This window comes from Cinclus cinclus, chromosome Z (genome assembly GCF_963662255.1).
Source record: "Cinclus cinclus chromosome Z, bCinCin1.1, whole genome shotgun sequence".
In the NCBI taxonomy this organism is placed as follows: Eukaryota; Metazoa; Chordata; class Aves; order Passeriformes; family Cinclidae; genus Cinclus; species Cinclus cinclus.
Window position 1 is genome coordinate 21,630,059 of NC_085084.1, and position 60,948 is coordinate 21,691,006.

At 42.3% G+C, this 60,948-nt stretch overlaps 2 protein-coding genes across 10 annotated transcripts; one reads left to right on the forward strand and one right to left on the reverse strand.

Moving 5' to 3' along the window:
• Window positions 1-40,477: 40,477 nt before the first annotated feature.
• On the forward strand, window positions 40,478-60,446 carry RFESD (Rieske Fe-S domain containing). Of its 9 annotated transcripts, none has more exons than XR_009934169.1 (7): window positions 40,500-41,035; window positions 41,808-41,988; window positions 42,079-42,113; window positions 42,303-42,482; window positions 45,420-45,577; window positions 45,731-45,977; window positions 59,281-60,446. XR_009934169.1 is itself a non-coding variant. In XM_062513624.1 (5 exons), exons 1-5 carry the CDS (start codon window positions 40,958-40,960, stop codon window positions 59,338-59,340), a joined length of 534 nt encoding a protein of 177 aa, XP_062369608.1. In that variant the 5' UTR covers window positions 40,478-40,957; the 3' UTR covers window positions 59,341-60,446. The 9 variants fall into 9 exon arrangements, 4 of the variants coding, with proteins under 4 accessions (XP_062369608.1, XP_062369607.1, XP_062369609.1 ...); XR_009934170.1 differs by lacking the exon at window positions 59,281-60,446 and adding an exon at window positions 52,184-52,199; XR_009934167.1 differs by lacking the exon at window positions 59,281-60,446 and adding an exon at window positions 50,528-51,973.
• Window positions 52,331-53,722, reverse strand: LOC134056743 (uncharacterized protein K02A2.6-like). Its single transcript, XM_062513621.1, has 2 exons — window positions 52,895-53,722; window positions 52,331-52,494 (listed from the first exon to the last, which is right to left on the reverse strand). Exons 1-2 carry the CDS (start codon window positions 53,499-53,501, stop codon window positions 52,331-52,333), a joined length of 771 nt encoding a protein of 256 aa, XP_062369605.1. The 5' UTR covers window positions 53,502-53,722.
• Window positions 60,447-60,948: the final 502 nt, after the last annotated feature.

Here is a 60,948-nt window from a genome sequence, read left to right on the forward strand (position 1 = left end):
AGTTGGTTTTTAGTCCATACAATAACCTAGGTTCTTGGACACACTGACAGTGGATGTAACATGAAAGAAAATCCCAAGTTGTCGTCTATCTAGATGTGTTGTCTCTCTAGATCCTCTTTTCCATAGTGTCTGTGTGCCCATATAGATTGTCTATACAGATGCAGAGAAGCTGAAGTCATGGGATGGATTGTGGTGATGTATCACTCTCACCCTCCTGTGGCTGCACTCTAAGAAGTGCTCATTAAGCTTTGGCCTTGACAACCTGCACCTGGACTAAGCCTCCCTTGAACTTATCAGAAACTCTGTCTGTTCCCAGGAACTAACAGGTTTCTAAGGGGGACCTGTTTTTTAACAAACAGCCTTGGAAACTTACTTTTCTTGCCTGAATAACAACCTAAGTGAAATTATATTTTTGTTACTGAACGTTCAAAGAAAATTATAAACCTGAGTTGTAGCCAGGGTAGAAAACTACCATAACTAAAACCCACTCTTTTGGGATCCTCTAAACAAGGGTTCAAAGTGAGATCTTTTTGAGTTCTCGATACCCTGAAGGGAGTAATGACTATGTCTCAAACACCATTAACCAGATGGCTGTGGAGGAAACAAAGGACTGTTGGAAATAACAGACAAGAATTGTTGGCAATAAACAAGGATTGTTGCTATTAACAAGGCCATGAGAAGGAGTTTTGGCTGGAGAAGAGGGGGGGCAAGCAGTGATAGGGCATTTTTTCTGTGATAAACAACCACAGCACAGCACAAGTGCAGGAATGAGTCACTGGAAATGGGCATGGACTATGCTAGAGTGGGATTAAGACCACCCAAGACTCCCAGAGCCCTCTGACCCATTTCCAGAAAGGCCTGAAGGAATGAACTGCACATGAGAATTTATTTACATATAAAGCAAGAAACCCATCTTTGCGGTGGGGAAACTTGCCCATTAATGCCGAGACAGGATCCTCAGAACCCTGGACATCTCATCAAGCAGACCAACACAGCTGCATCAACTCTGAGACTAGGATCAACATCCCAGCATCTGGATCAGCACTGGAACCAGGGCTGGTAACTTTTCCTTTTCCTTTTTTTCCTTTTCCCTTTTTTCCTTTTCTTTCTCTTTTGCTCACTTTAATTCACCCCTTTCACTTACATTTATTTCTTCCCTTTCACTGTACCCCTTTATCTAAAACCCACTGATGTGTGGTTTACAGTAGGTCAGGGACTAACATAGCAATTTCCATGCCAGGTGTGTAATTTGCTAATAGAATTTTCTAATTGTTTGTGCCTCTCTGAATTTTGCTGTTCCTTTCAACCAATATATATTTACAGATCTTAGGGGCTTCCTTCCCCATAAGGTTGGGTCATCACCGACACTATGCTGTTGTTGAAGGGGTCCCTTTGGGATATTACCCCTCCACCTGTGATTTCTGGAGAGAGAGTGCTGGGAAGTGGCTGTTAAGAGCCAGGAGGGATTGGAGCAGCTGTAAGCCAAGACTGCCCAGGAAATGTCAGTGTTTGACTTCTCCCTGGTTTTGCTAAAGTTGAGTGGATGGGCAAATGGAAATTGGCATAACCCTGAGGCTGCATTTAAACAGATAAGTGAAGTGTTAAGGACAAAATTTATGGAAGGGGTGTATGTAAATGTAAAGCATTTTGGGTGCACTTCTGGAAGCAGCTTTCACCACTGCCCCAAAAATATAGGTATGCCAACATGCAAGTGAAGGGGCTTCTCATTGCTGAGCATGATCATAGAAAGGAGAGCAGGCTGGAGGCAGAGGCATTACTCACTGCTGAACGTGGCCATACTAGCAGGCTTCCAGCAGAGTTTCAGGTTGTGTGTGAGAAAGAAAAAATCTCATGGGCAGAATGTCAGGATTTAGAAACCTTTAGTGATGGGCAGGGCCAGACAACTCCTACTGAAATTGTGCTCTTTGCAGAGGCCAAGACAGCAAAGTTCCAGGAAAAGGATAGCAGACCCTCTCAGGAATCTGAAACTGAATGTGTTTGGAGAGTGATGGAATTGATTGAATTGAGTTGTCTGAGGCAGAGGCCTGTGGGGCTGGGAGTGTTTTTAAAGGTGGGTGTCCAGAGAGAGCTGTGGTCCTTAATTCAGAGGGTTGTCTATTGGGCAGGAGATTTGGATTTCTTAGAGAGAGGTGATCCAGGTCCCCAGCTATAGATCATGAGATGTAGAGTGCACAGGAGGCAGCAGATTTGCAATTGCTGAATGACAGAGGGTTGGTTCTGGGACAGCCCTCAGCTGTGTCACTGGTTGCCAATCCAAATGTGATGTTTACTGTGATCAGTGGTTTGACAGACATAGTAAAACACTTTGTGGTACAGCTACAAGAGCAGTTGAGGTAAGTGTTAATCATGCAGAGAGGCAGACAAGGGAATCAGGGAATCCCTTAATGTGGGGGGAGTTAGTTCAGGAGCCAGTTAGCAACAGCAATCAGGAGATTGGAATTGCAGCAGGGAAGCGGACTTACCAAACAGGAACAGCAGGGTCCTAGTGTCTGACTGAATGTGTTGTGTGCGGACAGTTTGCAGAAGGGAATTTCCAAGGAATGATGGATGAATTATCTGCTGGTGTTATCTGCCAAGATGCTAAGTTTAATTTATTGCTCTTTTGTGAGAAATATGCTGGCTACTTGGTCTGCAATAAAAGATTACAATGTACATTTGCGTTTCAGTGCTCTGAACTATAGAACCTGGTGTTTGCTGGATGGCAAATGTGGTATTTTGGTTCAAATGTTAACCCCAACCCCAAAAGAAAATCAGACTTCAGTGTGCCTGCTCCACACAGTGCCTGCACTGTCTGATCTAAGGGTTGCTGGTGTATCTCAGTCCTGGATGTTTGCTGTGAAGCAAGGTGGAATTTCTGATGTAATGGCCGATTTGATGCTACTAACAGCTGAGATACCCAATATTACCCATCTAACAGGCACAAAGCAGGCCGATGCTTTGACATTTACAGGGTGGTAATAGATTTGGAGAAAAGAGGTGCTACCACTCAGTCAGTCTCCTTCTATTTCTTCTGTTTGGCTGGTGAAAAAGCCAAACTGACAGTTGTGGCTTACAGGTTTATTGCAGAAAAAGGAATACCAATACTATGCCTTTAATCACTGCTGTGCTCTTTTGCAGAACTAGCAACTCAAATTCAGAGAGCATCCTGCTTGTGGAGGACAACTCTAATGGCGGGAGACCACCCTGAACCCCAGAAAAGGTGAGGGAAGCAGAAACAGCAGTGTGGGAAGCACCTTGTGAAGTAGAAGACAGGATTCCGCCTGAGGGATGTATGTGAAGGCAAACTGGTCCTGATGGACTGAAGGGATCTTTACTATTCAACAGGGTTTAAAGAGACAAAAAATATTCTGAGTAGCAAAAAAGGATTTGTATCATCAATCCAAGCTGCTAAATAAACCTGGTTGAGGCTTCTATTGTTTTCTCTTCCTAGGACTGATATCAGTACAGCCCTACTGAAGATCAGGTTAACCAGTGAAGGACAATTTATCTTCCTTGAAGGTGGAATTATTGTCGGCATGAACCAAATTTTCTTCACACATGAACAAGCATGAGTAAGATCAACCCACAGAGGGGAGACCCTCAATTCTTTTATTTATGCTAAACAGTATAGTACCCATAGTACATAGATGTTTATCAGCTGTGGGTGCTATTTATTGTGGCAGCAATTATAAAGGAATTCAAAGCAATTTATCCTCTGAAATTTGAAAGGTAACCTGGAATAACCCAGCTAAATTTGGAAGGAAATTCCACTGTTGATGGTAACAAGTCAATTTCACTTTAGTCCTCACTAACAGTAAAGCCAATGTTTTGTTTTAGCAGTAGACAATCCTTTGGTATAAACCATTAGCTCAATCATTGTGCAAGGATTAAATCACAGTAGGGGTATATTCTGTCCTCTAGAGCACAGAGTGTGGCCTGATGGAATGGATGAGAATTCATCCTGAATAAGAACCGCTTGTTATTTCATACTTGTCAGACAACCAGATAATCAGACAACCTGACTGTAGATAGAAGTAACCAATCTAATATTTGTGTTAGTAAATTAGTTCAAATTAAGTGTCACAGTTTTAATTATTGAGCTCTAGTTACCTCTTACCATTTGCTGAAATCTGACTAAATCCTATTCCCAGCCTAGCAATCTGTTCCTGTTGGCATAAACCTCATGTTGCTAAAGAACCTGCCACTTGACAACTTGAGACAGCTGTTGAAGCAAGGATAAGACAAAGGAAAAAAAGATTGATTATGTTAATCACAATGTAAAAGAAAGCCACTGAGTGACAGAACAAGTGAAGCTAGACAGGGAACACCACTGGTGGGACATTTGATTTCAGTCACTGCCAACAGCATTGAGGATTTTTAACAAAATGTTGCACCTTTTGCTTGTCTTTCAATTGTTAATCATTCTGCTTTTTGTTTTGGTAATCAGTTTGCACATTGTATAGAATTATAGATTACCCCCAATGTTTAGAGACAACTTACAGATTTTATTTGTCCCTCTATTCTGTCTCTCTCCTCTCTCTTCTTTTTCCATTTCAAGGGAACACCAAGTCCATATTAAAGTTGGAGCCATAAAGTGTAGTGTAGAGGCCCCATCAATTTGCTGCTCCAGTGCAGAATGTGCCTTTTCTTCTTTTTTTTTTCTAGAAGATGTCTGTGATGGGCTTCAGGGTGCTGAGGCTAGAGTTTATGGGTTGAGTTTCCTGGAGCCAGTTCCCACCAGATGCTGTTTTGTCAAGGCTCTCTGACTGTGCCAGATGTGGGGGATATCAGGTGCACAGAGATCCCTATGGGCACACAGAACAGCTGGGGGATGAGCAGTTGTTAAGCCTGGCACATGTGCATTGCAGCAGATCCAGCACCTTCTCCTCCTGCATCATGGACATGCAGGTGATGTTGTGCACATGGAGCTTGTTGCTGCTGAGGTCAGTCTGTCAGATTTCCTGCTTCATTCCACAATCCTACTTTCCAAGTATCAAATTCCTCTGAGGTTTGTTGTAGATTTCCAGGAAACTAGAGGAGAAAACTTCCCATCTGGCCTTAGGTGAAGATGCATACCTATCCAGGGTTGCCTGGTTGAGAAGCTGAATCTTCTGGAATATTTTCTCTAGTAAGCTCTGGGTGGGAACATGTTGAAGCTGTAGTAGAGCTCTAGGCTGCACTCCCAACCTACTCTTGGGCCACTTCAGCACTAGCCCCAAGCTTCTGGAGGGTGAACTGCAGGTGCTGCAGCCCCTGCTGCCAGACTGACTCCTTTGGAACCACTGGCAGCAGAACACAGGGATATTCCTCTTGAGCTCCTTGCTTGTGGAAGAACTACTCCTTCTGCTCTTCCAGGAGGATTTTTCTGGAATATTTCCAAGTCCTGGAACTTGGCCATGTAGTCTGTATGAACCTGTAGATGCTCCCTCATCTGGCTCAGGTGGGCCTTCATGATTTTCAGCTGCTGCTACAGCACCAACTCCCAGCCTTCAGCCTCACCATGCTCCCCCCACTGCTGCTCCTCTACATGCAGCCATCACTTTACATCTGCCAAAACATCAGCCTGGAACCAGCTCTCCTTCAGCTCCATCTGAAATTCCAGCAGCTCCAACTCCATGGAGCCCACCCAAAGACTGATGTTGTTACCCTGGCATTCCTGCCCCTGCTGCTCCCTCTGGAGCCCCTCCAGCCACTGCTGCTCCTTGTTCCTGGTCTCCCACTCCTGATTCTCCATCTCTAGGTCCCAGAGCCACTCATGGGCCCTCCAGATCAACCCCTGCAAACCCCAAGTTTGGCTCCACAGGTCCCAGAGGGCTCATTGGAGAGTGCCAAGATTAGAAGGAGTCGAATTAGAGCAGTCAAATTAGTCTGAAGGCAGACATTCATACCGATGTTTTCAAAAATGTAACAGCAGGTCACTTTTTTAATATCAGGCCCAGCAGCCTTCCTCCTCTGTCAGATAAACTGGTGGTATCTAGTTATGCTGAAACAACTCCACATCTGCCCAAATGCAAATATCTTGACTTTCACAATGTGCAGAAACTGTCTACTTGGAAACATTCAGTGTAAACTGAATATAAGGGAGGGAGTATCTGCACCATATTGGCAAGAAACTGTTCTAAGAAGAGAACCCATGCTGTTATGTACATGTTAGGTACTGCCTGCAATTTGTTAACCTCCTTGCAGGCAAATACTCACTCATCAAGTTGAATGCATGACTTTGTGTGTCCATAAAAAATTTCTCTGATTAAACACTTCTTCCACATGGACATCTCTCCACTACAGAAATGTCAAATATGCCTTTGTAACTATATAGGCTGGACTGTGATCTGACAGATGCTCATTAGGCTTATAGAAATAAGTACCCTGTATAAGGTGATGTGACTTTAATTATCCTGCTCCTATCACAACACAGGAATTACTACAATCCACCTACACATACTATTGAGATTTACTGCCCAATGCCTTTGGGATGAGCTGTTCACTAGTGAAAAAATTACTTCAGCAAGATGACCTGTGTCAATTGCCAGAATGCATCTGGAGCAATGGACACAGAACCCTAATCACTGTTTACCATGGCACAGAAGGGGTACACAGTACAGAAATGATACATAGCACAGAAATTATCTTGGAAAGAGTTATGGAAAATGGAGAACATCACTAGTGGGACATTTGATTTGGGTGGTCATCAACTGCAACAGGAATGCAATTTATTGTAATTTTTATGATTTATGTACTGTTATTCTTGAATATATTCTATGTTAGAGTATGTATACTAGATAGACACATACCACTGTGGCACAGACCTCCTTACTTATAATACTGTGTTCTCATGTTCAAAACGGAATGTTTCAAAACTAATGTTTCTTTACAAGAAACATTTTTTAGGTAACCTGATCAAGAATTTCCATCAGTTTAAAACTGGAGCATGATACATCTTTGTTTATAAGAGGCAAGAAGTGACCAGATTGCCAATCAGTCAGTTTCCAGGACCTGCTGCTGTCTATTGAGCTCCAGTTTATTGACAAACAGCCTTGGAAACTTATTTTTCTTACCTGAAAAAAAAAGCCTAAGTGTGACAACATTTTTATTATTGAGCTTTCAAAGAAAGTTACTGACCTGAATTGAGGTCAGGATGGAAAATTACTATGACTAAAGCCCACTCTCTTGTGACACTATAAATAGTGGTCCAAAGTGAGACCCTTTGAGGCCTCCTCAGGGGCTGGACTGAAGGGGGCTGTGATCAGCACCTCCCTCTCAGTGAAGCCTCTCAGAGCCACAGAACATTCAAGCTTGCCAAATTCAGAGGACAGTCTCCAAACAACATTGATGATTTCTGAGTTCATATCCCTACTCCTCAAAGTTCAGCCTTGAGCCCTCTGAAAAGATGCAAAGGCATTGAAAGCGACAACTTCACTGAATTCACAGGGTTCTTTTTCCCAGGTATACCTTGAACTGACTCTATGCTTGTGTGCATACAAGTGTAAAAATATTGGAGCAAAAACAGGAGGAAGGTTGTCCTAGCTTAAGTATTTTAGAGTTATGCCAGAATCTACTGCTAAGTAGTTTAAGTTAAATTATTAAGTGCCATTAAGTGTTAAGGACTGCTAAAGTTAAGTGCTGTTAGGTTTACATGCTGTTGAGTTTCATTTCTGTAAAGTTTAAGTGTTATTAAGTGAAGTTCTGTTAAATGTTGTTAAATTTAAGTGATGCTAGGGTTAAGTTCTGTTGATCGTAAAGTCTGCTAAGTTCTGTTAAGGTTAGGTTCTGTAAAATTTAAGTTCTGTTAAGTGTTAAATTTCAGTGATATTACATATAAGTTCTGTCAATTACAAGTTCTGCTAAGTTTAAGTTCTGTTAAGTTCTGTTAAGTGACATTAAGTTCTGTTAAGTATTTTAAGTGGTTTAAGTGCTATTAGGTTTAAATGCTGTTAAGTTTAAGTGATGCTAAGGTTAATTACTGCTAGGTGTTTGGCATAAACTGTAGGCCCATCTGGGCCCAGTTTAACATGGGGATATACTCTGAACCTTGTGACCCAACACAAGGGAATTGCACATTTCTGTTCATCCTTACCACTTCCCATCCTCTTCTCTTCCCAATCCCTACCACACCCCCTCCCATGTCCACTTGCTCCGCCTCCCATCCACTCTCCCCTGCCTCTTGCTGGCCTTCACATAGGTAGTTTTAGATTGGTTTGGGATTTTTGTTTGCTTTTCCTCTCTGCTTTAACCAGCTAGAAAGTGGTAGAGCAGACCTTGCCAAAATGCTTTGTCATGCTTTCACTTCAATAATAAATCTGCTTTAGCAAATACTTTTGCTGGTGATTCTTTAAGTGGCCTTAAAATACCTGTTTACAACAACCTGTAATGGGCTGGTATGGGTGTGACTTTGGGTGTGCTCCTCACTAGTACCTGTGGCCTAACTTCTGCAATCCAAGATAATTACTGGAAGCTGATGTGCTTGTAGATGTCCTGGAATAACCTGGACTCCACAGTTCTGTGTCATCAGTGGTGCAGCCATGTCAAACCTCTAAATACCCACACTCATATGCATGTACATACACACACTCTCACTCCTAAGACACTTTAATCTCATTTTGTCTCAGTGGCAGTCTCTTAGCCTGGAAGAGCTCTGCAGATATCCTGTCTCAAACAGAGTCCTCTCTGACTTCAGGATGTAGCAAGTGTGAAACATAACTGGTTGTGGCACAAAATGTATTGTATGTGGGGCATGCAATCAGCTTCCTAGCTGGAACAGATTAAATGCCAATTTTCCCCCATCCAAGAGTCTCATTTCCAGAGAAAATCTGAACAAATACAGTTACATTTGGGGAAGTGCAGTGAAGCCTCAGGAGTGACTGAGACAGACAAATGGATATTATATGCCAAGTTGAACTTGGGCTGTGTATATCAGCAAATTGCCTACATAATATTTTTAATGATTTTTCACCATTTATTGCCGATCTCTAAATGGATGACAAATTATTCTAAGACTTGGAGAATACTGCTATAATTTTAAGTAACGTTCTCCAAAAACATTAAAGCAGTTTTCACAGCTGGTGTACATTGTCAGAGTAGTGCAGGTGCTAGTTAGTGCTCATTGCTCCTGTTCACCAACCACACAAACAAAAGCACAGGTTTTCCTGCAGGAGAAGAAAAGGCACATGATTCAAGAAGGAAGGTCCTAATATGATATTGAATCAAGTCAATATAATGTTATCTGGTGGAGTTTTTTTTCCACTCTGAGCAGAAATAACTGGCTATGACATTTTGTCATGTTACCTTTTCATTTACATAAAAGGGACCAGCTGTTGGTTTATTTCTCTGAAGGAGCCCATAATGGAATTGCTGAAATATTTAAGACATAAATGCACAAAATGCTATTTCATGCCTTAATATTCATGCATGTCTGCCACTGAAAATTCCAAGATGTTTCCCAAATGAAAAGTGGGTTGAAGATTTGTCAGACTCAAGGAAACAATTTTTGGAACAGCTCCATTTTTTGTTTAGATTTCTGGTCCAGTGGCAGATACTGAAAGAATCCTTATGTTTAAAAGTAAGGCAGGCTCTTGGCAATTTCTTGCTAGCCATGAAATTCACTGCATCTCAGCTGTGAATTCCATGACTGCTATAAGCTACAAGTATTTATGAGTTACTAATCACTTAAATACCATACTGCTCTTTCCTGTGCTTTTCACATTAAAACAGGGGTAAAGTAAGTTGGAAATAAACAAACCAGTCTCCCATTATTTAAAAGACTGTGCAGCAAATAAGAATGTTAAGTCAGTGAGAAACCTAATTTCTTGAAATGCAATATGTGCAACTTATGCCTGTGATAGAGCCGTTTATTGTTTGGACTCTCTTTCATTGAGGGAAAATCACATTATACGGCAATCTGTGTGCCATTGGAATATATTACTGTGAGTAATGGCATGTGTATCACTGTGGGTATTGAAACACCAGGGTTTTGTGTCACTCTATACTATTCTACCCCCTCCTGATGGAAAAAAACCCCTTGATAAAATATGCCAGTGGGTCAGACTGAATTGTGTACTGCATGTGACCCCAAAGGAAAGAAGGTCATGGGTTCTATTCAAGCCTCATTTCTGCACCTTTTAATGAGATTCTGAAAGGGCTGGGGAGGAGGGAAAGACCATTTGTCAGTTTGGAAATGAAGAGGCAGCAGAAACAGAATCTGAATGCCAATGACACATTTTCCCATTTGGGACAAGCTGATTTCCATATTAACTATTTTTTTCTGTATTTGTCCAAATAAATTTCTTTTGTTATTTGGTATTCAGAAATTAAATAATGATAATAAGTCAAATGTACACGTTTTCTAAGGAAATACTGAGGATGAACCTACATGATTTAATTATGTTGCACTGCATTTTGGCAGTCATATCTTTAAATGAAACAGAAATGTGTCAGACTTGATGACCTGTGCTCAGTGTGTGCTTTGTCTCTTACTTTTTCATCACACAGTGAAGAAAGACAGGTGAAGGGAGAAGAAAATATGAAAGTATTTATTTAAATCTTTTATATGTCACAGAAATTAGGCACAGTACTATTCTGGGATGTAGATAATACATATTGTATATAAAAATAAATAATAAGGAAACCTAAGCATGTAGATTTCAGATCCTTTCAAAAGTGGTACTTTCTGAACTGCTATGAGGAATTTCTGAGCATTGGTGGTGGTGTCTGGTTTCTCCTTAGTCAATTCCACAGGAATCTGGGGAAAACAAAATGAAGGAGGAATGTTATCCATATGTATAAATACCTAATGGAAGGGAGTAAAGAAGTTGCTGTCAGACTCTGTGGTGGAAGGTAAGACAAAACAAGCACAAAATAAAGTACAAGAAAATGCATTTAAAGAGAGGGGGAAACTCGTTTTGTTAGGAAAGTGGTTAAACACTAGAACAGTGCCAGAGGGTTTGTGGAGCCTCCATTCTTGGAGGCATTCAAGCCATGACTGGATTTGATCCTGGGTAACCTGCTTTAGACAGCCACTGTCTGCACAGGACTTTGGACTCAATGACCTCCAGTATTACATGAGATTGTAGGTTGGAGACAGACACACGACTCAGCGAGGATCATGCAACAAACAGCACTGGTTTATTGTTCCAAGCAATCTTTTCTACAGGGTTCAAAACTCCCAGGTTTAGACAATGGATTGGTTGGAGCCTCAGCTCTGCCCAGCTCCTTAGCCAGTGAGTGATATGTTTGCACTCTGGATTGAATAGCATTGACTGAGGTCTCTCTTTGAGTTCAAATCCATCCTATCATTTCTCACCCAGGGACATGCTCTACTTCTTTTCTAGAATGAACCAGGCTATCTGAATTGAGTTTTAACTTGTCCAGCTACGGACTGGCTGCGCTGTGACACTCCAGAGCTGCCTTCCAACAACTGCAATTTTGTGATTCTATGTTCAATTCAAGCCACTCTTTCAGAGCCATATCTAGATCCCAATCTTCTGGCAAAGAACTCCTTGCCAGTCAAAGGCATGGTTTTTCCATCACTTTCCTAGTTCCTGCTTGGTGTTGAGCTCTTTCAGTGCTGAGCAAGCCTCAGCCATGACGGTGCCATCTGAGCAGGACCTTTGATTGACTGATGTACCAGGACCTACATAGTGTATGCTGGTTTATCCCTTGTTAAAATCTGTTTTCTTTTAATCTCAGTTTTGAGCCTGGCCTTTGCCATCCTAAATAGGGGCTGGAAAGATCAGATATTGTCAGAGTGTCCATGGCACTCTCTGTGACCCAGTGTGACCCAGACCTTTCCTGTCCTCAGAAATGAGAGGTGGAGCTAGCAGTGATAAGATTAATGTTTAGCAATTGGTTTACACCTTCCCTGCTGTTCATTCTTCTGAATCCCCTCAGTACAGAGGTTGTATAGACCTTCACAATCCTCCCCCTCTCCCCTGGCACCTTCTTCGTTTACTGTTGTCAGATTTTTCCAGTCATAAATGATAACGAGTTATAGAACTATATGATCAGACTGATTGTCTTCTCAGTCATGCAAATATTGACATTTATTTCAGCTTCTAGATCTGTGGATCTGTAGATTTGTTATTATCCTTAGCAATTAAAGCATTTCTCCTGAGGCAAACGAAAGGAAAATAATACAACAATAAAATGAGAGTGCTTGCATTTGCCTGATGTTATCTTGACACCAGATGAGGACAGATATATTAAACAATAAAAGATCTTAATTGAAATACAGACTTGGAGGGAAGGAGGCAATTCAAAGGAGAAAAACCAAATGCTCTTCTCACTGTGGTTTGATAATAATTATAGCAAAATTAATTGCTCACTCTTCACAGAAGCTAAGCAATTATACTGCTTAGATCTTCCAAGTCCATGTTTATTTATTGCTAAATTAATTAAATACAGATGGTTTATGACTTTGTTACCCTAGTGCAGTCACATTAAAAAACATCCTACTGGCACACAAATTAAACACCTGGAAATTTTGGATGTGGCTGTTGTGGTGTTCACCACTAACCATCACTATTCAAGCTCTACTCTGTGCTCCCTGGATGACACATTTCAGGTTAACAATGAGGGGAAATGCTGTCTGTCTTCCTTTTACTCAGCACTAAAAATACTTGCAAAGCATCAGTGTGGTAAAGCAGCCTGAGATAACTCCAGTGCTGCAATGATTTCTGGCATAACTCTCTGTCTGGGGATAAACTGTGACATTATGTGAAATACTGCAGGGACTACATGAGTGTGGCAGCACCAAAAGAGAGGAGACTTAATTGTACTGGATGCAAAGCACCATTGCACAAGGAGATTTCAGTGTGAATAAACTCAGGGCTGAAGATGCCAAGTTTTTGAGGTGGTATTGGCAGCTTAATCTGTAATGAGTTAGACAAGACATTGAGAAGGCATGATAGACAGCAGCAGGCACTGAAATCTCAGAGGTAAGCTGCAGTCTGCTTGGTTTTCAGAGAAGGGTGACACCCACAGACGTTAAAAAGGAAAACAGCTATGGCAAACATGAATGGGTTATAAGACTCATTAATATCCTTGATTTTCCACACTGCAAAATTGTCTCTGCAGCTGAAATACTGAAAAACAGTATTTTAAAAGTCAAGGATGCTGATCAGTTTCTGCCTGACAATTTCCCTTGGTCTATTTTCCTTTTAATTAAGAACGGCTATACCTTGTGTGTTTCCTCCCTGCATAGTCGCAAAGTATCTGATATAAAATTAATAGGAAATTGCAGTAGTCTGACATTTCAAGAGATGCTGTCTCCACCATTCCAAGAAGGGCTGTTTAATAGATTTGTCTCAGAAGCCATTGATCAGGAGAGGATTTGCTGAGGCAGCATCTCTGTTTCATAGAAATGGAGCTAGCCCTTCTGGGTCTCTTAAAAGCAAGTATGCCCTGCCACGCTTTAATTACCTCTGATAAGCTCTTTAGCAAACTGCAAGGTTTTTTAAATTTCTATCTGGGGGACTCAGAAGATTATGATCTTTGTTAATAACAGGTATTAGTGCATGGTTATGGGAGAGCAGTACTTCCCTGCTTTCAATTTTCAAACTACTGCCATAATTACAAAAACTCAGGCACACTGTAATATGCATGCACAGTGCTCTCAAGGAAGTAGAGAAAAAGAAAAAGTGAAATCTGCCCTTCCCCTGTTAGAGTAGAGAGCCACATAGGGTGATATTTGCTAGAGATTTTCCAACTCTCAGATATTCCAGTCCATTTAGACAGGTACTCACATATCTGTGTGGCTGATGTCAGTGTATTTTTAAGTGCATTAGGGTCTAATTTTTTTATCAATATGCAAGTATTTTGCATGCAGGAAAGCTGTAAAAGCTGAGTGTGAGACCCTCAAAAGCTCAGAAATATCTAGCTTAGGGTTGCCCCATTAGCAGCAGCAGTTCAGCTCTGATAACCATGGGTCATGGACAGTCTCTGGGGGTACTTTGACCTAGAAACAGGTAAAGCAGAAGGGACCGGGCTTCAGACACTTTCCCTTCCTCATCTGCCCCTGTAATCCTGCCATCCTCTGACAAGGACACAGCGTAAATGAAGCATCCATCCCAGGTTGTGTTTTGGTAGAATTACCACATGGAACCTATCCTTTCAAGTCAAGCCTGTAAATATGTTTTCTTTATAGAATCACAGAATTGTTCAGGTTGGAAAAGACCCTTAAGATCATCCAGTCCAACTAACCCAGCTAACCCAGCACTCCCAAGCCGGCTGTTAAACCATGTCCCTAAATGCTACAGTTATGTCTTTTAAAGACCTCTAGATTTTTTGACTCAGATTTCTAAAGCCTTGATTGGTCTGTGTAAAACTGTTAGGCTTCCTTTTGTCTCTTCAAAATTTACTGTCAGCCCTGGACTCTAAAGGCAGTTCTTTAATGACTGATTTGTTTACCTCTTGATTAAGTTACTACTATTCTGTCAGATGTCATAAGCTTTTCATCCCTTTGTGTTTTTACTGTCCATCTTTCTCCTGTCGTCTAGATTTCTAGTTTTTCTATTGGCAGTTTTATATTTACACAAAGAGATGTATCTTATTTTGTTCTCTGAGGACTGAAAAGCCACTAGCCCACGTCTGTGTGTCTCATGCATCAATACCTAAGTGTATATAGACTTTCAGATGCCAAATCCTTCAAAGCCTATAATTTTCTACTGGCAGTACAGCACATTTTAAATTTCTGTTTCATGTTTCATATCCAGACTTCCTGAATTGTTTTTGTGATTAATATGGCTTAATTTTTCAGTTAGTTAGGACTCTAATTTACTTACACAATTTACTGACAGTTTAATTTTCTTCCTTCATACCAGTAAAAAAATCAGAAAATAATGATACTGATAAAATAACTTACATTGGGCTATCTTCTTTGGTGTCCATCTAAAAATGGGCAAGAATTTGCCCAGAAGAAACTCATTTTTGTCATTTGATATGTTGGCATCTCAGTTGCCTAAGGGCACACAACACAATTGACACCCTTCAGTGCCATTAAGCCCCTGAGAATACTGCCAAAATGCATTACTTTGTCTCCATAAGTCATTAAAGACTGATGGTTTCTGGGAAGGAAATCACTAAACAATGAGTCAGAATGTGTATTTGTTTATTGCCTTTCTCTAGTTCTCTTCCAGGTTTGTCCAGCATAAATTTCTCCAGAGGTTGCCGTAATATGTTACTGTAAATGCAGTTTTAGTGACACTGACTGTCTGCAGGAGCAGCTAAGGTGACTGGACAATAGCCATGTAAAAAAGAACAACAATAACGAATTCATTGTCCTTCTATAGTCATGTACACAATGAATTTGCTGTGATAATAAACAATAAAAAAAAAATCATGGATGGGTGTTCTTGTACAGACTATTTAAAATTTTCAGCAAAAGGTTGAATTCACTGAAAGTTTTGCAGGACTTTTCTCACCTTTTGTCCCCTTTTGGAATCTAAAATCAATCTATCTTTTCCATCTGTTGAGGTATGAGAATTTACCATGGCCTAAAGAGAAGTTTAAACAATACCTGTCCTGAGTATAACTACTTGTTTTCTGTCAACAGTTGCAGACAGACCCCTTCAGATCACTTGAAAAGAAAAAATACTTCCTCAGAACATATGTAACATTGTCTGCACCCAGCTGTAAGATGGTCTGAATGGGGAGGGCAACAATATGTAATTCAAAAGAACTGTAGATAGATAGGCAGAACAGAACTCATGGCTGAGTTTTACTATTTGCATACCTAGCAAGAAGGAAAGTATTTATAGTTACTTATACCCTTTGGGCATAATTTCACCTCTCCTGTGGGCATATTAAAACCCTGGAGTCAGAAACTACCTGAGTAAATGCAACCATCCATTTACTAAGATGAAATGCTGTTTGATTTTGAACTCATGCGCCGTCTTATATTAGGGCTTTTTGTTCAGAACTAAGGAATGTATAAAATTATTAATAATATTAAATTTAAAATATTCACTCTAAGACCTAAATGGACAAAAGACAACCTGAAAGTTGATTTCTATAGCTGACAAGAATGAGACTAAGAAAATTTTGAAGAGAATGAGTATTTTGTTCATGCTTTCCTGGAGCTTTTAAAAGCACCATATGAAAATCATCTCTTACAAGCAGTTTCAGAGGCAGCTTCTGAAGCAATCTACCTGGCATAAGTAAAACAAGCAAAGATTTTATTCTATGAACACTCAAGTAGTGAAGTGCCAGCTATAAATACATTCAAAGCCTTCTTGTGATAATTTTCACACAGGCTTTAAAAGTCAGGCTGCTTAACCTGTGGGTTTCACTGTTAGGTGACAGTGGATTCCAAGTAGAAAATTATTTTATTAAATTATTATTAGAATCAGAGCTGATGGTTTCAGATAAAAGATGCCCTCAGAGTAAAAGACATAATTTTTATACTGGAGAATGTTTTTTCAAAGAGGAGGCTATAGGCACCAAACTCCTGTGGGAATCACACTTGGCTATCGTCCACCTGACTGTGCCAAAAGCATGTCTTCCAAACTCAGAAACTGCAGAGCAGGAGGCAGCACACAGCATGACTTCAGGCCCTGGTGCTTGCTAATGTCCCCCATCATCTCTTTCCTCCGCAGCATTGAGCTGCAAGACATCTCTTGGTAAGAGCAGCATATCTGAGCACAGTCCTGGGCTCACCTTGCAGTCAGAGCAAAAAGAATTATATATATATATATATATATGTACATATGTGTGTGTGTGTGTGTGTATATAGATATATAAACGTTAATATATATAGCCATATGTAAATCTTTTCCCCTGAAGGAGGATGTTTCTCAACTGTACATCAGTTTTAGAAAGATACTGAACTTCGAACCCATAAAGCAAAACAAACTCTAAAGCACAGAATGATATAAATTATCTTCTCTTTTTTTTTTTTTTACAAGTGGATGACAAGTTGTATGACCACGCTTGATAGAGCATGATGTTCAATTGGTCAATATTTTTCTATCTAAAAATAAATGCAGGGCTCCTGAAGTGCTCTGTGGAGGGTTAACCTTTTTAACCCGCCTGCCAAGAGCTCATCCAGCCACTCTCTGATTTCCCTGCCTCAACAGGACAGGGAGAGGAAATAAGAATAAATAGCTCAAGGAAATCCCTTACTAGTTACCATCAGAGGCAAAACAATTTTGAATTAGAGACAGTTAGTTTATTGCCAACCAAAATAGATTTTGATGTGAGAAAATTAGTCTATTTAAATACCATATTTAATCTATTAGGTTCTTGAGAAAAATATCCCTCTGTTGCTCTGTGTTGGAAGAAAGGGATGGAATGGAATGGAATGGAATGGAATGGAATGGAATGGAATGGAATGGAGCGGAATAGAATAGAATAGAATAGAATAGAATAGAATAGAATAGAATAGAATAGAATAGAATAGAATAGAATAGAATAGAATAGAATAGAAATTAGTTTTTTGTGGTGACAGGGAAAACCTGACCTAACATCACTAACTTTGTCATGGGCTCACACTTAAATTCTGGACTAAATACCTTCCCATTTAACTCTAAGTGGCTGCACTTGTGATGCTATTAGTGCTCTGGTCTGATAGGAGGGAAGATAAAGGGAGAGAAAGAAGGCAAAGAAAGAAAAACTGAAGGAAGAAATAAAAACCCCACATGAAGCTCAAATCAAAACTTCATTCATTGTTTTCCAGAAGTTCTCCTAGTGAAGATATCTGGAAATAACTTTATCTGTGGAGGTAAACAGTTCCTTGTACTTCAATAGCTGCTCCCAGAAAATTAGACTGAGTCATCCCATGGAGAAAACCAAACCAAACCAAACCAAACCAAACCAAACCAAACCAAATTAAACCAAACCTAAAAAAGCACCATGAAACAACAAAAAACCCCAACCAACCAACCAACCAACCAAAAAACCCCACAAACCAGAACAAATGGATCATTTCTGAGGATGTCTTAACATTGCCTCTCCAAAATCTGGTTATATTTTTACTAAGTTCAGCCTCATATTTTCTTAATAGAAAGGTATAGAAGGTCCTTTCTCCAGAAAACACCAAGGTGTGTATTTGTTGTGTGGTCATGTCTATGCAGGGCATGAAGATTTGTGCACTAACTTGCTTTGATGCTGACAATAGATTAACTTCCCCACAAAAGAATTTGTAGTAGCATACAAATGGCAACATTACTCTCAAACAAAAAGCCTGATGTCTGACAACCAATAAAACTTTCCAGAAAGAATGAAAGAACAAACTGATATTTAGAGTGATATGCCCTCCCGAGTCTGCAGTACTTTTTGGTTGAAAGGTTTCCAAAGGAAAAAAAAAACCTCTTCATAGTGAAAGAACACAAGGAGAGTGGAATTTATTCCCAATATTGTTTTTAAATTTGCCTTTTGAACTTCTGTAAACCTCGTCCACATAGTCTTTAGCATAATTCCTCAGTCCTCTAGAATCCTGAGTACAACAAGTATATCAGTAGATTGAATTAGGACTAGGAGTTGTCTTTCTTTTTTAGCTGTTCCTAGAGTAATTTCATTTTTCATTTGTTCCATTTTTTCTTAACTAAAATGAATGTAAACACAGCCTTCATCAAAAATGCAGATTGATGATGAAAGGCGATGTGGAAGCATGGTAAATTCGAGGTATTCCAAGGGGAGAACTTTACAAGAACTGCAAGTGCATGAATGGGATCAAGAAAGTGAATTTGTAAGTAGAAACAGGAGTTTATTTGAACTGCAAAGCTGTGGAAGCACCTGACAGATGAACTTCTTTCTCAGTATCAGGTTTGAATTCTAGACTGCTAAAATCTGACACCACATAACTCCTCAAAGAGGGAAAAATCTGAAGATGGGTGAAAGAGGCATAATGGATATTTGGCTAAACAGTGCAATCAGAACTTAGATTTGAGAAGTAGTATGTATTTCAATAAATTTTCAGAGTCTTGGAAGTTTTTAGAATATTCATCTGTCTGGCCCAAGAAAAATAAATATAGTGGGAACAAAATCACTGTGATGAAGGGTCTTTTTGGTAACTGTGGTTGAACCCCAGTCAGCAGCTCAGCCCCACACAGCTGCTTGCTCACTTCTCTCCCAGTGGGATGGGAGAGGGAATTGGAAGGGTTAAAGGAGGAAAACTTGTGGGTTGAGATAAAGACAGTTCAATAGGTAAAGCCACACACAGTGTGAGGTACTCTAGCATAACACTATGAATAAGCTGCCACTAATCCAGCTTGCTCACTGGTGGGGAGGTGAGAGAAATAGAAAAGGTCTTGACTCTGCAAGTTCTGCATCTCTGTATTACAAACCCTGTGTGCAGCACATATCCAAAACAAGGCCCCATATCACCCACTTCGAAGAAAATTAGTTCTGTCCCAGTCCAACCCAGTACAAAGGTTTGTGTGCCAGCAAAGTACGCTTAATTTCAGATCAGGAAGCAAAGATTGCTCAATCAGTGATATTTGAAATATCTGTAGAAATAAGAAAAGAAATGTTTAATAACTCTTTAACTCATTTAATCAACTCTGTTATGAGCTTGATCACACAAGAATCAGAAAAACTCAGATTGGGAAATGCCTTAGATTAGCCATTTGCTTTGAATATCTGTCGCTGTATTCAGTGAAATGGTGAAATTACAGTAGACTCCTTACAATACAAAATATTTTCTTCATTATAATCATTAAAATCCATTCACATATTTTCACATCTCATAGCATATGCTTCTCATTCCATCTGTGCAGATTAATAGTTTGGGGTATTTCTTTCCCTGCTCAGACTTAGTTTTGTATATAGATCTAGTTCTGAGCCATGTTTAAAAAAATGTTTCAAACTTCTGTGTGCCTCAAGTTGCAATGGACATTTTACAATTGGAGTGTGACTTTTCCAAGGAGAGACTTTGAAGGGCTGTGCAATTTGCTGAAAATTATTGCAGTTTCACCTGAGAAATGCACTGCATACTCAATCCCAGGGATATTGGTCAGAGACTTCATCCCCTTGCATTATTTGCCTTCCCAAACCCAGCTTGGTGTCTTCTGATATCAAAGTCATCTTTATTTCACTGACATAGTTTCACTGTGGCAGCAAAAATTACTTTCCCTGGAGGATGCACACATGGCGCAGGCTTAGATTATGTGTTCTGTGCAGAGCTGTATCTTGTTTTTTCAGGCTGTTTGCTCCAGCATAATTTCTCTGGCAGAAGGGTTTACTAAGGCCCAAAGAAGTAAACAGTGAAATAAACCCCAGTTTCTGCTTTGCTGTTGTTGCCATAGCTGGCCATTACAAATTTGATAGCATCACAGAGAGCAGCAGTGCTCTGGAAGTAAGACCTGCTCTTTTTTCCTACTTCATGACCATATTATTGACATAGCATCACATTTAGGTATTTGGCAATGGGAATATCAAGAACAAGTACATGGCTTTTAGTCAGAGACATGGGATTCTGGGCATCATGGGCAACAACTTGGTCATAATTTTGCTTTATTTGCTAGCTGCTTCTCTATTTTGTAAAAGTTGAGGAGTCATTGCCAGCTGACTGACCCTGAAACTGGTTAAAGTCATGAAAGCTGGCATCAAATCCTACCATGAACAGAGCTGCATGATGCTTATGCTTATGTTAACTGTACAGGTGACTGTAGCTCAAAAAACCTCAGATGCTTAGTTTCGTAGGAATCTCACCAACATCAGCTGAGGGCCTTGGAAAATTTCTTACTTAGGACAGTGCTACCTTTGTCAAAACTGGCAGTGTAATCACGTAGTAATGAAAGGCTTATAGAAATAGAATATTTTTTCTGAAAAGGAGTGATTGAAAAATAGACCTTTTAGGGGTTTTTTTGTTTGTTTTGTTTGTTTGTTTCTGTGGTTTTTTTGGGTTTTTTGTTGTTGTTGTTTTTGTTTGTTTGTTTGTTTCATTTGTTTGTTCTGTTTTTTGTTTTTTTTTGGTTGGTTTTTAAAATTTGCAGACAGAACAATTTTCTATTTCAAGAAGTCTGGACAAAACATATCTGGGTAGCCCTGCCTCAGTTTCCCTTTATCTACTTTCCTCACTGAATCCCTTTTTGGTTTCCTGCTTTATTGACTTTCCTTCCAGCTTGGTCTAATGATAGCATATTATTTATGTAAAGAGACTTATGTATTTATATGTGTCTAAATTGTAGTATACTGTAAAGGAAGAGGGCTGCAAATCACCTGTTCCCTCTCCTGATAGCCTCTTAAGTCAAGCTGTAAATTCTTCTAATTCCTAGTGTGTATGTCTCCCTGTTTTTCAGTACCATTCACTCTCTTATTCAACTTTGCCCTACTTAAAAATAATTTAAGATAAAACCAGTTGAAATTTTATATTACTAAGACACAAGCATGAGTGAGTGGCAGGGAAGGTAATTTGGCCCAAGGCACAGTGCTAAGTGTGTGCAGCCCCTTCCTTTTGGGGGAAGCTGTGTGATAGGAGTGTGTGGAGTATCTCCCATGAATCGGGGTGCATGCACCTGACAGCGTGCCTGTGTCTCAGGGAGCCTCACATTAGTCAGAGACAACTCCACCCCTGCATTTAGTAGCCAAATTATCTTAGAGTCTTACCTTGCTCATTTTCTTTGTCTTCCCTGAAGGCAGTGGGTGTTTGATGATCAAAAAATGCAGAAATACCCCCAGAATGCAGAATCTGCAAGGATATCCCAGGGCTTGATTAACTATTTTTACTTTTATTATTGAAATTATAATTTCAAACATCTGTGACATGATTTTTGCAGTGCTTAACAATAATTCATTTAGATACTGACAGTATTGAGGGTGTTACACAGAAGGAATTAAGGTACTGAAATAGCAAATTTACAGAGTCTTCTTAATCATTTGGGCTAACATTCCAGAAAATGGGTCTCATGTGAAAAACAAGTCCAGGAACATCCATCCTTATACCCAACCACAACAGTAATTCCTAAACTGCAGCTGTGTCAGGAGAGTGATAGATGGGATAATGTCAAAGGATGGAAAATCAGTGCATGGAAACTGTAGCTAAATAATTTTTTATGTATTTCTTACTCTTGAGATACTCAAGATTCTCATACAGTAATCTGGAGAAAATTGCCACTCTCATGAGATGCAAAATGTTCTTTTGTATTTGCTTGAGTGTCCATTTGAGGAAGAAGCAAAGAATGCTCTGCAATATTTTTTTGAGACAAATTATAACACTTTTTTTGAAAAGAGATGGATGTCAACACACTGAGCAGTGATTGCTTGCAAACCCTTAAATGGAATCAAGGAACACTGGACTTTCCAAGCATTCAAATTACATGGGAAGTCCTTTAGAGCATGCAAGCACTTCAAATTACTTCAACTTTAATCACAGAGTCTTTTGCAATACCACTCCTTTCTTTTCAGCTTTTAGGTTTGAAATATCAAGGTAGAGGTTATTCAGTGCTAAGCTTTCCAGATTTCTCTTGCTTGGCTTCCTTTTATGGGAGGCAGGGACAAAAAAATACTTGAGCTACCTTGAAAAAAACAGGAGCTGTCAGATTTTCAGCATCCTCCTTGAGGTATGACAGCACTGAAGCAGCAATTGACAAATCCCTTGACATGCAAGGTCTAGTGATTTCCATCAGAGACATAGCACTCAGGCACAGCTCCAATCAGTTTGTTCTTGGCTGACTGGTTTTCATTTGTTTCTGGAGGACCTTGCTGATTTTCAGGCTTTTGTTTTAAAAGTATATGTGTGTGCATTTTGGATACTATTACACTGATTTGAAAGAACAGACTAAAGTAGCAAGATTAACCCATTGCAGCTTGAAAAATTAGCAAGCAAAACCAGTGTTTTGGTTTGTTCACATGGTTTGTTATGCTCTTCTCTCTTCTTTACAGATGAGGTTAAAGTGGAGAGAAAGAGGAAGAAAAGGCAGAAAGCAGATAAAAAGTGGCACTGTACTGATGTTTAGGAGTTTTCCTAAGCAATGGGTTACTTGTTTGACCTGCGCTGCAAGTGTTGCATGGAAGGGAGGGATGGGCTACAGAGAAGAGGGTGAATTTTTCTGTGGAACCTGATAAAACCCGGCAAAAAGTTGAGCAGACACAAGGATGTAACATGCTGATATGGCCACAAGTCTCTGGCACCCTGGTGATAAGAGTTATTTATGGTTTAGACAGGAGAGAGGTTGGACAAACTGGAGTAGCTGAGTGGAGGTTACCCTGATAGAAGGACTGGATCACGTTTGCTTTGATGAGTGACCCGCTCGCTTTTGGTTTTATTTTGGGGTTTTTGTTTGGGTTTTTCATACTTCAGTTTATTTGAAGGTCATGGAAAGCATGTCCTCCCAAAAAATTGAGCACTCCTACCCAGATATGGAAAATCCCTGATGGACCAGAAGACAGTGTGGACTGATGACACTCCAGTTTCTACACATGTGCAACCTTAGGTCAAAAAAACAGCAACAGCCAACTCATTCAACCACCACTATATCTTCTTTCTGAGCTACTGCTGAGAGGATTGAGCCTGGAACATGACATTTCCCTACCAGAGCCTTGCTGGTATTGTAGCTGTGGGGCTTTAGGGGAACATGAGGGCACAGGATACAAGCAAAGAGGTGACATTTGAACACAGACCTCTGGTCCACATCGGCTTTCTGCCCAGCTCCACTGCCCCTGTCTCTTCTCCTCTGCTGATACTTACACATGGCTTCTCTCACTCCAATTTGGTCCTGAAGTAGAGAAGTACCAGATACTGGAAGCATCCTGCCCCCTCTGTTCAAAGAAAACATTTTGGTAGAAAACTTGTCCACGTGGAACTTCATCAACTGACCATTGCCTGGGAAGTGGAGAGGGAAGTGCTGACCTCTTGTCTCTGGGATTCCTGACAGGACACATGAAAACGACTCAGAGCTACGTCAGGGAAGGTTCAGACTTGACATGGGGAAGCATTTCTTTACCAAGAGAGGGGACAAACATTGGAACAGGTTTCTTTGAGAAGTGCTCAATGCCCTAAGCCTGTCAGTGTCCCAGAGGCATTTGGACAGTGTCTGTAATGCGGCTTTAACTTTAGGTCATCACTGAAGGAATCAGGGAGCTGGACTTGATGGTTGTTGTAGGTCTCTTCCAAATATTCTATTCTATTCTATTCTATTCTATTCTATTCTATTCTATTCTATTCTATTCTATTCTATTCTATTCTAGCAACTGACAATTTGTATGGAGGTGCTGTGCTCAGGTAATTTTTTCTCCAGGCCTTACCCTGTAGCAGTCAAAGTCAAATGTTCATGCTTCACCTGCCCATAACTTTTTCTACTTAAGAAAGTCAGGCTGGGTATGAAGAGGGTAAGGGACAAACAAGCATGGCTTGCTTGGCTGCTGTGATGGTAAGCAGAAATCACCCAAACAATGACAAATTTGTTCTCACATCACCTCCCTGTGCCTTTGCTTCTCCCTGTCGCACTGCAGGCTGTGGGAGTGCAAGTGTTCCTTTACACAGGAGGGATTTGGCCTTTGAGGTGTTGTTAGAACAGATGTGGCCAAAGGGAGCCTTGAATGTCAGTACAAGCAGCAACTAACTGACTTATTTTTGTGACCATGAGATTTCCCCCATAGGACCTCTATGGTCATGAAATACAGGTTGATGGTGTCCCAAACTTAAGGAAATATGGCAGCTGATTATTGTGTAAAGAGTTGCAAAGTTTTTTGGGAATAAAAATTTAAATAAATCAGACCAGGAAAAGTCTCTTCTCTGCTTGTCTAAGGTGAGTAATTTGAATAGAACTGAGAAAAACTTAATTTTTCCCATTATCAACTTCACACAAGGTGGATAATAGGTTTTTTCTGGGCATATGCTGGGGCTTTTAATAGAAATTCTCCCAAATAACTGTCTCAGGCTGCTATTCAACTGCAAGAAATACTTAGGATCATCCTCATTATTATTGTTATTATACCACGAGCATTACCATCACAATTATCCATCAAAACATCCAATAGTTCAATTGTAGAAGATCCTAAAGGACATGACAGAAGGAAAAACCCAGTTATCCTGTTGGAGCTGAAATGCTGTCGTTATGATCAGGCATGATCTACAACATCAGAGAGACTGAATACTTGTGAGAGATGCTGTCAGATAAACACTGGTACAGCTCTTGGGGACTTTCAATGGAAAAGGGGAGTATGGCAGGTGGTGAATGGCCAAAGCAAACAGACCAAAGCCACATCTTTTCCCCAGAGCAGCCCAAGAACCCACATAGCAGTCCATTGATTTGGCCAGCTGCAGGGTAATGCTGTAGCATTATTGCCACCCTCCTTTCCCAAGATGCAGAGTCCTCTGCCAGTGACTCTGCTGTACTTTAACCACAGACCAGAACTGGATCTTTCTAGGAACAGCACGTTCCTGAAGATCACTGATATTAACTGTGGGTTTGATGATCAATGCAGCCCACCAAACACGATGTTCTAATGTGTGAATATCTTGTATCTCCAACCACAAGTTCCTGTCTGGGCCAAAGAGCAGTGAGGGAAGCAATTCAGTGCCATCTGCCCAGGTACACATGTTCTACCAAATACCTTTTCTTGGTGGCTCCCACAGGAGGGGGACCACAGCCTCCAACCAGCCATCTCTGACTCAGTGTCCAGCTGCATATCTGAGCAGTTTCTACCTGGTGCTGTATTCTTTCTGGTGTAGAATGTATGCAGAAACACTGCAGTTTTCCACTGAGGCCACTCTGGAATCATTACTGACACCCTGTTTAATCCAGGATCTAATGAGAGTGCAAAATTTCTTTTGCTGCACTGGACTGCTCCAGAGCCAGGCAGAGCTGTGAGCGCAGGATGGTGCCCTGGCTGCAGAAAGTAGAGGCAGGCAGTGAGCTGCAGGTGGCCTCCCTGGCATCCCCTGGCATGGAGTGCTGATGTGCCCCCCCCCATCCACCCCTCTGATGTTGGCACACACACACTGGTGCTTCCACATGAAGGGCCTAGGGACCTAGGGCTTTGGCAAAGCTGGCTGTACCTGGACCCAGGGACAGGGATGGGGCAAAGGCAGCTGAGCCCACAGGCTCTTACTGCAGCTTGGTGACCACCAGTTCCTCCTGGAGGAGGAGAAGTCACTTCTCACTCCTTCTCCAGCCCCTCAAAGTCCCTCTGCCTGGATGCAGATTTGACATGCTGATGCCAAAATATGTTTGTTTTTACTTCTTTCTCATCAAGCTGTAGCTTTGTAGACAGTTCTTTTCTAAGTCTCTAGCTTCTTAGCTAACTGCAGTAATTTTCATACCCTGTTAGACAAACACATTCCTGGAATCCTAGTTGAATCTTGCTTCTCCAGTGAACCAAGGCCATTTTGCTTTCCTATGTATTTTGACACAACCAGTGGGGGGCTAGAAGCAAGGTGGAGGTTCCAATAGAGCTCCAAACCAAGCTGAACTTCTAACTGGGGTGCTTGTTCATGATGGTCAGTTGCAAATCTAGTACAAGTGCCAAAGCCCTGCATCGCGTGTGCATTTGGCTATAAGCGCATAAGTGCATCTGAAGGAGCATCATGAAACTGTAACTGTTTTTGATCATCTCGGTCTTGTTTAGGTTTTGATTTTAGGGGCTAGAAGTCAATGACTCAGCCCATACCCTGCATCACTCAATGCAACAGCACCTGCAGAGGAAAGTACAGGGTGGGCAGGCCTGTGCCTTTCTATCAGGCAACCTCTTCCCAAGGCCCCCCCAGCTTGGGGAAAAGCCTTTTCATGCCCTAAGTCTGAATCAAGGGTCCCAGTGTGCGTTAGAATGTCCCATCTCTTCAGAGCACTGGTGGGACATGTCCGTCAGATGGGGCTGTACTGTAGCCTTGGTTGCTGGAGAGTCCCTTAGCCAATCTCCTTAGGCAGCACCTTGGCTGTGTTCAAATGCTCACACAGGCAATGGGAGGTTGCCTCCAGCTCTGGAGGCCAAGGCTAAAACTCAGAGGTGGCTTTTGATGGACAGGTGATTTGCCCACACTCAAACCCCAAAAAATAGGACATGAGATAGGCATAGAAGAATAGAAGAATGTTTGGGTTGGGCTATACCAAAAGACAGGAAATGCCCTCTCTTGGTTTGGGAGTTTCTTTCCTTTGCCCACTTTTCCAGTGGCAATTGAAGCTTTCTTTAGCAGGCCCTTGCAGCACCTTCTCCCCAAGTGTGTGGTTCCACCACCTGCCCAAACCCTTTTATGGGCACTTGCCCTGTCTTCATGAAACCAGGGGATCAGCTGGGCAGGCCTGTCTGTTTTTCCACAGGCCACATCAGCACTCCTTGCCAAAATCCTCCTGCATCCTAAGGTGGATATCTGCTAATTGCTCCCAATGACACCAACAAACTCCTGTTTCAGTTCCAAAGATTTACTGACTGTACCCTGCTCCAGTGTCACTGCCCAGAGGGAAGTGCATCAAAGGCAACTTGAGTTGAAACAGGAAGTGTATTACAGCTTGATGTCCCCAGGCTTCTCAAATACAATTAACAAGTTATGCTACAAGCTTACTGCACATAATTACATCTCTGCAGACTCCGTGGCAAGTGACAAAGATGACTACCAGTACACACCATCTCATCACTGACAGGTTACAAAGCAGCACCTGTACAGATCCATGTATGGTGGCAGAGTGCCAAACACCACTGGTCCTCTCTAAATACCCACATAGCTGGAAGGAAGCAGGCCAACGTGACACAGGTTTATATAGGAACTGAGAGATAGATAAAGATAAAAATGTGAATGGTGTAAATGCATTGACTTCTGTATAAAAGTGGCTATACATGATGCAAACCCACACAAAACTATACAATTAGCGTGGCCAGAGAGGACAGGGGTGGCAAGGCATGCAAGGAAGAAGGTCAAATCATCCAGTGTTTCTGAGCAGTTTAGTACGAATTAACCTTAATGAGACAAATAGCCACAAGATTCTCATGACTTTTAAAGCTCCATTTTAAGTCCAGCTGCAATTGTAACCATGTATGTATCTAGATGAGTAAGAGACAGAAACATTATTGTTCAGTCGTATTAACCTGGTTCTGCATACTGGTATTTCAGTAACCAGAGCATCTTGTTCCATCTTCTTCCTGTTTCATTTGTATGAGTTTCTGATGTGTTTCAGCCACATGTCTAAAGGGACAAATTAACGCCTCTGTCACTCTTTAAAGAACTGGAGATTGGATGCAAGTTTTCCAGCTACCGTCAGCATTATATTAGGCTGCACAATGGCTTAATGTTTAAAATAACAAGTCATATTTACCTGATTTCAGCTGAGCAGTAATGAGTCCCAGGGCATTGTGTGGGACCTGTCCACCTTCCAAGGTACAATACATGAGGGAGGTGACCTCTAAAGTACAAATTCTGACTCTGGCTCTTGCATGAAATGAACAGTAAAAGCAGACCCAGACATTGCTTGGATAAACCCTTAAAAAAAAAAAAAAAAAAAAAGGAAAGCCTCATTGGGTCTCTAGCACTATGAATACAAAGAAAAGAGCAGCAGCAGCCCATATTGAAATTTCAGTGTGGAAAAAAATCAATAGAGCTGAAAAAGAGAAAACAGGAGCCTCTTTAACTGCATTTAACAGCTCCACCTCGTGGTAAACCGATTAATTCTGCAAGGCCCTGCTCACAGAGACTTGGGGAGAGCTGGGTCCCCAAAGGTAGGGGTGCCCTGGGGGAACTTTTCTTGTCATTATTTACATGGAAGGCAGCACACAAAGCCCAGGCAATCAAGTCTATGTTATGTTGGAATCCCACTTTCCCCTCTTGTGAGGAAAAATAGGTACTTCTGATCAAAAGGAAATTTCTTCTTAGGAGGGAGACAGTAAAGTACTTAAACTATCTCTAAATATTTATTTTCTTGATAATGTAGTTCCACAAGCTTCTTACATACATTATTTCTGCCTGTCACCACTAGAAAAGAGGAAGAACATCCCATAAAACATGCTAAATTTTCTAGAAGATGCAAAAATGGATTTCAAATTCTAACCAACAATTATTAGTAGGTTCAACTGCTAAACAAATACCACTGATTACCCTAAAAGTTTTGCTCATTGCTGCTGTAACTGACTAAAAAATCCCAATTACTTTAAGGGGTTTTATTTTTATTTCTGATAAAATTTAGAATTAAGGAAACGGACACTCCAGTCAGTTACAGTGAGAATTGAGAGTCAGATTTTTCTAGAAATGTACCTCTATGAATAGGATGACACATATTCTGTGATCTTAAAACAGAGAAAAACAAGCCTAATGATTAATACAGACAGTGAACTAGCAGAGCTAAATGCTTAAAGCACTGAGTTTAGTCAGAGGACAGAGGATAAAACAGAATTCTCTTAGCTACTAATCTCAAGTACAATTATTCCAGTATTTACCCTAACAAGATGGACTCAATAAACATTATACAGTAACAGCATCTTGACACACCAATGTGGCAAGGCTTTTTAAAAATTAATACCTAATCTGTGTATCAGCAATGGCATCCACTGAAATAGAAATCCTAAGAGTGAACTTAGGTGTTCAATATCCTTTTCCTTATGTAGAGTTCCAAAAGCTTTTGATCTGCTGAGTCTCCTTTGACACTGGTTTGGTAGGATGGTTAGACTTCTCATAGGAACTTCACCAGTACCTTACTACAAAAAAAAAAAAGGAAAAAAAAGTAAAATTTAGTGCTAAAGGTTACATGCCATGAGAATAAACTCTGTCTGTCTATAAAAGTTATTCCATTACCTTCTATGAAGTTAAGTGTTAATATAGTAATCACTGAGCAGAAGCTACCTTGATACTTCTGCAACAGCCTTCTGAGTACTTTTATTTTAAGTGAAATATTTCCCTGGTTCCTGAGCAAATTACCAATGACTATGTGAAACCTGTATGTATTACATAATCCTGCCTGCACAACAGACAATATACAAAGCACTTTAAGTCATGCCATGAAAGGCCTATATCCAAGCATCATATTGTATTGTATAGTAACAAAAAGGCAGAATCTAAATTGAGTAATTTCAGTATCAGTCACCTTTACATCAGGCACCAACAATTACACTTTAAAAAGGTATTTGTATTGAAATAACTAGGATCTTTAGAAATATAGAGATTGTTGCTATCAAAGACTGACTTAATATGCAACCTTATATGTCAGGAATCTCCAAAAGACACCCCAAGTACATGGTAATGATATACTGCAACAGGCTGTCATTCACCAACAGATGGCTATTTTAAATGTATTTTTTCTAAATACATTTAACATTTTATATACATTTAAATACACTAACAGCAAAATTCAGTGACAATCCACTTCATGCTGAAAGCTGGAAAAATAAGATAAAACAAGATAAACAAGATAAAGTAGATGAAAGAGTTAAGGCAGAGAAGCATTATCAATGTTTCTTCAGCTACAAGCAGAGAAATTTCCAAACATGGACAAATTGCCTGTATTTGTTTCAATTCATGTTTTCCCTTCTAAGCTTCACTGCTATCTAGCCTAAGCAATAAATACAAACTTTATAAACACTGAAACTAAAGTTCATTGTGGTTTTACATTGGGCACAAAAACAATACAAACCTCAGCTTCTCCAAAGCTACCACAGAACTAAGGGGCTCAAGAAAACATGATCCAAGCCTCAATTCTGCTTTGTTCTTCTATTCAACTCCATATTTACACTTTTCAGGAAGAGAAAAGGTAGATTTGAATCATAACTGCCAGTAACTGATTTGGTTCAAGATCAATAGCCTTCTTATATCTTCCTTTGGCCTAATCAGGTTGCTCTAAACCAGCAGCTGTCACGCCAATGAGTAAGTAAGAATTGTAGATACTTCTGTCTTGCTTCAAGACTGTCTAAAAATACACAATTTTAAGTGTATTTTAACACATTTTGTTTATGTCCTGAGATTTTTGTCATTAGAGTTTAGTGAACTATTCAATCAGGCAGTAGTAGAGGTTAAGTAATTTTTTGGCAAAAATTAGTAAATTCAGCTTTTTCTGACAGAAAATGCTACGTATCAGAACTGTTCTGTCAGTAACCACACCTGGAGCTCAGCACTCAATGCTCCTCTGTGGAGTCTAGATTAGAAAGGGGTTTTTAAGACCAGCATTCTACTCTTCATATTCTTAACACCACATATAAGTAAATGCAAAAGGAAAGGGAAACAGGTGAACAGGAAAAGTTCACCTGTGCTCAACTAATATGAATGAACATTGGAGTTATGAAGAATGAAACCTGAAAATCAATTTCAACCATTATGTCAGTAAGGTACTCCACACTCTACATTACTTTACAGCTGTAAGGGTAGGAGCAACAAAAAGTGAAAAAAATATTACTTTCCAATTAATAAAAAAATTACCTTGCAGTGCTTTGAGACTTTTTTATATTCTTTATTTCATATGGTATTTCCAGCTATCTCTTCGATGTTGTCCCCACCTTCTTCATTGACATTATGGATATGAAGTAAAAGTTGCATATAATCAGTTCTTATAAAAAGATATACTGAACTCAAAATATTGTTTATATCCTGCTATAACTGCATAGAGAGTATTTTAAACACAGCGCAAAATCCCAAACTACAGACATACCAAGAACTGCTGGAAAAGAATAGTATGGTTTAGACATGCTTAAGTTTAGCTCCAATGCAGGATTCAGTCAATATTCCAGGCAGCTAAATGATACAAAATAGTCACCCCAGCATTAAAGCTTTGTTAAGGTTAAAGATAAAGTGGGGCAGATGTGTTATAGGACAGGTACATCAGTTAGTGTGACTCCCTGCATGTAGCCTCTTTTCAAAGGGGAATTGCTCAGCAGTGAATTGCTTTCAAGAAACATTTTGCACTAGTCATGTTCTTGAGTGATTCCTGGGGACCAGGGTTTCTCTTGCCAGCCTTTTCCGTGGCCTGCCTGTTGCTGGCATTGTGTGGCCCACAGTGCTCCTCTCCCTTCACACATACTTAAAGCAAACCCAACTTCCAAATACAGCCAGGGAGCCAAAAAGTGTAAGTATTTGAGGACACATGAAAGAGGAATTCATGCTTTTGAACTCTGTCATAGTAACCATGCACTGTTTTCATGTATATCAAAGTAGTTTGCCTCAAATCAACCTTAGAAATGCCACAGTCAAAACTTGATGATCCCTTTGTGACCCAATAGCTAAGTCAAGATAAAAGACAATCCAGAAACTAAGTGTAACGTAGCTTCTTGTATCTTTAGAATCTACAGTGTAGTAACTACAGTGCATTTTCAAATGTACTTCTAAAGTATACTTCTAAAAATTTGCTTGCATTTGTGTAAGTACTTCCTTAAGTAAATTTTATATAAGCAATATGAAATTCTGAGATGAAATTGTAGGGAAACAGCTATTTCTAAAAGCCTATTTAAGAGGCTGGAATTTGTGACCAAATACTGCTGTATATCTGCAATGCTACTACAATTCCTTTCTTCTCCTTCTTTTTTTTTTCTTTTTTCTTTTTAAAAACAGTTTAATTGTAAGAACTTTCAAGATTTTTAAAAGAGGGACAAATACAGAGCATCAGAGCATTCATTCATCAGTTTAAAGTTTAGTTTCCTGAAAAGTCATGTCAAAAACTATCAGGTTAATTTCTATTTATATGATGTCAACCTGTCTGTTCAGGGGCAGAGTTCCATATAAAATAGTTATCCTCATTGAAGAGCTATGCAAACAATAAATAATCTGTCTAAATGAGATGAGGCTGATATACCACAGTGGTTTCTCAGAAAGAGACAGAAAAAGTGACCAGAAGAAAAAACACCTTTCAGCACCTGAAACACAAAAGATAAAGAGTAACAGAAGGGCCCAGTGATAAATCTTAAGATAAATTAGTAGATAATTAGTAATGAAAGGAAAAATGAGGAAAGCGAGTTTTAAATGTTTCTTTGGAGCTTGAAAAGTATTGGGAAAAGTATTGGGAAAAATCTCTCCCACTTACATTGATCAGCAGCTTCTGGAGAGAAATTTGTGTCCCCTGAGGGCATGGATGCCATGGCTATCACAAGTGCACCCCGTCCAGCCTGAGCTTCTCTGTCACCCACAGAGAGAAGGGACACCGCATCAGCACCTGGCACGGTGGGCAAGGGGCCTCCCGCAGCCCCAGGACACGCTGGGAGCTCTAGCTGGGAGCACCGGGGACACGCTGCCCATTATGGGCCGCCTGTGGCTCCTGGTAAGCGCCCGGGAGCGGCCGCATCCCAGCGGGGAGCGTGGAATCAAGGCGGGAACTGCCAAGGCTGGGGCAGCGATGGCTTTCCAGGGGGTTTGGTGCCCTTCAGCTCCAAACCAACCTCGTCTTTGCTCCCAGGAATGTGGTTCATGCTTGCATCAGGCGGATGGCAGCAGTCAAGCACTGTGGTCAGGTGTGGTACTCTCAGTGGGGCACAGCGGCTGTTCCTGGACCAGAGCTGCTGTGTGGGATAAGCCCTCTTCCATCAGCTTGGAAAGCAGAAGGGAAAGCAAGGTAGATAAATGCTGTTATTCTTGCCACGGTGTGCCCCAAGAACGCTAGGAATGGGATGGGATGGGATGGGATGGGATGGGATGGGATGGGATGGGATGGGATGGGATGGGATGGGATGGGATGGGATGGGTAATTCCAGTAATCACAGATGAAAAATTTGTTTGGCCTCACACAGTGATTGACACAAGCTTTTATTAATTATAAAAAATACTACAAAAATACTAAACCCAGCTAGAAGGATACAGGAACCAGTAGCTATGCCTTTCTGAATTTCTAGTATCTTTATCACAGTTAATGTATTCATAGATTTGTATCATAAATAAAGATAATAATTTTTATTCATAAATTTGTATCTTTAAATCCAGTATCTATCAAGACAGGTAGAGAAGACTGGTTTTCATTCCCAAATACTTAGTATATCCCCTTGTGAACAGCTAAAACCAGCAAATCTTTTACCATTTTCTCACCACTCTGTTCACCCAGCATACTGGACCTGCTTTACTCAGGAGAAGGAAAGCTCTGGTTTCTTTGCCTCACCCAAGCCCTCCTTACTGAGGAATCCAGCATAAGCTCCATGCTATCTGTCAAAGGCAGATTAATAATTTTGATTACAACACTAATAGAGAACTGGAAGTGTTGGGCACTGTTGAAACTATCACTTTTTCTGGAAAAATAAAATGCTTCAACTCCTGCAGGCTGTTCAAAGGTCTGGGCTTTCATTTGAAAATGTGCCTGCTTCAGTGGTGGGTGATGCTCCCTATGGAAGACTCACATGTTTAGACAAGTGTGACAGGGTCAATTGAGGGGGGAAGAAGGCTTTTTACTCTCACAGATTATTACAGGAAATTCAAATGGTGAAAACTGAAGTGTGAATTTGGAACCATATCTCCTAAGCTACAAAAAGAGCAGAGTGTGAAATTGATAGGAAGGCTTACATTGTCTGATCTGTATTCTGGAGAAGATGAAGACAGAAAGAAACTGCACCTGATGCTATGTCTAATGTCTAATGTTTAGTGTAGGAGAACCTTATGTTAAATATAGCTTTTGATTGAAATTTTATTCCAAAAACAGATTCAAACTTAAAAAAAAAAAAAGAAAAAAAGAAAAAGGTGCATTTACTTATATAAAAAAATTGCAGATTTCAGTGGGAGAATCGTCTTTCTTCAAGCACTGTGCTTGTGTTTATCTGACAGCATCTCTCACAAGTATTCAGTCTCTGTCATGCTGTAGAACAGGCCTGATCATGACAGCATTTCAGCTCCAACAGGATAATTGGAAACTGGATTTTTGTTTCTCTCGTGTCCTTTGGGATCTTCTACAATTGCACTATTGGATGTTTTGATGGATAATTGTGATGGTAATGCTCGTGGTATAATAACAATAATAATGAGGATGATCATAAGTATTTCTTGCAGTTGAATAGCAGCCTGAGACAGTTATTTGGGAGAATTTCTATTAAAAGCCACAGCATATGCCCAGAGAAAACCTATTATCCACCTTGTATGAAGCTGATAATGGGAAAAATGATGTTTTACTCAGTTCTATTACAATTACTTAACCTTAGGCAAGCAGAGAAGAGACTTTTCCTGGTCTGATTTATTTAATTTTTTATTCCCAAAAACTTTGCAACTCTTTACACAATAATCAGCCACCATATTCCCTTGACTTGGGCAGAAAAAATCCTGTGAACCTCTTTGCAAACAGTGTGGGGAGAGGAGAGGAGAGGAGAGGAGAGGAGAGGAGAGGAGAGGAGAGGAGAGGAGAGGAGAGGAGAGGAGAGGAGAGGAGAGGAGAGGAGAGGAGAGGAGAGGAGAGGAGAGGAGAGGAGAGGAGAGGAGAGGAGAGGAGAGGAGAGGAGAGGAGAGGAGAGGAGAGGAGAGGAGAGGAGAGGAGAGGAGAGGAGAGGAGAGGAGAGGAGAGGAGAGGAGAGGAGAGGAGAGGAGAGGAGAGGAGAGGAGAGGAGAAAATATTATTTCATTTGGAAGATACCTACAACATCCATCAAGTCCAACTCCCTGATTCCTTCAGTGATGACCTAAAGTTAAAGCCGCATTAAAGACACTGTCCAAATGCCTCTGGGACACTGACAGGCTTAGGGCATTGAGCACTTCTCAGAGAAACCTGTTCCAATATTTGTCCCCTCTCTTGGTAAAGAAATGCTTCCCCATGTCAAGTCTGAACCTTCCCTGATGTAGCTCTGAGTCGTTTTCATGTGTCCTGTCAGGAATCCCAGAGACAAGAGGTCAGCACTTCCCTCTCCACTTCCCAGGCAATGGTCAGTTGATGAAGTTCCACGTGGACAAGTTTTCTACCAAAATGTTTTCTTTGAACAGAGAGGGCAGGATGCTTCCAGTATCTGGTACTTCTCTACTTCAGGACCAAATTGGAGTGAGAGAAGCCATGTGTAAGTATCAGCAGAGGAGAAGAGACAGGGGCAGTGGAGCTGGGCAGAAAGCCGATGTGGACCAGAGGTCTGTGTTCAAATGTCACCTCTTTGCTTGTATCCTGTGCCCTCATGTTCCCCTAAAGCCCCACAGCTACAGTACCAGCAAGGTTTTTTGCTGATCTTAAACAAAAGGAAATTGTTACTCTACTGAGTTATGGGGTTTTTTCCCGTACATATCCAAAGTTCATGGTTTAGACCAGTCCTCATGGTCCTTCTTAGAAGTGATGCTTTGTGTAATCATTCTGTCTGGGGTGTATCGTGACTATATAAACCTTGAATGCTAAGTAGTAAGGCACAACAGAAATCTCTCTTTTCTGTTAACCTCTTCTGTGCCACTGTAACTTTTTAGTGTTTCCAGAGTACAGAAAACTCTTCTAATATCTAAAACTAACAAATAATACTAAGAAGCAAATTTCAAAGAAGTAACAGTTTTTTATTCTGTCTCATGTTGTGTCTCCAGGTGTTACTGTATACCATAAAAATGTAAATAGCTTACAACAGTTTTCACTGCATAAATGCGTCAGCATTCTCTGCTGATGAAGAACTGAATATTAGGTTTGAAAACAAATTATGTTTACTTTAAACAAAGAAACAGCTTGTGGAATTTATGCAATTCATGTCCTTTTCTATTACAGAACTGTAAAATATCTGAGTGCAACAAAATGAGAAATAATTGGAAACAAGGATATACAAATTTAGGCTGAGAAATATGAAAGTCATTGTAATAAGGTTGTGATTCTAGGATTGGTGAGAAGCTTTTAGAGATAAGGAGAACATGGGCAGAAGACACTTGCAAAAAGCAAAATGTAGATTTGACATGAAGAAAGGCTTTCTAGACGTTAATTGCTAGGTTAGATGTATCTTGGAAAGCAGGGGTTCCTTTTTTTGTCAGTCACAGACAGAGTTTTAACATCTCTGTTACATTTTTCTCATCCTTAATCTAGTTAGAATACATAAACTCCATAGGTTGCTGAGGTCCTTTCCACTGCTACTTACACATTCCCTGTATGTGAACTACCATTTACTGATGAACGTCACCATTTACTGACCATTTGCTGATTATTCTGGAGTGCAACTGTATTTTGAAAATTGCAAAGATCAATCTGTCTTTTGAGTGCATCAATGAAGAACTAGAATTAAATTCTAAGTCTACTGGGGAGGTGTCCTGGTTTGAAAGACAGGTGTTTGCTAAGAAAAGCAGAAGCTTCCCTTTGGACTGAAAAAAAAAATGTGATTCTTCCAATTATTATAATTTTGGAATTAAGAGAGGTCTCAGGCAAAGATATGGGGGTAGGAATAACAGTTCTTTACTAGTGTATCTAACACGACAAACAAGAACAACAACAGCTATGAAATTAGCCACAAACAGAACAGTAACTCAGTCCCAGTGTTTTTTGGCTGCAGGCACCTTTTCCCTGAGCTGCAGTTCCCGGTGCTGGGGGCGGGCAGGTCCCGCAGAGCCGCAGGAGGGCTGGGGGTGATGGCACCGCTGTCCCAGGGGGAGAGAGAGATGGAGAGAGCCCTCTGCTCATGGTGTCGGTCCTGGTGCTCAGCAGAGTGCTGGATGGTGGTAGTTCACAGCGAGAAAACAGCAGGGCAGGGTCCGATAGTGGTTTCCCGATGCTGGGATGGCAGGGATGGCACACAGGCGGCGATCGTCCTTCTCGTCCAAACTCCGCGGGGGGAAAATGGGCCGAGGCCCAGCCTTCTGCTTCCTCTTCTGGCTGTTTGAATCTCGCGGGTTTCCCTCTTCTCTCTCCTCCCCCTTGTCACCAGGGCCCAGTCAACAGGTATCTTAGCATGACAATGGGGAAAATTCCACAGAGGGAAAAGGGAGAGAACCAACTCTCAACAGGAGGTAATACAGAACAGAGTACCAACACAATATGCTTGTGAAAACTGGTGTTGTTGGACAGATGGTCCTCTGCATTTTGCACAAGCTGGCACTTTTTCAGGGCATGTGGCTTCTTTCATAGCCCTGAATTACCAGAGACAAACAACAGGATTATCTTAGACTTAATAACTAAATGGATTGACTCCTGCAAAAGCAAAGAGAAGAGTACTATAAAATTGGTCTAATGTACTGAATTCTTTCTATCAAGGTGTCAAGATCTGTCATGCACTGTCCTGAAGACCTTTCCAGACTAAGTGAATTTCCATATTGTTCTGTAGTCTCACATAACGCCAAATCTTTATGGTTTATAGTTATGCTACAGTTAATGAGATGCTATGCCAGTGTTTCTGCAATATCTGTAAAGTAAAATTCTAGGAGATTATTCTGCAGTAAAGCACATATTTATGGCTCCTGGGCTTTGTTTCCAGCTGATTCTTGCAGGCATCTTTTAAAATAGCTTGGTATCTGTGGAACCAGAGGGAGAACATGGAGGAGGTAGCAGTGCTGTGTAACAGATTAGCACCTGGTGTTTCTTGGACCACAGACTGAAAACCGAACATTTATGGTAAAAGGTTTTAAATTACATCAGCTTTTTTGTTTAGGTTTTTTGTTTGTTTGTTTTCTTTTTAATATGTTAAATTTAATTGCTAAGTATTGTAATTTCTTCTTACCTTTATGTAACTTATGGAACTATTAAATGACAAAGTGGTTGCAGAGGTGCACCCAGTAGATCATTGTACACCAAGAATTGCATAGGAGAGTTCTCAGAGCAAGAAGTGAAAAAACAGAAAGCATTTTATTATGCAGCATGTATAAGGACATACATAGCTCTGCCTTTAAAACATGCCAGGCAGGAATAACTATAACTTTTAGAAGCCTTTTTCCACAAGCAGGGCAGGTTTTAGACATATACATCCCATTGCAGTGTGCCTGTTACAGTCCCCTACTCAGTCTGTGCAGCCCATTAATTAACTAATGCAAGAATTGCACCAGTCTGCTTGAAGTGGTTACATCCACATTCTTCTAGTGGGTTTAAACAACAGCAAGCACAAAAAACCTAAACCAAACCAAACCAAAACAAAACCCAATAACAACAACAGGGCCAAAAAAAAAAAAGTAATTTATTGGACTGACATATTTTATTTCTGAATGAGGTATCCCAAAATCCACAAATACAACCAAAACACTGGTAAAGCTTTGTAATGATAACAAAAGCTCGAGTTCTGAATAGGAATAATGTCTGGGCAATTCATGTAGTAACTGCCATCTTGCTGATTTTACCCACTTCTGTAATTTTGACATCAAAACAAAAGATAAAAGACATGGGCACCTGCAGCTGGACGGCATCCACCCTCCACCCTGGGGGCATGCCAGGTGCAGCATGGCTGAAGATGTGGGATGAGGGGTCCCTGCTCCATCTCTCCCTCCCCATCTGCAGCGGGGTAGTCACCTCTCTGTTGACCCTCCCCGAGCCTCCACAGAGGCTTGTGTGTATTTATATATTTAAATACATGCACATACACATACACATACACGTGTACATGTACATATGCATACGCATACGCATACGCATACGCATACGCATACGCATACGCATACGCATACGCATACGCATATACATATACATATACATATACATATACATATACATATGCATATACATATACATATACGGGGTGCCCTGTCCTGGCAGAGCATCCTCCTTGAAACACCCCCGCGCTCTCCTCAGACTCACAGAGGAGCATCCCCCAAAGGAGAGCCAGGGGAACCAGTGGGGATAGACTTCCTTTTCACCCAAAATGGGGAAAAATTATTCAGAGCAGGGTACAGCAATGAATTGCCATAATTCACAAATCCAGCTCTGTTTCCACTGGAGAAGGAGCCCTTATGCTGCTCGCAAACCTCTTTGCTGTTCCCACCAGGTGGCACTTAGCAGCAGGGACAATTCCGTCCATGCTGTTTGCAGCGACTCAGAAAATACCAAAGCAGCCAAAGTCTTAAGAAAATACCAGGAAAAAAAACTCTTAAAAGGCAAATGCTAACATACTGTGTATAAGACTGTAAATAGACTTTCCTCTAACTGACTGAAGTGTGTTCACTTCCATGACTTGCAATTGCTCCAGCACCTCATGATTCTGAAACGTGGTCTGCGAGGGGGTGATGTGACTGATTTCCCTTTATCTAAGGGAATAAAGTTGCCTTGGGGATTTTCTTCCAGAGGGCCCCTGGTGTGCCAGTGTAGTCCTAAATCTACACTTGCAGATAAGCATGTGAGTATCAGCTATGAAAGTAACCTGGTGGCTACTGATTGCTTATGCAATTTAAGCCACTCAGGGTCCACAATGGTCTCAGTCAGGTTTCAGAATGGGAGCCTGGATAATTTATGGGTGCAAAATCCAAGCTGAGTGCAAGAAGTAATCACAAAATGAGCTGGAGGTTAAGTGTATTCTACTACTGATTGGGAGATACACACAGATATGTGTGTACACAATATATATGTGTGTGTGTTTCTGTCTCTATAGATGTCTATAATTATATACGCAGGGTTTTTTGGAGGTGTCTTAATAAGAGAGGTTTTAAGTACAGGCTTCTGCATTTTAGTATCTTTGCCAGTTTGGAAAGTTTATAGGCAGAGTCAGACAAACGGTGATAGCAAAAATTGGGGATTTCCTACTCTGGTTCCTGTGATTAGTTTGTGTATCTCCTGAAAACACTAAGTGTGAATGCCTTACTGGATCATCCTGTGTGGCAGTGACGTTTCACTTTCTGGTGAAAGAAAGACTGAGTGGTGGTTCCTCGAACTGGAATGCAGGGAGCTGGTTTTAGCAGTTGATCATGTGCAGATCAGTTAACAGATGGTCTTTGAAATGCCACACTGTCACTTAAACCTTAAATTGCTCTTCCCAATGTAGTGGTTTATGAGGAAACCTGCAGTTGCTGATCCTGAGGATGAACCACGTATGGCTCTGAGCAGGGTTTTGGGAACAGGCAGCAGTAGCATAGGCTCACGGTGAGGACAGCAGCAGGGGAAACTGGAAGCTCTGCTCTTCTCTTATCAGGCCAGCCCCAGAGTGTCCCTGGCTCTTATCAGCCCTGGCAGAGCTGGTTTCTGATGTGTTGAGCCTCTAAAGTCCTGCCATAGTTGTCTCCTGCTTGCACTTAAAGAGTGGCTGAGAAGCACCTTGTGACATATGGGAACAAGGCAGGGCAGTGGTAACAGACCCACGAAAAGAGGCAATGCTGGATCTCATCATCCTCAGCCTTCATTTCTTCATCTGCTTTCTCATCTTCATTGCAATCTGGTGTGGACCAAAGGTACAGTGCAGCTCTCTGTGGCTCTGCACCCCCCTGCAGCCAGAGAGACATCCTCTCCTCTACCCCCATCTATGGTTCCCCTTTCTGAGGTTATAAAGGCCTGTTTAAACCTTATTTTTTGGATGAATCAAAGTTGTATTAGAAATTTGAAAATAACTGGAACACATTAGCTAATTGTAAGTAAATTTGGTGGGAACACTGCTTTTATCATAAAACTGCTTATATTCTCTCTTGAGAGAGGGAGAATCTGTGGTATGTTTGAAATATATAAGAGGAGGGAAGGAAAGGCAGGCACATTTGCTAAAAAGCTTTTCAATAAATAATACTTTTTTAATTTGCAGAATAACTTTTTATTAACTTAAATCACTTTATATTTCTAGCCATAATATTATGTAGAGAGTATTGGATTTACATGTAAATGCCACCCATTGCATACCTGAAATGTATAGTATTTTACGTTTGCCATCCTTATATTCGTTTGCACATATATTTTGAGAGGTGGATGTGGTTTAGGTGCAGAGTAAATGAATAGTGATTCAGATTTTATCTTGCCTCAGCTTTAGGTATCAGGCTTCCAACAGCTGTTTTTCCTTGTCCTCTTAGTTCTGTTAGTGAACAGACTAACTGAACACTATTACCAAGCTCTCATGCTTTTCTACCTCTGCATATTGATAGTCTTTCACTGAAACCTTTTCTCCCTCTCCCCACATGAAATCCAAATGTGAATTACTTTATAAGTAACCTTTTCATTTATTTGTACATGTGTTTTAAGGATGTGGAATCACACAGCTCAAGCACAGGAGGAGCTGAAACAGAGCCAGACGGTCTTATATACATTGGCAAAGAAGAGGACATGAAGAAGTCCCAAAGAATAACAGCCAAAATCAATGGCAGAGAAATTGTTGTTTTCTACCATGAGGGGAAATTTCATGCTCTGGACTCTCGCTGCTACCGTAAGATATTTGCCTGTGTGATCTCAGTGTTGTTAGAATTAAGCATAAAATCGGCTGCATAAATTAATACAGTGTTCTGCCATGTTTCAGACGAAGGAGGCCCTTTATTTTGTGGAGAAATAGAGGTATGTAAGCAAAATAAAAATAATGCAGAGGCATAGAGTCATGTGAAAACTCTAAAGGATTTTTTCTGAACATTATATTGAAAAAAACCCAGTCACATCCATATTCCAGCAGACAGCCATACAACAAAATTACCAAATGTACCTTTTGTCTATAAGATGACTTGCTATCTTGTCTTCTACTTCCTGCAGGATATCGATGGACAAGTGTGTATTGTTTGTCCTTGGCATAGGTTTAAGATTACCTTGGAAACTGGAGAAGGATTGTACGAAGGAATAAATCCTCTGGAACCATCACCAACACCAAAGTGGCAATCAAAAGGAGTCAAACAAAGGATTCATAAGGTCACAACAGACAATGGAAATGTTTATGTGAGTCCTCCAGATTTGTCTGTGAGCTTTGACTCTGATTATTTTGCTGACAAGTACAAAAATGGTAGTGAATTAGCTACAGGAAAACAAACCCACTCAGAATTTGCAAAGTAGGTCATGAACAGACTGTAGAATCATGGGGAATGCACAAATGAAGAATCTTTGTTGGGGAAAAAAAAAAGTACTGTGCCATGAAGATTGTCTCCAAATTCAATTCTAGTGTTACGTTAAAGCATTGAAATAGATAGAAATGAGTAAGGTAAGAAGCCCATCATTGTCATAAATGTGAGTGATCTGCTGAGGATTTTTTTTTGCACTTGCATTTTAAAAAAGATTTAATTATAGCAGAGCACCTCACAATATTTGATATTTTGCTAGGACTATTTCAAATTTTCAGAGGGGATATAGTATACTACGGCTTATAAAACTACATAGTTTAAGGTAGATAGTCAGGTGTAAAGGTTATCTTTATATACTTAACAGTTTATATTTCTGATGCCTATGGTAAAACTGACAGGGAAATTTTCAACTTTTGAAATATTTGTGTGATCTCTTGGTATTTATTTAGTGCCTCAGAGAGAAGCACAAAACTACAACATATTTTAGTGCACTCTTTTATGCCAATTTCTGCATAACTTCCTTGAGTATATGGAAGTATTTATTATCCTTCTTCTCACTGAACTCCTCTTGTTAGTTCATTGAATATTGTGGTAAGGGTGTGTTATGTATAGTTTGCTCTTCCTGATTCTTTTGGCTAAAGTGGGAGCTCTTTGGTGTGATAAGTGAGCTAGTGGCCCTTGTTTGTTTGTTTTTATATAATGTAACCACATTTTTATACATTAATTTGAAAAAAAAAATGTGCCTTCTGCGTAGAGGCAAAACCTGTGTCTTTCTCTGTATGTTCACTGTACAATATCAGATCTTCCCCAAAAACCCCTTCCAAGGAAGTTTCTCCCTGAGCTCTGCTGCACTCCAGAATAGTGGGTTCTGCTGTTCGGCCTGTGGAGTGCAGAGACACCCTGTGAATACAGAGCATAACAGAATCACTGAGGCTGGAAAACACCTGTAAGACCATCAAGTCCAACTGTTAAATCCCAGCCCGCCGCTAAACCTGTCCCAAACTGCCACATATACACAACTTTTAAATACAATATCCTGCATGGCTAGAGTTCTTCAGTGTGGGTTTTTTGGATGATTTGTTGTTTTTTTGCAAAATTCATTCATGATTAGGTTCAATTTGAAATGACTGCTCTTTTGCAAAATTCATTCATGATTAGGTTCAATTTGAAATGACTGCTCTTCATCTATAAGTTTCTCTTATGTTTGCAGCAGGCGGGCTTGTTTTTAATATATGTCACGGGTAACTAGGCCTGTGTCAGCACTGTTGTTTGTACAAATGTGTTTAGAAGTAGTGAGGCAGAGGGAAGAGTCAAAGGAAAATTTGTGCCACATTGATGACAATGAAAAAAGCAAAGTACATAATCAATTCATTTCACTACATGTATATTGAGAGAACCTCTTCTGGTCATGCCTCCTGAACATGGTTTTTGCAGTTGGCAGGGGAAAAGTGACACCTTGAAAGTGCTGTTGAGCTGATCTACCTCAGTTTTGCATTTTGTAAGAACTACAGCACAGCAATGCTTTTCTTGTCATCTTCCTCCTCCTCCTTTTCCTCTCCTGGACCACTCAGTCAGACAGTGCCAATGGTCAGATGCAAATACTTGCCTTCTGTCCAGTGAATCACATCTTGATTGTCTTCTAGAAAATGTTGTTGTGTACTGACTGGTTCTGTAATTTGTTTTTGTTTGTTTGTTTGTTTGTTTTTTATTACTATTTGTTTGCTGTTAAATGAATATGTCAACTTCTCTTGAAGTCACCAGGTAGATGGCACGAAGGTGCAGCAGGTATCTTCCTGCCATCTACGCCAGCTGGTGCCCCAAGAGGCTTGGGTGGTTTCAGGGGAATGGAGAAGGGAGAATTGCTGCCCTTACCTCCCCCCTCACCCAGCTACCTGCACCTGGGATTAAGCTTGACCACAGACACTGTCTCCTGGTAAAAGACATGGATCGTATAAAAGGAGAGTATTGCAACACCTTCAGATACACCTGCATTAAGTCATGTGATTGCTGAGACAACATTTTTATTGACTTTTCTTAAAGTAGTGCATTACTACTAATTGACTCTTCAAACTAATAAAGATGTAGTTCAGTTTAAGAAAGCACTGACTGAACAACATGCTATTACCTGTATGATACTTAGAGAATGATGGAAATAAGAAGTTTTATTTGAAAGCGTCATGGACATGTTCATACTACTGGAAGAGTGCTCAGGATTTTGCAGAATTGCATTTACTGGCTAAAATTCAGAAAAGTGTTTATTCATGGGCTTATGGTTAATCATATAGAATAAATACAACTGCATGTCCAGCCATAGGTAAATTGTTTTTCTTCAGTACTTTTTAGGCACAATATCTGCAAGCTTTTATAGTTGTTTTGCCAATTTTTAAGTGTTCTTTCCCAGGAAGGTTGCATTGATTTAAAATCTAAAGTTTGCCCATTAGATTTTGTTCCCCTCAATTTTCCTGTTGATGATCACAGAAGGAACAGAAAATTACTAACTTAGGCAGATATGAACAAGGCAGGGAAGGTTGTGGGCTGTTAGGTTTTTTTTATTATTATTTTACCCTTTCCTCTTTTCCCCTTTTTCTTTTTCATTTCTTTTCTCATTTTTCTTTCTTTTCCCCCCTTCTTTTATTTTTTCTTTTTTCTTTTTAGTTTTTTTTTCTGACAGAAATGAGCAAAACCTTCAACATGTTAAAGTTGCTACCTTTAAAAAAATACATTGACTATTCTGAGCTACGAAGTGCTAGACTGTGCACCTAATTTGAAAGTAATTTAAATATTTAATGTCCTATAGTTAACATTCTTATCTTTCCAGCCCTTTCTAGGTTCCTAGTTATACTGGTAAGAGTGCATGAACACATGGAAAGCACAAGGAGGGAGATGAGGAGTGGTTACTGTCAAGGCAATGATTCTAAGGTGTCATTTAAGACACAATGAAGAGAGGAAGGAATGAGAACAAGCTATGGGCAAAAGGTCAGTGAGTCAGTGGCTGGATAATTACCACTTCCTACAGAGATGTGTTAATGACAGTATCAACTAAGTCACTCCGGAAGAGTGTTTTGTTTGTTTGTGGGGAGAGAGGTTTAGTTTGACAAATGAACAAATACCACCTGTTTTTCATCACAGATCAGCCAGGCGGGGAGCAGAGAAATACGTGCTATGATTTGGCATGAAAATTTTTGTGATGATTCTGCAAGACATTCAGGCTCTATAATGAGAAAGCAGCTTGAAGACAATAAATAAGTTATGTTTATGCCATCATGGAAACATATTTTCAAGAAAGACAGGTGAAAACTATATAGCAGTTTGAAGTGCAGCGTGAACCTTAACCTGATGTACCTTCACTGCAAACCTTGATTAGACACTATTGACGGTAAGGCTGGGTGTTGTCCTTTTCCTACAATTTATGCCTTGTTTTGCCATTGCTCCCCTGGCTGCACTCAGTGTTGCATATTAAATTAAGGACCCCTTCAATGTAAAATGTGCTATTAAGTTGGGACTGAGAAATTCATTATGGAGCATATTACCTGGAGGAGAGCAGTTTGCAGGATGGCATAACACAGGGATAGAAAAATGTCTATTCTGTAGGAAAACAATCTCAAAACTAGTCTTTCACCATTGAAGCCCTTTTCATAGTTTTGTGCAGTTCCTAATTCTATACTTAGTACTGGAATGAAATCAGTTGTGAATTTTGCATCTCTGGTTTCTAAAATGATCAGAAGGATCTTGTGTTGTTTCCTTGCTGGTGGTACATGGAGTGTGAGAGTCAATGCTCACTGATCTCCATCACTCTGCCCCACTGACTTGGCAGCTGCTTTTCAAGGGGGAAAGCAAGGGATAGGGAATGGAAATAATACCAGTGGAGAGGTACTTCAGCCCCTGTGTGTGTGGGGAGGTTGCCCTTTGCTGGCAGGGCCGTGAGAGAGCTGCAGCCACAGCAGACCCGACCCGTAGGGTCTGCCCCACCCTGGCTGCACCTGAAATGTCTGGGGTCCATGGTTTTCTGCTGGGCCAGCAAATTCAGCCAGCTACATCAACAGGTGAGCAAGCACCATGCTGAGAGAGGCAGGTGGAGTCAGTGAGGCTTAAGGGGGTGTGATAAATTGGGTCAGTTCTTCAAACTCTATTCTACAAACACTTGCTTTTGATGTGCTATTTATTCATGTAAACCCATACATTTCATAAAGTGAATTTTCTAGCTGAATGAAGAATTGAGTGCAGTTTTCAGCCTCTGCCATCTATAAATTATTGACGTAAACTAAAAATGAAAGTGACAGTTCTGCCTGTAGGTAAAAATAAACCTGGAAAATCAGTGCAGATGTCCTTATTAGCCCATTTGTGACTCTTCCTCCATGAGATGAACACAGGTCCTTGACAAGGGTAGTTGTGATGCTTGAACAGTGGAATTGTTCTACTGAGAGATGTCAGAGAGGTATAGTTTATTTTTTGCAAACCATAGTAGCTAGAAATCCAAAGCTTATAAAGGAAAGATGATTCCAGAAATAATTATTCTACTTGAAAGTAAAATATGTGTTATCTTGCTAAAAAACAAACAAAAATTTGTAATTCATTTAACTGTTCAAATTACAATTAATTTTTGCTGCAGCTGTGGACCCTGATAGTGCAGACATTGCCAGTAAAGGTGATCCCTCCTTATTAAGACAGTCACTACAGTGAAAAAAGTGGTAAAGTTTTTGCCCCTACTGAAGTAGGTCTGTTCCACCTGAAGGTTTTCTGATTTTTTTAATGTATATATTTGAGTTGTTTAATGAAAGGTTTCAGCTCTGCACACATATGTCCTTCCTTGATTTCAATTAACATCTAAGATTCACACTCAAGGGAAAACTATTTTTTATTACAGTCTGTGCTGAACATGCCCCTCCCACCCTACCCCCCCACCCCCCCCAAAAAAATTACATGTTTATTTGGCACAGATTGCTCCAGGAAAAACTTCATACTTGTGTAGCTTTCTTTTGGCCTAGGAAAGCACAAAAGAGCAGTGAAACTATGGCCTCCCTTATACTCATTATAAGGCCTTGAATATTCCTGGCATGGTATCATGCTGTCATCTGAATTTGAAAAGCCATGAATGATCAGGATCAGCAGCACTTCCCTGGAGGCTGTGTCACCTTCCAGTGCTCATGGTATTTTTCATGAGACTCATCACTGAAAGAATACCTGAAGCCAACAATAAGTTTGGAGGTCCAGGTGTTCACACCAATTTTCATTATCAATTTTCTTGCACTAAGCAGAATGGAGGTGTGATGTTAACTAAATGGATAGGCAAGGTCCTGTGCCTGGATGAGGGCAATGCCAGACACAAATACGGGGCAGGGAATGGGTAGAAAGCAGCCCTGAGGAGGACTTAGGGTGTTGGCAGATGAGAAGCCCCAGATGAGCTGGCAATGAGCTCAGACAACCCAGAAAGACAAAAATGTCCTGGAGAAGAAAAAGCAGTGTCGGCAGCAGGTTGAGGGAGGTGATTCTACACCTCCACTTGGGTGAGACCCTACCTGCAGTGCTGCATCCAGCTCTGGCCCACTACAGAAGGATGACCTGTTGGAGCAAGTCCAGAGAAGGCTGTGAAGATGATCCAAGGCTGGCATACCTCTGCTGTGAAGATAGGCTGAGAGAGTTCGGGTTGTTCAGGCTGTAGAAGAGAAGGTTCTGGGAAGATTTTAGAGTCCCTTCCATGTGGAGGAGTTTTTGGACCAGTGAGGCCATGGAAAGCTCGCTTTGCAGTGTTGGGATAAATTGGGCTAATTTAGTACTAGCAAGGGCATGCTGACCTTGGACTGAGAATAAGAGATAAACAGGTGGCAAGAGTGAGAAAGCAAGCCAGGATGTGCTAATTGCAAGAGCAAGAAAATAGAACATAAACATAAAATGCTGTAACCAATTAGTAGGGTAGTCGCGGCACATGAACATTTACTTGTAGCCAATAAATATTAGTATTAGGCGCATGAGCGCATGCAGGTATGTCAGAACTTTATAAAAGGCAACAGCTTGTATACTAAAGTTGACCACTCATCATACCTCCATGAGTGTAACATGTTTGACTCCGGTCGCTCCTCGCAACATTTGGCGTCGGAACAGGGACCCAGCATGGTGGGACGCGGATTTCGCTATAGACGTATATGTGTTGATGCGAACTTGCTAATCTTGCCACGGCGTGTGGTGAGGCAAAGCGGAAAAAGGAGCGAGGGACCATCCCTAGAGGAGGTACGAAGAATCGAGTGCTCTCTTCCCGGTCCTGATTAAACGTAAGCATGGAAAGTGAATGTGCTGCCGCGGTGAAGCTACTGCATAGTATGCTCGCTAAGCGAGAGGAATCAGTAGCGGAGAAGACCCTCAGCAAATTGGTGAAGTGGGCGCGAGAACGCGGGTTTCTCGCTAGCCCGCCGATTGTGTTTCAAGCAGAGGCTTGGCGTGCTCTCGGTGATCACATGTGGGACATGACGATCACGAGCAAAGATAGAGAAATTAAAGACTTCCGCACCACCTGGCGCACAGTTATTAACAGCTTAAATGATATGAAAGCGGAGGTGAAGATAGTTGTTGCCGCTGTTAAAGCTCCTGCCCCACCGGGGGGAGCGGCGAAACCCCCATTGCCGGTTAAAGGGCACGGACTTTTAAACGACTTTTTGGAACAACATGGGCAAGCGCCAATTAAAGATCTATCGGCCCCTCAATGCCCGACTGTATCTGATATGCTTAAATGAATGACGGCGGAGGATGTTTCCGCGATACCATCTGCCCCGCCGCTCCCGGAGCCGCCCTCAGTCTCGCCGTTGCCTGCGGCTTCCTCCTTAAATGTGGTTACTGAAAACAACTCCGGAATAGTTACTGATAGCTGTTGCTGCAGAGTTGGGGGGGTCCGAGCTGCCGATCGCCACCCCCCCTCCCCCACCGCTGCGGTGCCGCTGCCCGAGGGCGATGACGATGCGGACTGGGAGGGCCCCTTAGAACCGGGTCCTAAAAAGTCTAGCCTAGAGCAGCTCGCCGAGCAAATGGCGAAACTAATGCAAAAAATGGATGAGCGCACCCGGTCGACTGCCGCAAAATTAGCAGATAAGGTGTATTAGTTACAAGGGGAACTAAAACGAAAGCGAGAACAAAAGCCAAACGAGGAAATAGCTATGCAATCCACTGTGAGTCCCGCCGTACGCGGAGCAGCCCCCGGCAAGCCGAGCGACGGTGGCTCGCGCAGCAGCGCTGAGCACCACATCCACACCATCTACCCCAGGGCTCCCGGAGCCGTCTGAGCTCCACCGCCTCAGCACCCGCCGCCACCGTGTTGACCCTGGCCCAACCCCGGCCCCACCATCGTCCGCGGTTTCCTCCTTAAATTCGCAAAAGGGAAATACAGAAGTTGTTTCCAGTGTGGTGGACAAGGACACCTCAAAAGGGCCTGCAGCGCCACCATAGGGTGTGGCGTCTGTCAAACAGACAATCCCTCCACTTCCGCGTACCGACAGAGAAAGAGAGAAAAAAAAAAAAAGGGCAGAGAAACGAAGAGCGGGCAGAGAAAGAAGCGTGACGGGTCCCCTCGCAAGGACACAAGTGGCCAGCCCAATGCTATCCAACAGCTTCAACCCCCTGCCACAAGAGACAGTTTGGGAATCGACTTGGCAGCAACAGTAGATATGATTCTGTTAGACTCTCGGTAGTAAAAATCCCAACAGGAGTAACTGGATCTATTTATCATGAAGACAGTGCTTTAGGTGCTTTGCGATTAGGGTAATCTTCGACTAGTATGGCAGGACTCGTTGTGCTACCCGGGGTCATAGATGCTGATGATATTGGTGAAATCCAAATTATGGCATATGCAACACAACCACCAATTACAATTAAAAAAGGCACACGAATTGCACAGCTGCTGGTGTAGCATTAAGAACCTTTAGAAAATGATATTTTTCGTAGGTGCCTGCCACGACAGGATCGAGGATTTGGTTCCACTGGTGGAGCTCTGGTAAACCTGGTTCAACAGATGACTCACCATCCATTAATTGACATAAAGGTAACTTGGCAGACTTGGAACCAAATAATACCAAATGTGATGTTGGACACCGGAGCAGATGTAACTATTTTTAATTGAAAAGGGTGGCCCCACTCGTGGGCCTTGACCCCATCACTTGATGCCGTCCAAGGTGTCGGTGGAGGAAGACAACCCATGCACACCCTGCATCCAGTCTCCTTGCTGCTCCGTGAAGGTCAAAAAGTAACCCTGCGACGTTATGTAATGCCACTACCAGGAGACTTGGGAGGTCTTCTTGGCCGAGAGGTACGGAGCCAAGTAGGAGCCACCATTCAAATTCCATCACAACCTTTTTAACAGGGGCCATTGCCCAGAAGCCGCCCACCCCAGCCATAAACTAGAAAACTAACGACCCAGTATGGGTGGAGCAATGGCCACTGTCTGAGGAGCGGCTTCAAATTGCACATGAATTAGTATAAGAACAGTTAAAAGCGGGCCATATTAAGCTGTCTACCAGCCCCTGGAACACACCAATATTTGTAATTCCGAAGAAATCTGGAAAGTTGCGACTCTTACATGACCTATGAAAAGTCAATGACCAAATGTGGGCTATAGGGGCCCTCCAGCCAGGAATGCCTCTGGTGACTATGCTACAAGAAGATTGGCACATCGCAGTTATTGATCTTAAAGACTGTTTTTTTTTCACCATTCCATTACAACCTCAAGACACAATGGCATCATCATAAAATTATTGGCTCTCAAGATGATTCCCTGCAAACCTTGGAACTGAAAGCTGTCCTTTGGGCATTGGGACAATGGAGACATCAGAACTTAAATATAGTGTCAGATTCCCTATATGTAGTAGGAATCGTTCAAAGAATAAAAGATGCAGTGTTATGGCTGCCCAAATGCGAAATCTTGGGGTGATTATTTTTACAGCTACAAAAGACTATTAATGAACGATTTACCCCCAGCTGCCTTCTTCACATCAGAAGCCATAAAACAATCTTGGGACTTGGGGAAGGGAATGATAGGGCAGATCAGTTAGTATCAATTGTGCACAAAGGCCCCATTGATTCTTTTGCTGCAGCAAAACAAAGTCATAGCATGTTCCACCAGTTGGCAAAAATGTTAAAAAGACAGTTTCAACTGTCGTGGGCAGATGCCCAGGGGATAGTAAAGTCATGTGATCAGTGCAGTCATCATACAGGATCACTGGGTCTAGGAGTGTCTTGGTTTGAAAGACAGGTGTTTGCTAAGGAAAGCAGAAGCTTCCCTTTGGACTGAAAAAAACCCGTGATTCTTCCGATTATTATAATTTTGGAATTAAGAGAGCTCTCAGGCAAAGATATGGGGGTAGTGTCTTGGTTTGAAGGACAGGTGTTTGCCAAGGAAAACAGAAGCTTCCCCTTGGACTGAAAGAAAATGTGATTCTTCCGATTATTATAATTTTGGAATTAAGAGAGCTCTCAGGCAAAGATATGGGGGTAGGAATAACAGTTCTTTACTAGTATATCTAGCACGACAAACAAGAACAACAACAGCTATGAAATTAGCCACAAACAGAACAGTAACTCAGTCCCAGTGTTTTTTGGCTGCAGGCACCTTTTCCCTGAGCTGCAGTTCCCGGTGCTGGGGGCGGGCGGGTCCCGCAGAGCCGCAGGAGGGCTGGGGGTGATGGCAGCGCTGTCCCAGGGGGAGAGAGAGATGGAGAGAGAGCCCTCCGCTCACGGCGTCGGTCCCGATGCTCAGCAGAGTGCTGGATGGTGGTAGTTCACAGCGAGAAGACAGCCGGGCAGGGTTTGATGATGGTTTCCCGACGCTGGGATGGCACACAGGCGGCGATCGTCCTTCTTGTCCGAACTCCACGGGTGAAATGGGCCGAGGCCCAGCCTTCCGCTTCCTCTTCTGGCTGTTTGAATCTCGCGGGGTTTCACTCTTCCCTCCCGTCCCCTCCCCCTTGTCCCCAGGGCCCAGTCAACAGGTATCTTAGCATGACAATGGGGAAAATTCCACAGAGGGAAAAAGGGAGAGAACTAACCCTCAACATTATCCACCCCGAATTTTCCCCTACCATCATGCCAAATCAAATTAAAATCTTCTAATAATAGACATCCATACAGTTACAAATAAAGGCACAGTATTGTAGGTAGTTCACCCTAAAACAAGGTCTCCTTGGGGTATGCATCGGGTCTTTCCATCCCTTTGCATGATCCACCAGGTACACCCTGGCCCTTGAGCAAAAACCACCCCACGAATTGGATTGTCTTTGCTGGAGGCAGAGTTCACCCAAACAGTTTTTCCTAGCATACCTCTCATATGCACCACTGGAACCTTGTCCCCATCTGGTGTTCTCAAGGGCTCAGACTGGGCAGGGCCTGCTTGATAAGTGGAACCACGGGTGTTCACTAACCATGTGGCCTTTGGTAGATTAATCTCCCAGTTCTTGAAAGTCCCCCCACCCAGTGCCTTCAAGGTGGTTTTAAGCAGCCCATTGCACCGTTCCACTTTCCCAGCCGCTGGTGCGTGATAAGGAATGTGGTACACCCACTCGATGCCGTGTTCTCTGGCCCAGGTGCATATGAGGCTGTTCTTGAAATGAGTCCCATTGTCTGACTCAATTCTCTCAGGGGTACCATGTCTCCAAAGGACTTGTTTTTCCAGGCCCAGGATGCTGTTGCGGGCAGTGGTGTGAGGCACAGGGTAGGTCTCCAACCATCCAGTGGTGGCTTCCACCATGGTCAGCACGTAGCGCTTGCCTTGGCGTGTCTGAGGCAGTGTGATGTAGTCAATCTGCCAGGCCTCCCCATACTTATATTTGGACCACCGCCCCCCATACCAGAGGGGCTTCACTCGCTTGGCTTGCTTGATGGCAGCACACGTCTCACAGTCATGGATAACCTGGGAAATACTGTCCATGGTGAGATCCACCCCTCGGTCTCGTGCCCACTTATAGGTAGCATCTCTGCCTTGGTGACCTCAGGCATTGTGGACCCATCGAGCCAGGAACAACTCTCCCTTGTGTTGCCAGTCTAAGTCTATCTGTGACACCTCTATCCTTGCAGCCTGATCTACCTGCTCATTGTGTTGGTGCTCCTCTTTAGCCCGACTCTTGGGGACATGGGCATCTACATGACGGACCTTTACGGGTAGCTTCTCTACCCAACTGGCAATGTCTTTCCACTCATCAGCAGCCCAGATTGGTTTTCCCCTACGTTGCCAGTTAGCTTTTTTCCATCTTTCCAGCCAGCCCCACAGAGCATTGGCTACCATCCATGAATCAGTGTAAAGGTAAAGCTTTGGCCACTTCTCTCTTTCAGCAATGTCCAGGGCCAGCTGAACGGCTTTGAGTTCAGCAAGTTGACTTGATCCACCTTCTCCTTCAGTAGCTTGTGCAACCTGTCGTGTGGGGCTCCATACGGCTGCTTTCCACTTCCGGTTCATCCCCACAATGCGACAGGAACCGTCAGTGAAAAGAGCGTAGCGAGTTTCATCTGCTGGCAGTTGGTTGTATGGCGGGGCTTCATCAGCCCGGGTCACTTGTTCTTGCTCCTCTTCATCGGCAAGAACAAAGTTTTCACCTTCTGGCCAGGTTGTAATTATTTCCAAAATCCCAGGGTGATTTGGGTTTCCGATACGGGCGCGCTGTGTGATGAGGGCAATCCACTTGCTCCATGTGGCATCGGTGGCGTGGTGGGTAGAGGGGACCTTCCCTTTAAACATCCACCCCAGCACTGGTAGTCGGGGTGCCAGGAGGAGCTGTGCTTCTGTGCCAATCACTTCTGAGGCAGCTTGAACTCCTTCATAAGCAGCCAAGATCTCCTTCTCTGTTGGGGTGTAGTTGGCTTCAGACCCTCTGTAACTTCGGCTCCAGAATCCCAGAGGTTGGCCTCGGGTCTCACCAGGTACCTTCTGCCAAAGGCTCCAGGACAAGCCCTTGTTCCCGGCTGCAGAGTAGAGCACATTCTTCACCTCTGGTCCCGTCCTGACTGGGCCGAGGGCTACAGCATGAGCGATCTCCTGCTTGATCTGGGCAAAGGCTTGCTGCTGATCAGGGCCCCAGTGGAATTTGTTCTTCTTCCGGGTGACCAGGTAGAGAGGGCTCACGATCTGGCTGTACTCAGGAATGTGCCTTCTCCAAAAGCCTATGGCACCTAGGAAAGCTTGTGTTTCCTTCTTGTTGGTTGGTGGAGACATCGCGGTGATCTTATTGATGACCTCAGTGGGGATTTGGCACCGCCCGTCTTGCCACTTTACTCCCAGGAACTGGATCTCTCGGGCAGGACCTTTGACTTTGCTCCTCTTGATGGAGAAACCGGCTCCCAGCAGAATCTGGATGATCTTCTCTCCTTTCTCAAATACTTCCATTGCCGTGTTCCCCCACACAATGATGTCATCAATGTATTGCAGATGTTCTGGAGCTTCACCCTTTTCCAGTGCAGCCTGGATCACTCCATGGCAGATGGTGGAGCTGTGTTTCCACCCCTGGGGCAGTTGGTTCCAGGTGTACTACACGCCCCTCCAGGTGAAAGCAAACTGAGGCCTGCACTCTGCTGCCAGAGGAATGGAGAAAAATGCATTGGCAATGTTAATGGTGGCGTACCACTTTGCTGCCTGGGACTCCAGCTCGTACTGGAGTTCCAGCATGTCCGGCACGGCAGAGCTCAGCGGTGGAGTGACTTCATTCAATGCACCATAGTCCACAGTCAATCTCCATTCTCCATCAGACTTACGCACAGTCCAGATGGGGCTGTTGAAGGGTGAGTGGGTTTTGCTGACCACCCCTTGGCCCTCCAGCTCACAGATCATCTTGTGGATGGGTATCACGGCATCTCGATTTGTCCTGTACTGCCTGTGGTGCACTGTGGAGGTGGCAATTGGCACTTGCTGCTCCTTCACCTTCAGGAGTCCCACTACAGATGGGTTCTCTGACAGTCCAAGCAAGGTGTTCAATTGCTTAATGTTTTCTGCCTCTACAGCAGCTATTCCAAAAGCCCACCTGAGTCCCTTTGGGTCTTTGTAATAGCCATTCCTGAGGAAGTCTATGCCTAGAATACACGGTGCCTCTGGGCCAGTCACAATTGAATGCTTCTGCCACTCCTTCCCAGTCAGGCTCACCTCAGCCTCCAGCAAAGTCAATTCCTGTGATCCCCCTGTCACCCCAGCAATAGAAACAGGCTCTTCCCCAACATGTTCTGATGGTAGTAGGGTGACCTGTGAACCAGTATCAATTAATGCCCTATGTTTTTGTGGCTCTGATGTGCCAGGCCATTGGATCCACACCGTCCAAAAAGACCCGGTTTTCCCGTGCCTCTCCCTGGCTAGAGGCAGGGCCCCTCTAGCCCTGGTTATTATTTCCTTCCTGGGCATACATGTTAGAGGTTCCCTCAAGGGGATCTGACAAATCATCCTCCCTTTTGTAGTACCCTACATCTTGGTTATGGGAACTTGAGGCTACCTTCACTTTAGTGGAGCTCCTTTGGTTAGTGTTTCCCTCCTTGAGTTGACACACCCGTGCTGCCAGGGCAGAAGTGGGTTTCCCATCTCACCTCCTCATGTCTTCCCCATGGTCGCGCAGAAAGAACCACAGGTCAGCTCGTGGGGTGTATCCTCTCTCCTTAGCTGGGGGGCGTTGGGCTCTAACTCTGGCATCTGTGACTCGCACTGGTGCTGCATTGACCTTCTTCATCTCCTCCCTCATCTCTCTCATCTCCTCTTTGAGTTCCCTAATCACGGCAGAGACCTGAGCCTGCATTGGGCCGTTCATTATACTCTCAAAATTCCTGAGCCTATTGGTAACAGAACCCACTGTCTCATGGTTGGTGTCAGCATTAATGGCTGCAATGAATGTGGTGTATTGAGATGGCCCCAGGTGTGCCAGATTCCACAACATCTGCCCTGTGCACCTGACCTTGTCGGGGTCATTGTCATGTTGTCCACCCCTCCCAAAGAGTACCTCCAGTATTGCTACTTCTCTCAGCTGTTGGATCCCCTCCTCAGCGGTCTTCCAGTGCATTCTATGGTGGTGCTCCTGCATTCTCTTTCTATGGACAAACCTCTCTCTTACACTCGTTAAAAGCCACTCCCAGAGGGAAAGGGGGCCTGGTTCCCTTACGAATATGTGATCCACACCTGAGTCCTGGGTCAGGGGTCCCAAATTCCTTGCCTCAGTACCATCCAGCTGCACACCTGTACCCATAAGGTCCCAGACCTGCAGTAACCACGTTGTAAAAGCCTCACGGCCCCTTCGTACAATATCTTTACGAAGATTACGGAGACTCTCGTATGACAGGGACTCAGTGACGATCTCAACCTCTGGCTCCCCTGCTGGTTGTGAGGGCCCTGCTTTCTGGTCCTTATTATCCAGGTGCTTTGTTTTCACCTTAGACTTTCTAGTTTCCACAGGGGCAACTACTGCTGGCTGTGAGTTCCCTTGCAGTTCAGCTGGAACCTGGTGAGATGTAACATCTGTGGGTTCCACTGCTGCACCATCAGGTTCTCCCTCTTTAAGGCAGAGGGAGAGTTTCTCAAGAGCTGGGGAAAGGTACTCCTTCAGCATTTGGCCTATCTCCTTCACTAGAAACCCCACCCACTCTGGATGGTTCCTTTCTGAGGTGAGCTCTGGGGCAGAATCCTTAGTCTCTGTGGCAGGGGCAGGGTCAGGCTCTGGGGCAGAATCCTTAGTCTCTAGGGCAGAATCCTTAGTCTCTGGGGGAGAATCTTTAGTCTCTGGGGCAGGGGCAGGGGCAGGGGCAGGCTCTGGGGCAGAGTCCTTAGTCTCTGGGGCAGAGCCAGGCTCTGGGGCAGGGCCAGGCTCTGGGGCAGGATCCCTATTCCTTGGGGGACCTATCAGGGTTGTCATCCAAGTCAATCTCCCCTCATCTCGGAATGTTAAATAGAACAGGTTTACAAGGCCTATTAGCAATGTCAGCCACTGTATGACTTCATTACTGCTTAGAAGAGATTTGAACCCCTCAAAAGCTGGTGGTGCAGACCCAAAAAGCTGTGTAAGGGGTTGGGACAAAATTTTCCCTGGTGTCATATCCTCACAGTATGTACCATTATTAAAGTAGCCCCAAAAACATACAGTTAGAGTGTGATAGCTCCGAATCCATGTGCCCACCTTCCAGAGGAAGTTAAAAATCCATGAATTTCTCACGTTATCAGCCCACAAAAGGAACTGGATAGTAGTTACAGCAGCCTGAGTTATAGGACCCATGTTCAAGTAAGGGATTGCAAATGGGAGAGATAAAGCTGTGGCCACATGGAGCCCAAACCACGGTAAGCTGGACAACATGATGCCACCTAAAACAAAACTGAGGTAACTCAAGAACTGTTATTCCTTTTTCACCCTTTTCTCTCAATGTCCTCGGGCCCCACGTTGGGTGGCCAAAATCTGTCTTGGTTTGAAGGACAGGTGTTTGCCAAGGAAAACAGAAGCTTCCCCTTGGACTGAAAAAAAAATGTGATTCTTCTGATTATTATAATTTTGGAATTAAGAGAGCTCTCAGGCAAAGATATGGGGGTAGGAATAACAGTTCTTTACTAGTGTATCTAACATGACAAACAAGAACAACAACAGCTATGAAATTAGCCACAAACAGAACAGTAACTCAGTCCCAGTGTTTTTTGGCTGCAGGCACCTTTTCCCTGAGCTGCAGTTCCCGGTGCTGGGGGTGGGCGGGTCCCGCAGAGCTGCAGGAGGGCTGGGGGTGATGGCAGCGCTGTCCCAGGGGGAGAGAGAGATGGAGAGAGAGCCCTCCGCTCACGGCGTCCGTCCCGATGCTCAGCAGAGTGCTGGATGGCTGTAGTTCACAGCGAGAAGACAGCCGGGCAGGGTCTGATAGTGGTTTCCCGACGCTGGGATGGTGGAGATGGAGGAGAGGCGGCGATCGTCCTTCTCGTCCGAACTCCGCAGGGGAAATGGGCCGAGGCCCAGCCTTCTGCTTCCTCTTCTGGCTGTTTGAATCTCGTGGGGCTTACCTCTTCCCTCCCGTCCCCTCCCCCTTGTCACCAGGGCCCAGTCAACAGGTATCTTAGCATGACAATGGGGAAAATTCCACAGAGGGAAAAAAGGAAGATAACCAACCCCCAACAAGGAGTTAATCTCAGAGGTTTCCAAGTCTATGAGCTATGGCAAATGCATGTTACACATGTTGCTGAGTTTGGCAGGCAAAAATACATGCATGTGACAGTTGATACCTTTTCTCACATGCCTTGGGCCATGGCCCAGACAGGGGAACATGCAACGCACATTATACGACACTTTTTAGCCTGCTCTGCGGTTTTGGGAATGCCCATACAGATAAAACCGATAATGGTCCTGCCTATAAGGGCAAAAGAGTAGTAAAATTTCTGCAGAAATGGGGAATTGAGCATTAACTGGGAGTCCCTCATAATTCCACTGGCCAAGCAATAGTGGAATGGGCAGACAGGACCCTCAAGGAACAATTGGCCAGACAAAAATCATCAGAAAAATTGCAACCCCAGAATAGATTGCATAAGGTATTATTTACGCTAAATTTTTTGAGTCTCATAGGTGAGGCTGAAATGCCCCCAGCATTAATACATTATGGAAAATGGGATAAATGACAATAATCAGAGGTTTTAGTGCATTATAAGAATCCTGCAACCGGTTCCTGGGATGGCCTTGTACCACTTTTATTCACAGGAACAGGGTATTCTTGTGTCTCCACAGGTGAAAGACCCCAGCGGATTCCGAGCAAATAGACTCGAGCCGCCAAGCAGACTGATATGATCGACAACAAAGAGTGATAAATTTATTGATTAAGCAGTATATAGATGACTTGTGTTTTGAGGGAATGTTGTGCACCGCTTGTTAAAGTTAGAACCCTGTGTTGTTTAGTTCAGATAGTGTATTGTGTTACAATAACCCGTATATATTGCACAGGATCACGGTGGTGAGGAAGCATTTAAATTGACATATACAAATTGGGCAATTAAAAGAGCAATATGGCAGGCCCAAAAGGTAAAACAGGGAAAGGTGCTATCGGCATCTTGTTCCCTCTGCTCACAAGCATTGTCGCTTTGAGCTGGGCAGACCCGCATTTGGCAAATCAATTAAATAAAAGAACCAACATTTAGCTGGATGGATGACAAACAAAATTAATTTAAGCAGTACCATTTTAGATGAATTATCCCAAAATGTTAGTAATGTAAATCATGCAGTTCTGCAAAATCGGGCAGCAATAAATTTTTGTTAGCATATAATCATTGGGTGTGAAGAATTTGAAGGTATGTGCTGCATGAACTTATCCGATCATTCTGAGTCAATTAATAAAAAAGTACAAAAACTAAGAGATCAATTAAACAGGTGATCCTTTGGGAGTCTGGGTTTCAAAACTTGGTATTATAGGTTGGATCAAACTGCTGATTAAGCCGCGGCTTGGGATGCTTTAAACTATAGTTATAATTCTGTTGCTTGCTAGCTACGCTATACCATATGTAAAAGAATATGCTTTTTAGAACAATTAATAATGCCCAGCTTGTGCAAAAAGAAAAGGGGGGAATTGTGGAGGAGTTTTTGGACCAGTGAGACCATGGAGAGCTTGCTTTCCAGTGTTGGGATAAATTGGGCTATTTTAGTGCTAGCAAGGACATGATGACCTTGGACTGAGAATAAGAGATAAAAATGTGGCAAGAGTGAGAAAGCAAGCCAGGATGTGCTAACTGCAAGAGCAAGAAAGTAGAACATAAACATAAAATGCTGTAACCAATTAGTAGGGTAGTCGCGGCACATGAACATTTACTTGTAGCCAATAAATATTAGTATTAGGCGCATGAGCACTTGCATGTGTGTCAAAACTTTATAAAAGACAACAGCTTGTATAATAAAGTTGAGCATTCACCATAACTCTATGAGTGTTACGTGTTTGACTCCGGTCGCTCCTCGCAACAGACCCCCATGGTGGTGACAGGTACAAGGAGGAACTAGAGAGCTGTCCAGAGCTTGAGGCTTGGGATTCCAGAAACTTCAAAGTCAAGAAGACAACAGATGAAGTGCTCTGGGTGGGTTTTGCTTTGGCTGCTCTTTTCTTCCAATAATTGTGCTTTGTAGACAAGCATTTGGAAGAGTGAAGCAGAGCAGACAAACAGATGGGATTACCAGGCAAAATCCTGGATGGATGCATCCCCCTCTCTGCCAGTCATCCTCAAAGAAGATGGGGAACACACAGGGGTGGAATCCAAAAAGCAGGTCAACTCCACAAATACTGGAAGAAGGTGTCTTGGGCAGTGAGATGCTTTCTGCTGTGCCTCCTGAAACCAGCCCATCTCTTGAGATGGGATTATGGGATTCCTCCTGCCACTGCAATAATACATCATAATCCAAAATGGGAGACTTTAA

Bases quoted from the DNA above. Each gene is read 5' to 3' on its own strand.
- RFESD (XM_062513622.1), top strand. From the start codon at position 40,958: ATGCTGGATCTCATCATCCTCAGCCTTCATTTCTTCATCTGCTTTCTC. The intron at 41,036-41,807 runs GTACAGTGCAGC...ATGTGTTTTAAG, and splicing joins CAATCTGGTGTGGACCAAAG to GATGTGGAATCACACAGCTC. The intron at 41,989-42,078 runs GTAAGATATTTG...GCCATGTTTCAG, and splicing joins TCTGGACTCTCGCTGCTACC to ACGAAGGAGGCCCTTTATTT.
- LOC134056743 (XM_062513621.1), bottom strand. From the start codon at position 53,501: ATGGACAGTATTTCCCAGGTTATCCATGACTGTGAGACGTGTGCTGCC. The intron at 52,495-52,894 runs GTATGCTAGGAA...AGATTCAAACAG, and splicing joins TCCAGTGGTGCATATGAGAG to CCAGAAGAGGAAGCGGAAGG.